The following is a 68796-nucleotide window of genomic DNA, read 5'->3' on the forward strand; positions in this document are numbered from 1 at the left end:
CTAGCCACGACATCTATTGGCAGTTCAACAAGGTGCTTTAGGTAGGCCTTGATCAATGTTATCGGGGTGAGATTGGGAATCGGACCAGTGATAGGTCAAGTCCAGTCAAAACCGCTTTGATCGTTGGTCTAACAAGTTTCTCAAGATTTTAAAATTATTAAAAAAATATATGAATAATGATTTAAAACTATGTAATATATTGGAAAAAAGTTGTTCACTTTGTTTGGCTACTTAATTCGATCAAAACCAAGCGGTCGGACTGATCAAATACTAGTTTTAACTGGTTTGTGATTAAATCATATAAAATGCTACTTTTGATTGGATTTTTACTAAATTTAATTACCAGGGACTAGACTGACCAACTCATTGATCTTTGATCTTAGTAATATGGTTTTGATAACTACGGACCTGCTTTTAGCTTTATTGTCGGTTTTCATCTAACAATGTAGGTGAAGGACAAAAAAGGTTTATGATGTGGGGTCATTAGCATGAAATCTAAGGGTTTTGGTAAGCTACACCACTTGTTGGTGTAGATATTTAAAGTATTCAATATTTTTTGACATTAAAATACCCTTGAATTGTAATACAAATTTTTTTAAGTAGGGGTATTTTTGGTCATTTAGAAAGGTAGAATGGATAGTTTTATAAATAAATAGTGGCATTTTATTAGTAGTTAAAACAATTATTGCAACTTGTGGGTGATGTCACACACCATATCGGTGATGTCATTGTCCACTATTGTTAAAAAATGTTTTTGTTTTTATTAAAAATTTTTAGTTTACCCTTGACTAATTACTTAAAATATCCTTAAATAAAAAATTACTATACTTTAAGATAAGGGTATCTAAATGTCTAAAAATATTGAGCACTCTAAATGTCTAGATCACAAGTGGTGTAGCTTAAAAAATATTTAAAACATAGAAGTTGAAGGAATACATAGTGTTATTTTTCCTGCCTCTTTCCTCATTTAAAACGTTGCAACTTTCATCCTTCGGCTCCGCCAAAATCCGAAAATACATACCTTGGCCATTCTCCTTATTCAGGAAATGATCCTGGGTTTTAAAGCTGCTGACATCACACTTCTTCACATTTCTCTCTCTCTCCAATTCAAGAGTAACTTAATGCGCCAATTTTTTTTTAAAAAGGCTCTAATAATGATGATTGAGAGAGATTAAGAGTTGTTTTTGAGAGAAAATTGAGATCATCTAACATAAAAGAGATTTAAAGCAATCAAATTTAGTCCAAAACAGAAATAGTCTTTGAATCTTACAAATTTAAAAAGAAAAATCTCAATAAAATGAGAAAGTTTGGAAATAAAAAGAAAAACATATGCAGTAACATCATTTATTTTTGATATATGGAAATCATATTTGTTATCAACTATTAGATGTGAATCAAGTGGTTGGGGTGTGTCATTGATTAGATAGAAAATCCATAATATAATTTCTCAAACTATATAGCAAACTTTAAGGTAATGGATTTTATTATTTTATAGCTACGAATGATTGTGACATCTTTGTACTAAAAGTATATGATTTTTATAGTATACCATCCCAGTAAAAACGAATTGAGGATATTCAAAATGTGTTGTGATAATTTCCCTTAAAAAATTCTTGCGATTTTGATGCACAAGAAACATCTCTTAAAAAAAATTAACCTACAGGCTACTTTCCATACAAGTTCGTTTAACCTTTTATTTGTGCTGGGTGCACTTTATTTGGGTCAGTTTTCAGGGATCATCTTGAAAATGTGGAATGAATAATTTTAAGAGAAATCGTTTTTAGTATATCTCACTATAAATCCAACATGCACAAAAAGACACAAGTAACCATGCACCATTTTCACTCTCTTTAAAATACTACTTTATAAGTTTTATTTCCTTTGGAATTTTTTTCATAAGGGTCAACAGGATGTGAATGCAAAAATTGCCCTAAAAAAATACGCCTAACACCAACAAATAAGAGGCACGAGAACTTGTATAGTATTAGCCTATAGGTGTAATCTTTTTTCATTAATTTTATTAATGTTCAAGAAAATAAAACATTTTAATTAACAATATAAGTAATCAATTTAGAATGCATATAGCCTACTTTTTGCAAGAACACATGACAATTTTATTAGAATGCATATAGCCTACTTTTTGCAAGAGCACATAACAAATTTACCCCTCGAGCAAGAGACCTAGTTAATGAATTTTCAGTTTGAAATTTCTTGATCTACTTTAGAATCACTAGATAAGTTTTATTGCAAAAAATAAAATGAGTTTCTAATACTTAGATATGACGTCCCTGTTCAATATTGAAAATGATATATTTTTTTCTAGTACATGTGAAGTGTGTATATATATTTTTTCCCTTGATAAGGTTGGATAATAGGTTAAGTAGATTACATCTCCAAATTTTTGGAAGCCCAAATATGCTACTAAATAAATTTCCCCACAAGATAAATTATCACAAGGAGAAAAAAATAATTTGACGGAAATAAAAAGGGGAAAATTGTTTCATACGGGTTGTACCGCATTTCTACAATATGCGATCAAGATGTACAAAGCATCCATCTTAAAGATGGATGCAAATAGGCGGTTTATCTAAAAATAAGTTGTCCAAATGTTTTCTTAATATAATTATTATTTGTAATTTATTATTATTATTATTTTATATTCATGATCTCCATATTAAAGATTATATATTCTCTAAAAAATAGGATAAAATTATATTTAAAAAATATATTTATTATCAAGATCGTATTTCTACAATATGTGGCCTGCCCGCATAGAAACTGGGTCCATAAAAAGGACGCAAGACCGCACGCTACCTTTCAATCACACTTGTTGGACGGTGGTGATTGAAAGACTATTTTTCAATTGCCATTTATTGGATGGTCGTGATTGAAAGTTAGCGTGTGGGCAAGCCCGCTTATAAACTTTTTCCAAACAAAAAAGAACATTGACTTGAATACTTTTAAAAATTCATTGATTTGGATAATTTATTTAATTTTTATAGGGACCCTTAAGTATACTATAAATTTCATATCATAATGATCTATAAAACAACAACAAATAGAATGCTTTTGAGTTGGCCGATCTTGAATAGATAATTAGAGGCTAAGTAATAACGTTATGCTTGAAGGTATCTTAAATGTCAAACTTGCAACCTTATAGAAACCACACCAGGAAAAAGTTTATATAAAGTTGCAATTTTAAAATGTATAATTAAATATGCACCACAAAAATCTATTAGAAAATGTTGTTTTAATGTTGAAAAACCTTCCAATTGATCATCTCGACATCGAGATATATGGTACATCTTGCAACACATTATCTAGACCGTCCATTTTCAGTATTTTCATATGTTTATAGATTTACTTGATTTTAACTATTTTTAAAGTTTAAAATTTTATAATTAAATGTGAAAATAGACTTTTATATAATCCTAAAAAAAATTTATACCAAAAATTACATATTATGATCAAATTTGAAAGTGCGCCTTAATTAGATTGTTGAAGGTTACAAGAAAGCTTTCCCTCATTCAACTTTTAATTGGAGTTTCCTTGTTTTGTTAAAATAAGATTATAGGAAACTGACTTGAGGAATTTCTGGGTTCTTAAAAAAGTAAGAACTTACACGTTTTTTCCACCCATGGAAGTTAGGAAGTTCATATATCATGTTTTTTAGGAAGTTCACCGCCGACCTTTTTTTTTTTAACTTTAGTGTACACTTTTTCTAGCTATCTTCAATCCCTTTCTCTCTAACCATGTCCTCTCTCTCTCACACATTTTAAATGTGCTCTCTCTAATTATTTTATTTCTCTCCCTGTTCTCTAATTATATATTTTCTCTCTTTTACTCCTCAATCTCTCTAAATATATTATTTCACTTATACAGTATCTCTCTTACGATGCCATTTTATTTGTAGCTCTATCTAATAGTTACCCTTTTGCTCGTTCTAAATCCTCTATCTAAAATTATGCTTTCTTTATTTCTAGCTCCTTCTAATTTTTTTTTTTTTTCCAAAGTCTCAAAGTCAAAACAGTACATCATGACAATCATTATCAAATATTTATGCAATTTGAAAATTACATTAGACACAATATAATATGACTGAGAGATCATATTAGAGCTCTGCTCCGATACCATTTCTCAAATTATACCTATTCTCTCTCTAACTTTATTCTCTTTTTGAATGTGCCATTTCACACATTTACATACTTTATATAATTATGTTTGTTTTCTCCTCTCCAAGTCCTCTCACTCATTGTTATTTATCACTCTAGCTCCATTTGTCCAACATATCATTTTCTCTAAGTCCTCTCTCTAATAATGTGCTTTTCCTCACCCTATGGACTTATATCTATGGATCTTTGTTATATCACTCCGGAACTTATTCTCGATCTTTAAGAACTTCCATCAAACTACCAAGTAAATGTTCAATAACTTCCAAATATCAACATATTACAGGAAATCTATGGAGTTTTGATGGTAGGTGTGGTTTAAAATTGCAACTTTGAATGATCAAAGTAAGGCGCACCTTCAAATTTTGTCATAAGATGTAATTTTGACATAAAAAATCCTTAAGGTGGCATGAGAATCTATTTTTATCGCTAACCATAAAATTATAAAACTCTAAAAATAGTATAAATGAAACAAATTTATAAATACATTAAAATTTTGAAAATAGACGATCCAGATAATATATTACAAGGTGCACCAATTTTAAAACTTAAAATATTTTTTTTCAATATTTATATATCTCGATTTTAAGATGATCAATTTAATGATTTTCTAATATCAAAATAACCGTCCGCTAAAGATTTTTGAGGTACACTTTAGTTATACATTTTAAAGTGTCAATCAAGTATAATTTTTCCTTTGACAGCTAAAGACCAATAACTTAAAAAATAGGTCGATGACTTGGATCGATATCCCAAAAATCGGTCCAGATCGATAAATAAATAGCCCAAACCATTGTTTTATTGGAGAGAAAAACGGAGTGGAGAGAAAAACGGAGTGAGTATAAAAAAGGAGGAATTGGAGTCCTTATGACGTGTCATCCCGTCCTTTAAAATGAATGGCTCAGGAACCTCTGACCCCACATGGGTCCCACCTACACAGATTTCGAAGCAAGGTACTCCAAATGAACGGCCAGGATTCTCCCTCACGGGATTGGCTCACGCTTTCCGGAAATCTAGTACTTTAATTTCAAAGCGAGGAGACCTAACAGAGTGGCGCGGGAGGTTCTAGAAAGAAAGAGATAAAGGATTGGGCATTCTCGACATATGCCATACAGATAAGGGGTAGTTTTGGTATGTACATTTTCAATCGTCACACGATTTAACGCTCTCAGTCTAAGGATTTCTTGCCGCTTTAGACTTCTTCTTCCGTCTACTTCTAAGCTTCTTCTTCTTCTCCTTTTATTTCTCTGTTTTTTCTTTTATTGATACAGGTAACTTTGAATTTCATTACACCATTATATTCTTTGAAAATTTAGCTGAAAATGAAGAATTATGTGACTTTTGTGTGTTTTTTCTGTTCTCTGTTTCTTTTGGGTTCATTTTAATGTGCCTCTGCAAAGTTTTTGTCATTTTTGGTTCTGTTTTTTGGAAGATTATTTCAGATTTTATGAACTTGGGTTTCATAGAAACTAGCAATGGATGGTAAATTTTACCATTAACGGAGATTTTATTTATGGGTTCTTTGTCATTTCTGTTCTCCTGCTTTTGCTATTTCGATAAGTCCAAAAGTCCAAACCAGGTCCTGCCACGTAGTTTTTAACGAAAATCTAGGGTTTTGATCGCTCTGAGGCTCTGTGAATGCTTGGTTTCTCTGCCACCTGTGCTGGTTTTGGAAGCCTGCTGTTTCTTAGAGTAATTGTTTTTTTCTTCTATTTCTTCAAGGTGTTTATGTGATTCTTTATTCATTTATTGTGCCTTGAGCATTTGATCTGTTACTCTTCTATAGATTATTTTAAATGATTAAGCTAAACCATTTATGCTGATATAAGGTTCTAATTTATGTTCTTTACTTTTGCAATTGAGCACTTGGGTTGTCAATTTATACTCATATTTGAAAGTTCTTTGGGTTTGTTTAATCATCTGTGTTTGTGTTGAGTTCTCCTGGAAAAGGTTTGAACTTCTTGTCATTTCTCTATTCATTGTAGCTAAGAGCAAGCTGGGATTTTTGAGTCCCCTTAGTTTCATGTTCCTCAACACTGGAAATGTTCTGGTTTATTCATAATATCCAATTTTGAGAATTTTTTTTATTTTATTTTTTAACATTTTTTTTCTCGATTGTGAGCAATATTTATTATCCTAAATTCTATATCGAGTTGCCTAATATTCCTAATTTTAGTGTTTTGAGCATTATTTGGTTTCATTTCAAACTTTTGAATAGATGGATTATGTCTCTGTATGATAAACCATATAAGTACCTTATTATCTTCTTCTTGACATTCATTTTACTTCTAATGTTTAAATACTTTATCAGAAACAGTGATGGTAAATTTGATCTAAACTTAATCATATGGCTGGTTTCTTCTTACCCTTTCATTCACTTCATTACTTTTTGGCTCTAAGTTGCTTAGTTATCAACTCTTGTTTTTTTCCTTGTATTTGGCAGTTGGTCTAAACAATTTCCCCATTTTGGATGAGAGATTAAAGAGGTGGGGAGAAACTGTTACTGTGTTAGTGGAGATGGTTCAGGGCTTTGCAACCAGGGATTTGAATTTATGCTTGCAGAAACTGATGGTTGCTGGAGATATGAATGGTGGGGGCATCTTAAAGGATTGGAAGGACCTTCCTATGGAGCTCCTCCTTCGAATCCTTACCCTCGTTGATGATCAGACTGTAATTGTAGCATCTGGGGTGTGCACAGGTTGGAGAGAGGCAGTTTCCTTAGGCCTCACCCAACTCTGTTTATCATGGTGAGATGAAGTTCTTTTATTTATTTGTTTATTCTTGTACTAGTGTGCTTTGGTTCTGGTTCTTATAGAAAATGGAAATAATATATGTGTACGATGTTTCTGTTCAGTTTCAACCTTTTGCGCAGAAGCTCGAAATAATATGGAGACATATTATTTCTATCATGTGGCTTTTGTATATTGCTCTATTTCATTATTATTGCTTTAATCCTCTTGAAAATGTTTGATTCATGGTTAAGTCTTTCTGTTCTCCTAAGTTATGTTGCATCATTGGTTTGGTGCACCCTGCTTTCTTCTTGTATTCTGTTTCAGTATCTTTTGGTCTTTTTCCGTTTAATCCTGTTCTGTGCATATATAGATTGCCATTTCTCATGAGCTATATAACTTTTTTAGTACTTTTTGGGTGGTTCTCAGTGAGCTCTTTATCTTTGGATTTTGATATTGAAACATGGGTTCTCCTCACTTATGTTTCCTGTAAGGAACTTTTGGGCTGCTCATCCAATATGAGGTTTCCATTGAACCTCAAGTTTCGACTAGTTATTCAAGGGCTTTTAATTGCCAAGGAAGCCATTCTAGGCAATCATACCTTAAAAAAGAAATGTGTGCCACCATATTTTGAGGCCTGGCTGAGTTGTGAAAAGCTCAGCTTACAAAAAGATGATTAGAAGGTAAGGTGGTTGGCTTATGAACGAGTGTCTATTGCTTACTTCCAGCAAATATGAATGTACAATGATCTATTGCCTCTCTCTCTCTCTCCTCTCTATGTGTGTGTGTTGGGGTGAGATGGATCTCATCGGGGCTTTGCTTTCTAAAACATGAGAAAAAATAATGGATGAAGTTTCTATAAGACCTAGTGATGCAAGGAGAAATAGTAACATGAATAATAAAAAAAGAAGAAAATGGCTGAGAGAATATACCCTTTCTCAAGGTCTGAAAGGGTGTCCACCCCAAAAAAGATCTTTTCCCAAGATCAACTTTACTCAATTCAGATATCTTCACAAGATCAACTTTTCTCAGTTCATATTCTTTCATCATTCTTTGATTCTTTACAATGAAGGGACATTTCCATTTAAATAGATTTTGAAGAAAACAAATAATTAAATAAATAAATAAACTACAAAAACTCTCTCTCTCTTCCACGTTTTCCTCTCCCTTCCTATTTTCTTTCTCTTCATCTCCCTATTTCTCTCTTTCCTCACGTGTCTCTCTACCCATCAAGTGGAGTTCCTTGAATTAAGAAAACTCCCCCATCTTCACGTACTCGCCATATCCTCCCCATATTTAAATCCCATATCTTACTCATATTTAAATCCCCCTTAAATCTCTCACTAGAAAAATCTCACTAGAAAAGATAAGCTTAAAACTCACACCAAGATTTACCTTTCCTAAAAACTCATAAAATTGCAATTATGATTTTTTCTTAATTTTTATCTGCATCATTCTCCCTGGGTTGGGAGAAGCTCGATCTTCAGCTTGAAGCCAATCACCCTCTACTAATTGGTGATGAAGTCCCACCATTCTCCGTGGTATTTTTTCTTTAATTTCTTCATTAAGCCAATTCATTGAATGCTTTGTGCTTATCTTGAAGTAGAACACAGTGATCTCGAGCTCAATCTTGATTTCTCTTTTAGATTCACTTGGTTGGATTTCAAACATTGCATCGCACATATCTTCTTCATAATTGATTTTCAAAATTCTTCTTTTTCTTCACAATTGGTATTCAAAATTTTTTGCACATTCGGGTTATCAATGTCATCTTTTATATCGAGATCTATCTCTTCATATTCTTCCTTCTCTTGTTCCAATTGCAATCTATGAAATAAATCTCGTAGACCTTGTTCTATTACTCTGCTATTACGCTGTACTAGGTCTTCTTTGAGTCTGTCAAATCTTTGATCTAATCGCTGCAATTGTTGATTCATGTCACGAACTTCGCTTCAAACATCTTCTAAGATCTCAAGGCTCTCCATATTAGCATGGATCTTAGGGCTCTGATACCAATTGATGCAGGGAGAAATAGTAACATGAATAATAAAAATAAAAAAAGAAAAGGTCTGAGAGAATATATCCTCTCTCAAGGTCTTCAAGAGAGTCCATCCCAAAAACGGTATTTTACTAGATCAACTTTATTCAATTTGGATCTTTTCACAAGATCAACTTTTTTCAATTCAGATGTTTTCACAAGATCAACTTTTTTCAATTCTTATTCTTTGATCATTCTCTGATCCTTTACAATTAAGGGACATCTCCCTTTAAATAGACTTTGAAAAAAAACAAATAATTAAATAATTAAAAAAAATAAAAACATGGAAGAGAGAGAGTTAGTTTTTGTGGTTTATTTATTTATTTAATTATTTGTTTTCTTCGAAGTCTATTTAAAGGTAGATGTCCTTTCATTGTAAAGGATCAGAGAATGATTAAAGAATAAGAACTGAGAAAAGTTGATCTTGTGAAATATCTGAATTGAGAAAAGTTGATCTTATGAAAAAATCTAAATTGAGTAAAGTTGATCTTGTGAATAGATATTTTTTTGGGGGTGGACTTGCTTGCAGATCTTGAGAGAGGATATAGACTCTAAGCCGTTTTGTATTTTTATTTTTTATTATTCTAGTTTTATTTTCTCCTTGCATCACCTAGGCTTTATTAAAACAAAATATAGCCTCACCTCAAATCCTCATTTGGAAAGTTCTTTTGGCAAAGGAAATCTCCATGATTGCTTTAAAATCAATTTCCAACACCAACAATAAAATTTGAAACTAAAAAAATGGTACAGATCTTGTGGATCTATGACACTTACTTTTCGGGTGGAATGGACAGTCTAGATAATTTGTTACAATATCACTATGTTTTGAGCTTAAAATCCGTATTTTTTTCCACAATCAGAATGTTCAAGCTGAGATGATCGATGTAAAGGTTTTCCAATGCTTGAATTGTAATTGTCGATGTGTTATGAGGTGAGGCTTTACTTATTTTGATAGGTCATAGGGCTGCAGCCCTATCAAACCATTTTTCACAAATAACTGCTTGTTTGCTTTCCTCTTCATGAATGTAGTTGGACTAGTTTGGGAAGAAAAGGCAGGGGGGAATGTTTGTAGTTGTACCATGTGGGATTAAGAATGGGATGCACTGTGTGGGTGTCTCTGCCAATTGCCTGGGTCATGTAGAAAGAGGAGTACACCATATGTGAGCCTCCTCTCTTCTCCTCTCTCCCCTGTGGAAATGCATGGTTTCTATCTCCCTTGTTGGCATACTTGATTTCCATTTCATGAGATTGTATAGGATGCATGTTTATAAGGGACTTAAAAGACTGTAGGATCGAGTACGGCATTAGGTGAACTATCAGTGACTAATTTTATGCCTAACTGGCAGTATGCGTAACTCTTTTCTCTAAGGTGTTAAGGAGGTTGTGCTGTTTATTGACCTTTTATTTACTAGCTTATTTATTTGGGGTAAAATGTTGAAATAAAGTGCCAAGACAAAGTCAACATCTTCAAATTGCGCTTTTGAAGACATGTATTGTGATAATTTTGCAATGTTCACTGAGCATTCGGTATGTTTGCTTATGCTATTCAGTTTGATCTTGGTCTGAAATTTTTGGATTGTAGAGAACATATAGGTGTTGATTCTACTCAATATGATATCGATTATTGCCTGAAATCATTGACTACCCTGCCCTTCCAACAACCTAAAGATCATAAAGTGTTTCTCATAGTGTATATAAGCAGAATTTGTGATCTTTCTCATTTTCACTTGAAGAACAGGTTGTCATCATTTCATTGTGGTGTCTTGCCCATTGATCTAATTGCTCAAATCTTAATGGTAATTATGTAGTATGGATAGGTGAGTTGTGCCTATTGCAAAAGCATGAAGAACAATAACTAAATTTTATCTTTGGAAGATCATTTCTTATCATACTCTCTTGGCTCTAAACAAGATTCAGTCAATTTTGGAAGATGCAGATCTTTGTTATTAAATGATAGAAATCTCCACTTAAGTATTATAAGTTGTCAGGGAGAAACCAGGGGAACTGTGTATTTCAATGATAAAAGAAGGGAATTGAGTTTTGTGTGCACCTGAAAATTTTCTTGTTGGCATGTTTATTGATGGCCATAACCAAAGAGCACAAGGACTTTTCTCAATTGATGGTGGTGTCTCCTTATTATCAATATCCTCAGATTTTATGATGTTACTTTAGTTGTTAAGCAAGATCCATCGAAGCCCATTCCCGCATTTTCTTCCTTTCTAAGATAGCAACAAAATATTTCCCTCGAGGTTTTGGACCATTTTTCAAGCATTCAAACATTTGAGTGAGTGATCTCGTGTCTTCATTGCTCAAGAAGCTAACTGTGTGGATCCTGATGGCTGATTTGTACATAATGATATGTTTTTCATCACATCAGGTCATGTTTAGGTAGTTCACATTCATGAAGTTGCTCTTAGAGTTCAGATAGGTGGTTTCGATTAACTGCACTTTTGTATGTGGGATATGCATCTGCAATTTGTCAATTGATTGCTACTACTCTTCCTTACCCTTTAAGTGCTAGATTTTTCTGATACTCTTTGGTGGTATGAATTGCTTTGAAGCCGTTAACATGTGCTAGTAGAGTTGGTAGACCCAGAATTCCATCCAAGAATCCAATAAAAACATGATGCTAATGCAAATTCTTTGACCATATCTTACTAGTTAGTTTTTATGCAATTTTGCCAAGGCTTTATTACCATGCACTTGGTGTTTGGGGTATGCATGTTCTCGTTGCATATGGAGTTATGGACTGTCCAATCCTATGTTCCAGGTTGAACAGTGAGGTCCCCAATCACAACTTGAATGCAGGCTCATTACCATGATTGATGTGGACGAACCTTAAGAATGGTTGTCATATTTGCTGGCTCATGATGTCCCCATGTGTGTATACAATATATTATACTTAATTTTGGATGCTAGAGATTGAGGAAGATGTTACGCATAGAATGAGAGTTGGGTAGGCGAAGTGGAGATGTGTAACCAGAGTTTTATTTGATTGCTGCATGCCAATGAAGCTGAAGGGGAAGTTTTATAGGATAGCTGTGAGACCAGCTTTGCTTTATGGGACATAATGTTGGGTGGTCTAGAAACAACATATCCATAGGATGAGTGTAGTAGAGATGAGAATATTGAGATGGATGAGTGGTAAGATAAGAAAGGGTAGAATTCAAAATGAATATATTTGAGGGAAGTAGTTAGGGGTGGCTCCAATAGGCTACAAGATGAGCAAAGAAGAATTAGGTGGGCTGGCCATGTGCAACGCAGACCCAATAATACACCAATTAGGAGGTCCAATTTGGTTCAAGTGGAAGACTCTAAAAGGGCAAGGGGAAGTTCCAAAAGGACATGGATGGAAGTAGCAAGAAAACTTATGGGGACTTATAGTCTAATTGAGGGTATGGCCCTTGATAGAGCAGAATGGTGGAATAAGATTCGTGTAGTTGACCCCAAATAGTTGGGATAAGGCTCTGATGATGATGTTTCAACTTAGATGAATTGTAGAAACTTTGACTGTTTTGAGTCGCCTTAAGAGCTTCTTATTCTCTATTTTTTTTTCGTTTTAGTTAAGTTAATTTCATCAAAACCCTAGAGATGTATAGTTATATGAACTCTAGGCTTAGGGGTGGCAATGGGCTAAGTGGCCTGGCCCCAAGAAACCAGGGCTTGGGCCGAGCACGAATCAAGACCAAGATAGCGTTGGCCCTGTTCAGCCCCGCCTGGCCCTTATTAATGTATTCTTTTTTTCTAAATTTTTTTTAGTGTGGCCTAGCCCAGCATTGACAGGGCTACAGTCGTGCCTGGGCCAAGGCCTCTTTGGCCTGGTTTGCACCGGGCCGGGGCTGGCCCTCAGGGGAACAAGGACGGGTTAGGGCTAGGCAGGGGCTTGCTCGGCTCGTTGCTAGCTTGAGGCTTAATGTTACAAAGTTGGGTATGATTCCCAACAAATTGGGTTGGAACTCAAGGATCCTCATATATAGTTCCATGCACATGATTTAAGGTCGCATGTATGGAATTAAACTATCCTTAATCTCCTTCATGATCAATAGTGCACGTTTCAGACCGTCCTTGTATTGTCTTTGCACCCTATACCCAGTTTTAGCCAAGCTGCCCATTTGAGCTACTAGCCTACTACCAAAATTCAACTTTCGTATCCTAGAAGACTGGAAGCTATTATATTTGAATTCCCTTAATTGTTATAACTTCCTTCGACTTGATTTTTGGAGAGCAACTCTAACATGTTAAATTCCTGTTTGGCGGTTGCCTAGATATCATGGCACACATTATCCTGCCCACAACTACCTCCGCCCTATCAAAAGGTTCTTTAGTTGTCTTTAGATTCTCTACGTGATTCAAAAGATTTCTCGAAATTTATTCATACCCATCCCACAAAATCAGAAAGAAGTGACTAATACGCATTTGTTTCTCCTTGAACCTACTAAGAAATTGTAAGAATGATGCCCCCATGCAATGGTTGCTTGAGAGAATCTTGTCCATGACAACTTACTTGTAAAGTAGGTCACTTTAGGATTGACTAAATCACGCGACCTTGAAACAATTATGAATGAACCTCCATTAATTTCACAAAGCACCTCTTAGAAGAATATTATTGAGATTTTAAACTCTCTGATACCTGCAAACCTCCGCTCCCTTAACCATAGTCGTCACAGAATCACATGAACTAAAGCTACCAGTGGATTAACTAGCTACCAAACGATTGCCTGAACTGAACTACCAGTCGACTCACTGAAGCTCCTACGATTTTGGAAATGTTAAGAATGGCAAACGTTGACATGTTTACATGCCCATTGATTTGTGTACGTACCCTTGTATTCTTTTATGGTAACTATGGACTTTAAAGTTGCAACCGTGGGATGAGATACATATTTCGTTCCACTTAGTTATGATTCTTTTTGTCTGCTTTTTGTTTATATTTTTAAAAATTTCGTACCTGGATATCTGAAACTTTTGTTTTCCCACATTACTTTCTTTCCCCTTCTAAATTTCCTGGCTGTCTTTTGTGCTCGAGAAGTTGAAACTAAACTATGTTTCTTGGCTTTGAGTGCTACAGATGCATACTTCCACAACATGGATTATGCCTATATTGTAAGGTACTGAAGGGCGGACAATAAGAGAGACTTGAGCTGATGTTTAAGGTTTATAGATCAGTGTCACCCCTTTTTCGTGTATGCGGATTAAGTGAAGTTTAAAGGAAAATTAAATTCAAATGACTCCAAAGTTGAAGAATATATGGATAGGAATAGAAATTAAAATGCACTTAAAGAAAAAGGAACTAGCGAATCTTTCATTTCTAGTAAGTGTGAGATAGGGACACATAATATATGAAGGTTTGGATCCTCCCAAGCCAGTTATGTGACCCTATTAGACCTCTTGGCTTATATGTTGTTGGGGGAGATCCCTACATGATCCAGTGGCAGTTTGAAAAGGCAGAGGGTAATTCAAAAAAGGGGGACAAATGGCCAAACCTTTATTAGCCGCCATGTTCTTGGAAGGAGTGTTCCTTAACCTCTCTCTTTTCAAAGGGGTTTTCGAAAGTGGATTGATTTCCTTTGCTATGATTGCCTTGGGGTAATGTTGTTATTTGGTTTAACTAGGGTTAAGTTTCGTGGGAATTTGACTAAGGTTAAGTCGCTTAGGTTAGGGTTCTCTCTCTAGGGAGTTTCTCTCACTACAGTTCTCTACACGCCTGCCAAGCAAATGATTCTCGAACCTTTGAAAGTGAACTAGGGTTGGTTTAGTTATAGATGAGGTTTGAAACAGGGCAAAAATCAACTCTTAGGTGTATTGAGAAAGGGCAATTTTATTGAGGTCAAAATAATAAAAGTATCAAGATATGCCATTGAAAAGCTTGTTTTTACCCGTACCCATCAACACAGGCCTTTATTCCTTCATTTTCATTGGGATACGTACAGTCCGGTGCAACAAAATTGTAGAGAATTGCCTCACGATCGTTTGCAATGAATTTTACCAAAAAACTCTTTAAGATTTCAGGAAGCTATTTTTTTCCTCCTTAAAGGTGTCAAAAAACCAACATACCCGATTTTCACACACATTTTCCAGTCATTTTGTCTTTTTTCCACTGGATTCTTCTCATCCCGGTTCCCTAGAATTGTAAAGAATGACCCCAAGAATGTTTTGCCTCAAATATCACCCAAGAACTTCACATATTAGATAAGTTATGGGTCTTTTATTATATCTAAAATATGATTTTTAGCAACATCCAACAAATTAGTCAAAAATCGGCTTCAAACTCACTCCCCATCTTTGAGTTGATTGTGGCTTTTTATATATGTATAGAATGAGCATCGAGTCAAGAATCCCATAAAATCAAGTTCCATCGTGAAACTCGGGAGAAATCGCTGTAAAACGGATCGGAGGTCATGAAAGTTGCCAATTTCAACTTCTTTCTAGAAATAGACCATGATAGGATGAAGAAATCTCGCAATGTATACCTTGCCAGAAATATCTCGCATCAAGGAACAACATATACCATGCCCGGACCCGATTTCCATGTGGTTTGGGAGTTACAGGTGCTGGAAAATCAAGACTACTTGCTGGTTTAGCAGATTTTACCCACAAATGAATAATAGCACTAGCTAACTTTTGAATAGTATGTGAAACCCTCAAAATTTTAGTAAATGTCATCAAAGGATGTCGCATTAACGAAATTTTAAAGTTCAGGGTTTTGAGCAACTCACTGTTATTCTCAGGAGTTTTGGACCCGACCGGATTTCAATTCTAAGGGGAATTTTTGTAATTTCACCTCTTTTTTGTGATCCACAGGCTATGGATGGTACTCCTGAAATTGTGTATGCTATATCTCAACCATCCAGCATCTTTATGACCTGATTTTTGGGAGATCCCTTGGAGGTATATTGGATTAGATTTAAGCTCAGTTTGAGGTCCAACTGCATTCATTTTCATGTGCTTTAACTGTGCTCCTTTATCAGCCATCTGATCATGAGAATACAATGCACGAACACGCAATCCCATGCACTCATATATACCACTAGATAGTTGATACCCAGACACAGGTACAGAAATAGACACCGACAACTGGGATATGACTTACCTTTTCTTGAAATGCAGGATACATTTACGGTTACAAGTATCCTATCGAATGCAGCTGTAAATATATATTGTATAGCTTGTGATATAGAATTCTATGCATCCAGCACTCACAGATACACACATATAATTATCGATATTATAATTTTTTATAATTGAGTGTCCTAGTAATGTTGGTGTTGACTGGGTTAGAGCCTATCATGTTAAGCATATACAAGAAGCTGTGCATCATGGGTTGTCTGGCTTTGTTTTCTTTCCCAATGTTAGTTTTGTACTATAATATTCCTCCTTTTACTCGTGCATTTTTTTAGTCGTATTGATCATGGTAGATGGACGAGGGTCCATTGAACACCTGGGGTTATTGATAAAAGAAGAATTCCCAAAATGAATTCATCCACACATTTTCTATTCATCTTATGCTTCTCGCCTGAAACTGTTTAGTAAAGTGTTTAGCCGATGTCTTTAAATATGGGAAGTAAATAAATGATGTCCTGTTAATGGTGCAGGTGCAAGGAGAACATGAATAACCTCGTTCTATCCATTGCCCCAAAGTTCACAAAGCTGCAGACTCTTTTCTTGCGCCAAAATAAACCGCAACTTGAAGATGAAGCGGTTGAGGCAATAGCCAAGCATTGCCATGACTTGCGAGACTTGGATCTCAGCAAAAGCTTTAAGCTAACTGACCGCTCCTTGTATGCCTTGGCTCATGGCTGCAACCATCTTACCAAGCTCAACATAAGTGGTTGCTCGGATTTCAGTGACAATGCCCTCGCTTACCTTACCAGCACGTGTAGGGACTTGAAAAGTCTAAACCTCTGCGGTTGTGTGAGAGCGGCAACTGATAAAGCATTGCAGGTTATTTAGAAAGAAAATATGGAACATAGTTTAATTACTCTCTTTGCTTCTCATACTTTAGTCATCATTTGGACAGCTGAATGATTCTAATTAAACAAGGGTGTTATTTGTAAGTGGGGCGAAAGCAGACTTCTCTTTTTTCAGTGTCAAGTAACGTTTTGGCTGCATTTCACTGATGATGGAGGTTACAAAAGTCTGTTGCCCTTTTTTAGTGGAGAAGACCAATATGGGTTGTTTCTTAACACCTAAATTCGTGGAGTAAAAGAAGGCCCTGTCCCGAAAACTTATTCTGCTCAAACGGGCCTCAGTGTATGCACGTGCACACACGAGTCTGTAGATATGGGTGTATGTTTTGTTTGTGGAGAAGTATATAATTGCTTATATTGCTTTCATGTTGTTTTAATTTTTGTGATGTAGGCTGTTGGTCGCAACTGCAACCAGTTGCAGTATCTGAATTTGGGGTGGTGTGAGAAAGTCAGTGACGTTGGAGTGATGAGCCTGGCCTATGGATGCCCAGATCTTAGGGCTTTAGACTTGTGTGGCTGCATCCTTATAACAGGTATTGTGTTGAAGCTAGTCGTAACTGTCATTGCTTAGATCCCTATTTCCTTCACATTTCTCATAGGAGATTGCCATTCATTATTTATCTGCTTCACAATTTGAAAGAAATTTTTGTTTCCCATAGGGTATTTCCTTGCAATGTTTACCCTCTATGCGATAAGGGAAACACCTTCAGAGTTTGAGATTGACAAATGGATTGTCAGTTTTATTGCCAAGCAGACAATTGATTTTTTATTTTCTTAATAAAAATATACTGCAAATGAACCATTTCAAAATCTATGATCTCCTGTTGTTTAGATAACCCCATTGCAAATATAAAGTTATTGAAAGAGGTATCCTCAGAGATTTCATAATACTCAATTATACATGGGAAAGAGATTGGCAGAAGAAGACAATGTTATTCTTTTCAACAGAACTTAGAGTTCATCTACTAATACAAGAAAGAGTACTATAATGGTACTATAACCCAATTGACAGTCATCACCATCCACGGTAGTGTCGGTCATTGATGGAGAGGGAGTGGGCACACCATAATAGAAAATGACCCCAATGGTGAGTGCCACGCCCTTTCCGTTGTCTTTCATCACTTATAAACATATCAATTGACGTCTACTGGTAACTCCATATACGGGTTCTTATCAAGCTACTTTATTCCATTCAATTGATTTTGATCCATGAACCATGATTGTCCATAGTCATTTGGTACTTCCATGAAAAAACTAGCCACAAAGAGTTTAGGAACACAGTGTATCTAACATTTGTGTGCTTGAATTGGTGCAGATAAGAGTGTGATTGCACTTGCGGATAGGTGCCATGGCCTGAGGTCTCTGGGTCTCTACTATTGCCAGAACATTACTGACAGGGCCATGTACTCGTTGGCAAGCAGTGGTCGACGTGAGCAACAAGCAAGACAGGACCTATTATTCGCGTCCGTGTTCAATGGAAATGGCAATGGAAGTAAATATGGAAAGGGGAAGAATGAAGGTTTGAGGAACCTCAACATAAGCCAATGCACGGCACTCACACCGCCTGCCGTGCAAGCCGTGTGCGACTCCTTCCCCGGCCTACATACGTGCCCCGGACGACACTCCCTTATCATCAGTGGCTGCCTCAGCCTTACATCGGTGCACTGTGCGTGTTGCAGGCAGGTAGGACCCTTCTCTCCACGATGGCCCACCACCATCACTCCTGAGAGCTTTAGCGTACAGTAGCTTTCAGATAAAATGCGTGGGCAGGTTGGAGATCTGTAAGTGAGAGGTGATGTTTTCCAAACAGAGTGGTTCAAGGTTGGTTTGTGGAGAGAGAGGTGGTATGCTTTGGCGCCCTGCCCTGCCCTGCCCTGCCCTGGAAATAAAAGAAGTGTTTTATAACTCTCCCTGGGATAGAAGTGGTGTAGTATTTTGGGTTTGGGTAGATGTTCTATACTATACCTTGTTTATATATTGGTGTGTATATATATATATATAATGTATATATGACTAGGTAAGAAGTGGGGAGAAGTGAAAAGCCAAAAGATTCCATCATCTATGGTCCCAGAGGACCACAATTCTCTTTCGCCAATGCCTTTGGGCGTTGTTTCTTTATTGACAAGTAGGTCCTTAAACTAGATTCCTCCAAATTGCACCGAATGGGTTTTGGGACTGGTGGAAAAACATTTCCCCCACCAAACAAAAACCTCCCTTCCCTTCCCTTCCCTTCCCTTCCCTTCCCTTATTATCTTCTCTACTTTACTAGAACTGCTTTCAATAAAAGAACAGTGCAAAGAATAAAAAATGAGGTTTACCTCAAACTTATTGAAAAAATGTTTTGCGTTGGAAAACCTTTCAAATAACCATCCTGCAATGATATATGAGTGCATAGATTTCACTTGGTTTGGACCGAAGGAATTTTTTTTTTGTAAGGCTGCAACCTCACTGTAGAAAAAGGGTACACCTCAAAATTATATTGAGAAAAGTTGTTTTAATGCATAAAAATCTTCTAATTGATCATCTTTGACATTGAGATGTACGGATTTTTTCAAATATAATAATAATTTAAAGTTCAAAAAATGGTACACTTTGTAATAAATTATTTTAGAACATCCGTTCTCAAGATATTCATTTTAAATTTTATAATTAGATATGAAGTAGATTTTCAGGTCATCATTAAATTTTCCAGTACCACACCCGTTTTTGAAATTAAAATTTGAAACCTCGAGGTACAAACGAATTTTTGGGTCATAGAAAGAGTTGCCCGTTCTGCACTGTATTTTGTAGTAGGGTTTGGATATGCACCTTACTTGGATTTTTTTTAAGGTTTGTAGCTTATATAAATTGCACCAATAGTAATATATAATAATCAATTGAGAGTTGGACCACCTCGAGCTAGCATCTGTGCCTCTTGGTTGTATTCTTTGTACTATTTGCATGGAAGCAGTGTCCAGTGAGCCCACCCTTTACACGCTGTGGTCTGTTAAATGCCCTCAACAATACTATCCTTTACGATAGCCTTCACACTATCTATTTATTTCAAACTCTACAACTTTAACCTTTGCCTTATTAGTAGTTACATCTCTAATTGGGAAAGTGGCTGGGTTCGTGGTGCTCAAGTCACCGTATTATTGTTTTCATTCTCAATAACACTACCCTACTAACACCTTTAAACTTAAAAACTGACTTCTAAAGTATTTGAAAAAATAGGTAGGGGTTTGCTTTCCCCACTAAATTACCCAAAAATAAATAAAAAAATAGTAGTTACGCCTAATATTTGAGCACAAATTACCCCATGGTGATTTCTATCCTGGACCATTACTATCCTCTTGCCCCCAATTATCGAAAGAACTGCCATCGAAATTTAGAATTCCTACTGGTAGAAGCTTCCCTCTTCCCCCAATTATTGAAAGAATTGGCGTCGAAATTTAACTTTAGAATTCCTATGGGTAGAGGCTTCCACGTTCCAATTTTAACGTACTCACACCTTGAGCTTATATAAAAGATTAGTTTGAGATACATCTTCTCTTTAATCTTCAATTTCATATTTCTATTCGTCTACATGTACTCTTTCAAAGTGAAGCAAAGTGCGTAAACACTGAGCAAACCAAAGAGCGAAGCAAAGTGCATAAACACTAAGCAAACCAATGAGTGAAACGAAGTGCGTAAACACTGAGCGAACCAAAGAGCAAAGCAAGTGTGAAGAATGATACTCGAGCCTAGCCAAAGAAAAAGAGCCAAGGGCTTTCTCACAAGTGCTTACAATCTCGTAATGTTCATGTTTGGAACTTGGATACTATTTATCTCTTTTTACACCTCCCACAAAATTGAGAAACGAAGAGAAGAGAGGAGCAGCCCTAGCCAGTTCGCCTGTTTCACTGTTCTTTTCTCGAAAGATACGAAGCAAAGAGAAACACCTCCAAGAGAGTGTGGCAGATCTCGTCCACAACATGCCTCCATTGCAAAGATGTGGACTCTGGATTGGAGCACCGGGACATGATGTTGAAGGAGTCACAACAATCTATTATATTTAATTATAAAATTTTATAATTTCAAAATGGTTCAAATCAAGCAGATCTACAAATGCATGAAAATCTTAAAAATATATAGTTTCAGATAATGTATTGTAAGATGTATTACTTTTAAGACTTGAAATTTTTTTTTTTTTCACATCTGTCCATCTCAATTCGAGATGATCTCAACTAGATGTTTTTCTAACATAAAAAAACAACCTTTTTCGGATGATTTTAGAGGTGCACCGTAATTTTACATTTTTCCCGATGTAAATGCGTTATCTTTAAAGCAAACCGCTAATAACGAGGATTTTTTTTCCACTCATTATTTGCTAACGGGAAGTTCCTTTCACTGTTGAAAGCCATCTTGACCACATTATCACCACCGTATTGTTAAAAGAGCTAAATTCATAGATAGACTTAGGCTTCACTTCCTTTTTTGGTTACAAACTTTCTCCCGATTAACCGGATGGTATTTTCTTTTCTCGAGTCCCACCCATAAGGAATTTCTCATCATACCTCCTAACATGTTAACAATATCATTTCGCATTTGATAAGATATTACATAGATAGGTTGATTCGAAATAGTTGACTTAGTCAATGTAATTCTACCTTCAAGAGATAGATATTTGGCCTTCCATAGGTCCAATTTCGTTTGAAACCATTGAATCACTGTGTTCCAAATGGCTCGTGGTGTTCTCCCTTCTGTCAACGGAATCCCCAAGTATTTTTACTGAAAATCTGTTAACACAAGGCCCCATAATTTTCGCCAAAACTTTTAACTTCATCATCATTGTTACATCCAACGCTTACCAATTTAGTTTCGCTCAAGTTGACTTCCAATCCTGACACTAATGCAGAACAATTGAGGAATGTCCTAAGATTATTGATTTTTTGTGCATAAGCATCGCTAAATATTAACATATCATCTGTATATACGAAGATGTGTGACTGTTGGCCTTCCCCTAGATATTTGAAAAAACTAAAGTGAACCAACTGCATCAACAAAGTTTATCATGACACTAAACGCCTTCTTAGCCATAAATGTAAACAGAAAAGGAGAGGGGATCTCCTTCTCCCACTCCTTTTGTAGCTTGAAAGAACCTTTTGGGCATCCATTAACGATAATTGAAAAATCTGCATCTCACTTTGAAAGCAATTAAAAACATAATGTTTAGCAGTACCTCCTAACCTACTCTATAATAGGCTTTTTTTAATTTCAATCTGCAGATGATCCATGGCTTCGTTCTCATGTCTTTTAGAGTGCATACATCCTTGGGCAATTAATATAATATCTGTAATTTGCCTATCTTGTGTAAATGCCGATTGGGGCCCTGAGATAACCAAGGTTAGAATCCCTTTCAGTCTAGCAGTAAGAGATTTTGCTATAACTTTACAGAGACTAGCAAGCATACTTCAATGGCTCTATTGTTAGGAGTTAAGGCTACAAATGTAGCATTAATGGCCTTGTTTACTTTTTTCTCTATGGAAGAATTCTTCTATAAAGATCACATCTCCTCCTTATCTATTTCCCAAAAAATGTTGAAAGGAGACAAAATGGGAACCATAATAGCCTTGAGCAAAGTTCTTCACATCCTCGTATATTACCAGCTCAAGAAAAGGCTTTTCAATCTCCATTGCATTATCCATGGGTTATTTGTTAAAAGGAACACTCTTGAAATCCACCTTTAACTGCTGTAAATGCTCCTTTCAAAGTGATTGATAATACATCCATCCCTTCTATCTTGATCCCAAGAATATTGTTGGTCCTCGAATTTGCAATTGAGTGGAAAAACTACTTGTCGCATTCACATCACCTTCTCTTAGCCCCTTGATTCTTGATATTTGTGAGTGGCTGAAAACTCAGAGGTGATTTTGAATGGAGAAACTTCATATTCAAATATATTCTTTCTTATAAGCCATGAGAAGAAGAAATGCATTCTTTTTTATTTCCCGAGGATGTAGCCTATTTCTTTCTTAAGCTACAAGGTATTTGAGAATAAAGAAAAAAAAAAAAAAAAATGCAGGTCCTGATCATATTAGCCATACTCCATTTAAACACAGATTTTTTTTTTAGAAGACTACTTTTTCTGAAGATCTGTATCATATCATTATCTAAAGGACGCAGTTTCTATGCAGGCAAGCCCGCATGTATAGAAATACGGGCCTATTAATAAATCTATTTTTGAGATGGATTATAAAACTTAATTTTTTTGGACATGTAATCTCTAACATGAAGATCATGAATATGAAAAAATAAATAACTTGTAAAAATTAGAAAAAATAATTCTAGTAAGAAAACATTTCGACCGTTAGTTTCCATTGTTTTTAGATGGAACACCTACTTGCATGGATGCTTTACACTTAATTGGTTGGTGTTTACCAAAGGTAGGGGCCCTCTCCCCAGACCCAAAAAAAAAAAATAACAATCTTTTGAAAAACTTCATATTAAATTAAAATTCTTTATTTGGATCGGTCTCTTTGTTTGGGTAAGCTACTTATATCTCTCTCTTGGGTCATGGGACGAAATCCCATTCATTCTCTTTCCCATTTTAATTTTACTCTTACATTTAATCTTCCAAAGCCATGTTATAGTAATTCATACTTACTCTATTAGTTCAGCCATAATCGACTTTAGTTTTCAGGATGAGTTTTATTGGTTGAAAATGACAATAAGTCTTAATAATGGTATAGTATTTGATTATATAAATTATGAATTAAAGATCAATGTTTTTTTTGTCTCACTTATAGTTCCTTCAGGGGTGGCTTTGGATCCAAGACCAGGACCCGACCCGACGGGTGGACCTGACTTGGGTGTGGGTATGAGTCCAAAAATGAGACCCGACAGGATGTGAGCACTATTTGGGTCCAGGTCCGGTCTAGGTCCTATATTATATTTTTGGGTTTCAATTTATAAAATATATTTATATATATACATATTTTAATTTTTGGGTTGGGTCTAAGTCAAGGTCCCCCCTACTATATTTTCAAGTCCAGGTCCGGTCTGGATCACACCTAAGTTGATTTTTTTTTACTATTCCTTCCCATACAAATCCACCCAAGAACATACACATTATAATCTTTTTTAATCAACTTTTTGTAATAAATTGAAATAATCACATTTTTTATTCTCAAAATAATTTAGCATTCCATGAGTTTCTAAAAATTTACACCCACGTGTTTTCACTTACACTTTGTTTGGACCAAAACCGAATCAATAAACACTTTGTTGACCACAAATGGTTTTGTCATTACACGCAATCTCAATACGAAAAGAAAAAAAATTTATATAAGGTTGCAACCTTACTTGCATAAATAAGGTTGCAATAATCAACACAAAAAATATAGTAACACAAATTACTTGTAGTAAGTGGAAACCAAAAGTAACACTGCCTTATATATACACGGTCTCTTCTTCTTCTTTTTTTAATCTACTTTTCTAAATCCTTTTATACAAAGAAAAGTTAGTAATTAAACATTCAAAAAAAAAAAAAAACTTAGACACCAGTCAGGTAAACACAGACATTGTGTGTACATGCACATACTTGTCCAAGGTCGTAGACCCTGCTCGGTTCATAATGAATTTCAGAACCTGTCCATTTAATTCACCCAAAAAAGAAAAAAAAAAATTATATATGGTAGTTAACTATGATGACCCTGATGCTAATGCAACACCCAAAAGGAAAAAGGAGAATCTCTCTCATTTATTTGGCTATGCATCAGTAGCATGAATTCACTTTAACTTTTTGAAAATAATCGTTCAAGGTGCCAAAATGAAAAAAAAGGAAAAAATAGATTCTTCATAGGGGGAACATTTTTTCTAGGAACCAAAACTTGCTGTCTCCGTCATCAATTCTGCAATTCTCAAACAGTCATCTGGATCCTCTCAAGCAGGTTCCAATCGATCCAACTTTTTTGTTGTTGCAACCAATGAGACAACACTTGATCGTCCTGTTTTGGAAGAAGTAAGGCAAAGCCTACCTTAGAGCCCTCATTTGATGATGCATTGTGGTGGAAACTAGCACTCTCAGAGATCCTGCAGGAAGCCAAATATACAAGTATCATATCCATTCTCTTGTCTTTGTGGCTTTTCTTTAAATGAATTTTAGAAAAAGAGGACATCACAGAAACTTGTTGCCTCAACTAGTCTAGTCGAACTGCGTTTGGTCGAAGACGGCTTAAAATCAATATTTGAAAAGTTTTAACTAGCACACCAACCATTTTGGACAGCTGGACCGACTACACAAGGTTGAACAACTCTTTTTTTTTTTTAAAAAAATACATTTCATATATGGAAAAGTAGTACGTGCATCAAGGGATGCACTTCTATAATAGCATCCCTTGACACACTAAACATCCATCTTTGTTTAAAAATGGACATCCCACAAACTTTACAATCAATGGTGTCAAATTATATGGAAAATTTTCTTTTTTTTTAAAATTTGTATTTTTTTAGATTCCTACAAATCATAGTAGAATCCCTAAAATTTTGAAAGTTAAAAATAGATTTTGGAGATAGGACTCATTTAAATAGATGAGTCGGCCGTCTCATAGAAACCATGTCCTTCATATATTTCAGTTATTATTCTCATCATTTTTTTATTTCTTTAAAAAAAAACTCTAGGCCAACCAATTCGAATGTCGGTTTTACTGGCTTTAACTTGATCAGATCCCTAACCAATTCCGTGGCTAATCTGATTCTAATAACATCGATATACATTGGCTTATGGTTCATGTAGGCATTGTCTTTCATTTGAAGGAAGTTGCAAACTTCTATGCAAGACAAAGGTGCATGTCTCCCCATTGGTGGTTAGATCAGTTTTAACTTGACCAGGTCCCTAACTAGTTATGTGACTAGTTCATTTCTCCCAATTGGTAGTCAAACTAGTTTTCACTCAATCATAACCCTAACTAATTCTGTACTGGTTTTATTATGACAAGATAATATATATCGACTTAGGGGTCGTGGAGGCAATTAAGTTGCATCTCATTCGAAAGAAGTTGCAAACTCCTAGGCATTCTCTTGTTTTAGGTGTGGGAGGGGGTACTTGTCACCAGTGTTCACTCCCAACTTCATGCTTGAAACATGGATCAAGATATTAAATCGAAATCAGCTTCAGGATTTTGCGTGATCAGTGCCACCGCTGCATTTGGTCCCAAATATTCGAGCATTGAATGTCAATGAGAGAGGAAGGACGTAGGTCCACCCAAATATGCCGAGGGCTTCTTAGCCTGGAGTGACTCACACGTCCATCTCTAGTTGAACCTCCTACCTTTCGTGGGAAGTATAGGAACTCGCTTGCTACTGAAACTGACGGAGGCAAAGCCAATCACTCTAGTCATGAAGACTGCAGTGACCAAGGAGAACTAGTTCCATGACAAAGGTCCATTTTCACCCCACCAGAAAAAGTCAGGCTGCATTAAAGGAAGAAACAATTGGGGCACGACATTCAAACTACCCATGTGAGACTTATTTCCCTCGCTTTTCCCTAAAATCTCTCCCTTCTCTCTCACCATCTAAACTCAAATATGTGTTTACTCCCAGCCCTTAAACATAACAATACTTTAACTTTTAAATATAAGAATCAAGCGTACCAAAAAAGGTCATATCTATCCATATCCCTTAGAAATATTTTATCTCTGTTTTTAAAATCCAATAGCAAAAAGATAATAGAGATAAGGAATATGAGGAATCAAAAAACGATTGAATATGAGGAATCAAAAAAAGATTCTCATTGGAAAATATAAACTAGAGAAAGATTAAACACACATGCACATCCAAACACATTTATATGTAGAGAGAGTGAGAAGAAGAGGAGGCCACCAGGCGGGGGAGGGGGGGGGGGGGGGGGGGGGGGGGGGGGGGGGGGGGAGGGGGGACAAGAAGAAAAAGTGAAAACAAAATAAAAAATTTAGAACTTAAAGAACTTTTTAAAAATATAAAGTAGAGAGAAGAAATTGGAGTTTTTAGAACATGAAAGCTCAGTAAAGAATTTAGAACTAGAATTGGAAATCCTAATAAAATAGGAATTGCCATTAATTAAGCTAGATATCTTAGAAACTGGAAATAGAAGGAAACGAATTTAAAATATGAATTATTTAATAAAATTTAGATGAAAATCAAACAGTTGTGAAGTAAGTATTACATTACTTAAAATTCGATAAAAGGTATTGCTTTTTAAGAAAAAAAACACGATATCTAAGATGTTTGTTGTAATACATTGGATACCTAAGATTTCAGATTATGATATTTGATATCCCCACCTTAACACAGCTGTTTTCGAGGGGCAATGAACTGAATTGATCCTCTTCCTATAAAAAAAGGAATTCTCTCTCTATCCACTCCCTCTAACCCCTCTTCTCTAAAACAAGAGCTTCTCCTATAATTCAAGTTTAAGCACACTAATATTTGCTGGATCATTCTTTTATCCAGTGACTCTAATCAGAAACATCGATCTCTATAAGATTTTCATCTTTTCCCAAGGATATGGCCTTCGCCTGAAGCTTTCACTTACAGGAGAAGTGTGGTTGTAGAGAGAATTCTCCATAAGGGTGTCTCACCTCTCTTCCCCCCACGAAAAAACAACTATTTTACAGCTCCACTAGATTGTGTTCTGATGAGCTCCCTGAATCTTCCAAATGAGGTTCCTGTTTGATGCACAGAAATTGAAAAACAACGTGAACAAAGTCTAATTTTCTTTAAATCTCGAGCAAAAATCCACATGAGGAGATACGTTTCACTAATTTGGGTCTATATGACGATAGAGGCCCGGCCAAGAAAGGCAGATCATGACATAGCCTTTTGATAGTGAAAAAACCAGTATTGATCAAGCATTACACGTGTCACAGCGAAGTACTTAGTAATATTCTCCAGAGAAAGTTGGAATGCATGCTTATATTGCTAGCAACCTTATGAGATGTATCAAAACACAAACCACTGTATGCATTAACTTTTGCGGATAAAAGATTAGCAAATAAGTAATGACAATAAAAGACTGAGAAGCCAAGTCATCTGAATAGAAGAGTTAATTAATATATGACAGATAGCTGAAACAACTGTGAAGTAGAAAGTACATACAAGGGAGGCGGAGGGCCTTCAACGTTAAGGTAGATATCCCTTGCCTTTGCTTATGCTTGGGATTCACAGTGCAGAGTACTCGAACCATCCTGCGGTGGCGGACAAATGCTACAAAATTCACATAGCTTCTTGACTGATGACCTCACCTTCATGGCTTATGCAAACCAGTGGAACTACAAACAGGACAGTTCACGATTAGAAAGCACAACAAAGTAAGCTCAACTGATAATGTCAGAATCAAATGTTCCATGAATTTGCACAACTAGCAAATTATACGGGATACAAGATCTCCGCATGTATTTGAAAAGAATTCCATTAAATAACACAACTAGTGCAATACGAGTATATTAATGGAATGCATAATTCTAACATATTGCTGCACCCAGGACATCATAATGAAAGTGGTGTTCTGAGGTTTGCATGTATTTGGAAAGAGCAACAACAAGAAAGACAAGATTCCAGCACAAATTAGTGTTTTCACTTTCATATTTAAAAAAAAAAAGAGTCAAGGTGATATGCATAGAAGCATGTGTACATTTAGGGTCAGTGTGCATGCCAATTTATTCCATCACAGATGTATTACTTCTAATACTATGGGAAAGTATACAAAGATACCATTTACTTGTCATTCAAGGAGGTCACAATTACTCTTGCCCATCAGATTTCAAATCGGATGGTTGTAAGAGTGTCATTGACTAGACTCAAAGTTCGAAAAAAATTTTTCTCAAACTTCGTGAAACATTTCAAGCTATCCAATTTAACATCTAATGACTAGTAATTATGACCTCCTTGTAACAAAGATAAATGCTCTCATAGTATACAATCCCAACTAGTATATTCTGCATTATCGTACTTTGTTAGTTGTTTGGCAGGTATTATTATATACACAAGTCTATCAGCATATTTTGCTATATTGGGTTTCATATTATCTCTAGAAGATCATATAGAAAATTACATAGTTTCTAAATCCTCCATTTCTTTACAGAAAAGTTGGTAGAGAGATATTGGAGTTTGATGGTAAGATGGCTTAAGCTAGCTGCACCAATGAGAAGAGGACCTTCTCAAGCAGCCGTTAGCGCTTCCATGATATTGATTGATGGGGAGAATGGAGAAGACTTCACGAATAAAAGGATTGAGGGAAAGGAAGCAAGAAAACCTTTTGAAAGATAGGCTAGGTTCAGCCACCTATTGGTACTAATCTGGACAACTCATTAAGCTGATGGAGCATGTCATAGATGTGTTGTGTTTGGGGATGAAACTTGTCTCCCATCACAAATCTGTGGAGGGTGCCATCGACCTCAATCACACTGAATCCCGGTGTTTTCTTCAACCCAGAATCGTTCATGGCCATGCGAAGCTTGCCCACCTTTTCCCAGTCTCCCACCTGTGCATATAGATTGGACATGACCACACAATCGGACGCACTCAGTGCAGCCTCTAACCTGCTCAGCCCATCCATAGCAGCCTCTCCCAACTCCACATCCCCATGGGTGCAAGCCGCTCCCAACAAGCTGCGCCAGAGTGGAACAGTGGGCTTGATAGGCATGGCCCTCATGAAAGCCAGGGCTTCCTCCAGAAGCCCTGCTCGCCCCAACATGTCCACTACACATCCATAGTGCTCTATCCTCGGCAGCATCCTGTATTCTTCCATCATCCTTCGGAAGCACCTCAGGCCCTCTCCCACCAGGCCCCTGTGGCTGCACGCATTCAGAACATTGGTGAAAGTAATGGCATTGGGCACAACCCCACAGCTCCGCATGTGTTCGAACAGGATGAGAGCCTCATGTGCTTGCCCATGCATGGCCATTCCCCCAATCATGGCACTCCACAAGAGCACGTTCCTCCTCCCGAGGGGCATTCTATCGAACAGCTTGCAGGCATACGAGATGCAGCCACACTTGGCATACATGTCAATGAGGGCAGTGCCAAGGTTCACGTGATCTGCAGGGTCAAACCCATGGATGATGGTGCATGCGTGTAGCAGTGGGCCAGAGCGTGGGCAGCCGAGCTGGGCACAAGCACAGAGCGCGCTCACCAGTGTGGCCTCATCAGGGGGCTCACCTTGCAGTCGCATTGCCTGGAAGAGGTGGAGGGAGTGGTGGGGCTCACCTACACGCTCGTAACCGGCGATGAGGGCACCCCAAGAGGCAGCAGTCCGACCGATCATGCAGTCAAAGACATGGTGGGCGAGGTCAACACGTGCACAGGTGGTGGCATAATTGTGGATGAGGGTGTTGAGGAAGAATGTGTTGATGGCGGGATGGCCGAGCTTGATGGCATGAGCATGGAGGCAGGAGGTAAGGAGGAGGGATGAGGAGCAGGCCTTGAGGGCAAAAGGGAGGGTAAAGGGGTCGGCATGGGGGAGGAGGTGCGCGTAAAGGAGGAGGGCGGAGCGAGGGTACGAATGGAGAGCATAAGCTCGGATGAGGGTGTTGTAGAGCCTCACTGGGTTTGAAGGATTGATTCGGAGGAGACGAGCGTGGATCTGAGTGATGTGGGCAGTGGTGGTGGAGCGCTCGGCTAGGAGAGAGAGGGAGAGGGTATTTTTGGAATCGTCTTGTTGTTCATGCTGATATTGATGTTGTTGGAGAATGGGGGTTTGGGTTGGGCACGAATGAGCCAAGGAGGAAGGGGCAAGTGCCATCATCATCATCCTCCCAACTCAGTTACCCTTCCCTCTCTCTGACATGGTGATGACCTTCCTCTGCTCTCTTCTACACTCAGTGGTCATGCTGCTGAGAGAAGAATTACCATTCCTCCATGCTTGCCCTGCTCTCTTGCATTACAAATCACATTCAATTAGCTTCTCCCAATTCCAACTAGTTTCCCACAAAACATAGAAAGTGAAGTCCTATTTTAAAAAAAATAAAAAAAATCACACCCAATAAAATCCCAAAAGAACATTAATGAACTATGGTTTCTTTTGTAGTCCTATTGGGTTCCGGGATCTCCCATTCTTGACCAGAAATGGAGATCTAACAAATTACAAAAAGCAATTATAATCCTGAAATCCAAGAACACAAAGCTCAGAAAACATAAAAATAGGTAACCAGAAGTTCAAATATTTATTCAACTTGCAAATTTTTGCCAAGTCTAGGAATTTCAAAAATTTCAAATAACAATCATCTTGGAAGAAGAAACTACCATATTTGAGACTTTGACAGCAAAATTGCAAAAAAAAAGGGAAGTTCAAAATCCCTAGTCGTAACAATAATGGAGTTAACAACTGGGGCTTACAGTGAACCTAAAAGGACAAAGACCCTCGGTTCTGAACGCACGCCTTCTAGAAAGTCCAAAACCCTGGATTTATTAGCAATGATGTGGCGTAAGGTACAGAACAGAGACTCCCACATGTTTCTACTAAGCGAATACCCAACAAAAACCAGCCACTTTCATCTCAGCCTTTTAAGAATACCAGTCCATTTAATCCTCATAAACATGGAACGAAAAAACAATAAACTGCCCTTATCTAGATTCTCATAAGTATATCAAGCCTCTATTGCAAATCAGCTAGGATGGGTGCGAATATATTAGCATGAATGCACCAGATACCATCCGAACTTTAAAGTAAGCTTGCTTGGGCAAGAGCAGTACTAGGATGGGTGACCTCCTAGGAAGTCCTTGAGTCGCATCCCTTTACAGGTAGGGGCCTGTCATCCCCACTGATTCACCCAAAATAAAAACTCAGCGGAAACAAAAACCAAAAGAGAGAGAGAGAGAGAGAGAGAGAGAGAGAGAGAGAGAGAGAGAGAGAGAGAGAGAGAGAGAGAGACTCATCAAAGTCACTCGGACTTGGCAAGATGCCAAGTCCGGATGCTCCCCAACTCAGGGTATATATACTTTATTTATAATTAACTTATAATTGATGCAATCTTTGTTTAAATCTTTAATTATAATTGATTTATACTTAGTTTTCTAGAAACATTTTATGTTTCTATGATTTTTATGATTTTTTATTATTCTCTTACTTTTCCTGCTTTTTAGAAATTATGAGAAAATGATATTCAATCAATATTCTAATTTTTTCTGTACTTCGAAAACATTTTTCACTTCTTATATACTTTTTATGTTGTGTACCATTACTTTCGGCTTTTCCTGATTTTTGCCTTTTTTAGTATTTTTTTCCCAAATTTGTTTTTGATTTTTTTGGCTCTTTGGGAGGCACGGGCACAACTCAAGCAACTTCACTTGAAGTTGCTCGAGTAACTCGGCTCGCCCAAGGGGTGAGTTCTGAGTCCGAGCCGTGTTTTGAAACATTGGTCCAAATCCCCTTGGACCCCTTCTATCCTAGCTTCCCATAATGCCTCTGGTTCAAATCCCCTTCTATACTCCAAAGCCCCATACTTCAGTGTAACAGCTCCTACATAAGCTATAACCTATATGTATCAATATGCATATAGAATGCTTGTGACAACATTCATGTCCTGACTTGTGTGAAACGCAAGAGTCATAATCCGCAATCCCCTATCCATGTTAGTATTTGTATTCATATCTCAGGCATTTTCAAACTCAAGTGTCAAATCTCCAGTATGAACAGATATTCCTAAAGGCATCAGTTAGTTTATAAAAACATGTAAAACATGGGCATGGTAGCCTAGACATAAGTCGATTCTGTTACCACAAACTGGGTAAATAACAGGGGAAAAGGACTTCATAAATTTTATGCATACTTATGAACATATTCAAATTGGCATCCTATGGTCCAAAGAAATAGATGCTATTTAATATAGACAAGAATTATACACTAGCATAAATAGACAAATACAATGAAACATACAATCGAATATTACATACAAGCTCCAATCGTAAGGTATCTCTCCCTCCCTCCCTCCCTCCCTCCATGAAGCTACATAGCTATGTATGGGTATATCTACATATATGCGTGTATATATACATTATATACACACGCACACATAGAGACGTGCCTGAGCACAGATGTGCACATGCCTGCACAGAGCCGTATCCATACCAACATGTGCAACACTCCTGCAGAAGCTATTTAAAAGCACATAAACAAGAAATGCCATTCAAAATGAGATTCTAAATGTTTGCAGCCACAAGCAACAAATTCAAGATAGTCTAAACCTTCAGAAAACTCCTCATCCCAAGACAGATCGACTATGGTATGATCTCCTAATCCCCCTTTTCTTGATGGTGCTGATCTCCTAATCCTCACCAGTAGAACCTTGGCAATTAACTTGCATTGACAATCCACCAAGCAAATCAGCTTAAATTTCTCGTATGAATTACATAATCAATCTCTAAAGAGATTCACAGTTGGTGACAATCCTAATCTCCTAAAAGTGACCTAGTTTGCTTTTTTTTGCTTTAGTTTTTTTTTCTTTTGGTAAGCAACAATCCCCAAGCTCGTTGTAACTAGAATAAAGCCCCTAGAAGACACTGTGGATGTCTGTTAGCCACTTGCCTCACATGAAAAAAGCCTTACAATGTTTTCTGAAGCTCCAACAACCTAACTTTAAAGGAGTTGTTTGTCACAAGAGCAAAGACTACGTCCTCCTCCTCTCACCTAAGTGCATTACTGAAGAACAGTTATGACTACATAATAATGCAATGTGCTGCTCTAGACAACAAGGCTCCTATAGTACTCCTAGATAATTCTGAATGGGAAGATCGTCTCTGCTCTGCCCCTACTCATGTTTCCAGGGACAGTTCATAGGGCTTTTCCCAAGGGCGTGAATATCTATAGTTGCACCACCATCTATAATGCTCAATGTTTTCAAGAAAATGGCCATGATTTCTGCAAACAAGACAAGATTTCCAACATTTTCGTCTTTTCTTGTTTGCGTATCAAGACAAAACAGTTGGCTTCATAATCTCATGTGTTGTTTTTTGCTCATTTGTAGAACATCGACATGGAAGCCCAACTTCTTTTTTCTTATTCTTTTGCCATTTTTTTCAGAAATCTTGAATCAATATCAGAGAAACATGAATAAAATTGATTCCTTGATATGACCTCAGCTGTAGTTAAAGGAAGCCATAAATATTAGCAATCTATCCAAGATCAATGGCCCTCCATGATATTTCATGGTGTATATTTCCTGGATCTGAGAACTAGGGGTTAACTCCTTATAAGTGATAAAATTGTGAAAGGAAAGTATATATTGTCTACTAGGTTAGTATGAAAGGTGTTTATTGTAATCAATATGAGAAGGATATGTACAATATCATGTATTTTATGCTAAGTCTGGGTATAGTTTAGGTATCTGTTCTTTATTTCTATTTTTCTCATATGTAATTTGTCTATAAAAGACAAGTTTATACATTCATATAATCAATGGACACAGGGAGTTTCTTCAGAGAACCCTGATATTCTTCACAAAAATGAGGGAAAGTTGACTTTGGTAATCTGGCCATGTGCAGCACCGACCTAGAATAACACCGGTTCGGAGGGGTGACTTGGTTCAAGTAGAAGTCTCTAAAAGGGTAAGGGAAGGCCCAAAAGAACATGGATGGAAGTATTGAGGAGAGACATATTTACTTATAGTTTGACTGAGGGTATGGCCCTCGAAGGAGCAGGAGTAGAACAGTAGAACTAAATTTGTTTAGCCGACCCCAAATGGTTGGGATAAGGCTAGAATGATGATGCATTGATGATAAGGATGTTTACTAGAACTATCAGGTCTAAGGAAAAATCAGCATTGTAATGATCAGTATTTAGAACTTATCATCATTTAGTTTAAATTTGTTCAAGTGGAATGCTAAAAAAGAGCGAAAGGACATGATCGGAAGTAGTGAGATAGACCCAAAAGTACATGATCCGAAGTAGTGAGAAAAGATACATGGACTTTTGGCTTATGCCCTTTAATAAAGAAAGAATGGCCGACCAATATTCGTGTAGCCGACCCCAGTTGGGAAAAGGCTTTGACAATGATAATCATTTACTTTAAATTTGACATGCACTAAAACTCGGAAATCTGTTTGTGCTACACAAGAACTTCCATTCTCTTTCATAAGATAGAGCTTAAAGAGCTTACACCCATTACGCAGATTGAGCCATCTTCTCATATTACCAAACCAACCACAAATAAAAACATTTTAACCCCGTCTCCACACCTTGCTCAATTGAGCAAATCCAAAGAGGCCAATCCTTTGGTAATTTTTCCAACGCATGATGAGCAAAGTTCAAATTTAATATTTTCAGCAAACTTTTGGGGGAATTAATCAATAGAAATATTTACACAAATGATATGAAATACATCATACAATAAGTTGGGAAATAATGATGATTAAAAGACTGAAAGAGCTTCAGTAGAATGATGTATAAATTTCTTTTGGTACAGTATTTGTTCAATCAATCTACAATAAACTAAGCACCCCATTCCTAACCTCACCATCACATGCCATTACATTACTAAATGAAGTTGAGAGAGAGAGAATACCTTGATATATGGTTGAAGAGAGAGAAACAAGGGCAGTTTACTTCTACTCTCTCTCTTCAAAACCAGTGATACATGGTTTTTGACACCCTGCAAAGGCATCCACGCGTTGGAGATCCTCTCATGGGTGAATGTTCATCATCTCAACCGTCCAATACCTGGAAAGATGGGTATATAATCCATAGTTGAGCACCATAATCCATGGCGATGAGGAGAGTGGTCTTGGCAAAAATATCTTTATATGTCCAATCTCCTTCCATCAATCCCATAAGCACACTATATCAGTGTTTTAAAAACCGGATGAGTGGGGTAGATTGTCCACCCTATCCCTGTTCGAATTAGTTGGATTGGCGATCTAAATCATTCTCAAATCGTATAGCTTGGTGATCTAAAAATAATTTGAAAAATAAATAGAAAAAAATAAAAATAAAAATAGGTATATGGGGTTGGGATTTAGGAGGGACCGTAACCATCACTAGATAAGCTTAAAGAGAAGGGAAAAAAAGTTTGAAAAGTGGAGATTTAGCGGTGAACCAGGTTAACCATCAATAGATAAGCTTAAAGAGAAGGGATTTTTTTTTTGAAAAGTGGAGATTTAGGGGTGAACCAGGCCGGAATCCATACCATTTTGGAATCGATTCGGTCTAGACTGATTCCACATCCGGATCGGCAACCCAGATAAAAAATCACCAAGTTTTGAAACACTGCATTATATATTTACTCCCACGGCGAAAGATGTGCATAAAATGATTTCTTTCCATTGAAATTTCATGATCCACGTCAAAATCGCCCTATGCGTATTTGAGAATAATTAGAGAAAAGTTGTAGAAGTATACTAAAAAAATGGTTTTTTCCAACATCTAAACCCCATACAATTGATCATCTCAACTTCAAGATGGAATAGAGGGAAAAAAATGATTTTAAATCTTAAAATAGTGCATCTTATAACAAATTATTTAGGCCATTCATTTTCAAAAACTTTAAGTGTTCATAGATGTGTTTGATCTACACCATTTTTGGAGTTTAAACTTTTATAATTAGGGGTGAAAATAAATGTTTAGCCTATCATAAAACTTCCAATAACTACATTTTTTAGTAGATGTGCTTGAATCTACACTATTTTTAAAATTTTAATTTTCATATTTAGGGGTGAAAATAAATAAATAATATCTATATAAATATGGATGAACTCTCAACCTCTGAGCACGTTGGGACATCTAAGATCATTAGTGGTTCACTAAAAGAAAATTGCTACATTATTTCGTAGTTTATTCCAAAGCATATATAGGGATAAACTACAAAACGCTATAGCATTTCATGGGCTTGAGTTGGGAGCCTCATGGCTCAAACCACACTCAAAAACTCCTATTCATGGAGTTTTGGATCAATCATCACCTAGTGATTTGCTTTCGAACCCTATTTTCACCCCAATTTACCTCAAAATTATATGTCACCATAACATTTGAAGGCGTACCTTACCTCATGCATCCGTATGCAAATTGCACCCTTTGTTAATTGGGTTTTGTTAGGCGTGGTGGTTTATACTCCTAATGTTCTCAACATTTTTTGACACTTAAATACCATTGAATTGTATTACAAAAGTTTTCAAGTAGGGGCATTTTTTATCATTTATAAAGGTAGAATGGATATTTCTATAAAAAAATAGTGACATTAGTAGTTAAAAAACAATTAATGCATCTTATAGGTGATGTCGCACACCATGTTGGTGATGCCATTGTCCACTATTGTTAATAAATATATATTTTTTTATTAAGAATTTTAAATTTACTATTGATTAATTACTTAAAATACCCCTACACAAAAAATTACTACACTAAAGGATAAATGTATGTAAGTGTCAAAAAATATTGAAGACTTTTAGTATACACCATCAATACCATAAACAAAAAGTTACTGCGATGTACTACAGCCACGACCTCAGCTCCTTTCCTAGAGAGTAGGTTTGAAACATTTTGGATTAAACTTCCACCCCTTTTTACAGCGCTTTAACCAAGGCTTTGACCTACTCCTTGTTCCATTGTTGTTCCTTGCCCACAGAGCTCGTTTTCCCAGCCTTAGCATCCTCCCTTATGATATTAATGAAATAGTTATTTGAAGGACCCTCATTAACGCATTCTCTAGGGTCTTCTTCCTTTGAACTTTTTCTATCACAAGCCTTGAAACATTATGCAGAGTCAACTAAACTGAATCCCAATCCAGATCAATATATTTTCAACTTCAATTTGCAATGTCCCCAAATTTCTATGCTTGTATCAGAATATCATTCACCATGTTAATGGGACTACTGTGAGAAGCTTCCCTTGCATTATGCAATATCTTTGCACCAATGTTTAAAGAAACGGATCAGTGGCATGGATCATCCCCCTACCGATCCTATATCACGTCCCCTATCTATATGTCCGAGTTCAAAACTCGAACCATTAGTAAAAAGTTGAGAGGCACTAGCCAAGCTCACTTTAAGCTTCTTAATGAAGATTATCTATTACATAATATATAATAGATAAAACATTGGTTGAGCCCAAAAGCCGGAACATTCTTGGGTGATTCCCGATCCTGATCGTGATTTTTAAAGCACTGCATTGGAATAAGGCCAGCTCAGCGTCCTTCTCATTTTTTAGCATAAAGAGAACCCTATGTTGAGACATTGTTTGCAGACTGGAGTTTTTGAGCTTTTATAGCCCATTTCTTTAAACCTTTTTAAGTTATTAACTAAGGACAAAAAGATCCTAACGCTCAGACCTCAAAGTATTTTTGTTTCTCCTTGTAAATGTCTTTACCCATAGATACACTAGGGGTACCTACATAATAATCAATGTTTTTTGGGAAGTTTTCTGCGAGAAAGATGGACATTGTGCAACACTGGATCAAATAACGTATGGACGTTGCCAAAAAAATCACATTTTAACATATGGATGTTGCCAAAAAATCACATTGTGTAAAGCACACTGGATCAAATAACGTAGTGTAAAGCACACTGGATCAAATAACATGTGGACGTTGCCAAAAAAAGCACCCTGGATCAAATAACATAGGTATAGTAATTTTGACTATTACCAAACCTAGTACCTCTATGCTTTGAAAATATGTAGTTGCTGAAGCTTAACACAATCCTCGTACCTCTATGCTATGGATTCCACTAGTCTCTTACTGCTCCCCATCTCTCTCTCTCTCACATACCTGCACATGCGCACCCACACCCCGACTAGGGTCACTGAAGGACTAACACCCTCTCTCTCTCTCTTTCAACCATTTGCTGGTTGGAGACAATTTTTCAATCATCTTTTGTTTATTATGTGCTCCACAGTCCCATCTCTCTCTCTGGGTATGGAAATTTAATCCTCATAAGATTCAAACTTTTTTTCTAGACTATGTACTTACCATTAATATGCAGAGAAAGAAGGGTAACATAATTGTGAATGTGTTCCTTCTGTGTAAATAAGAGAAGAAAAGTATTGCTCATTGTTCTTGCATTCTAACTTCATTAGAAAGGTTTTAGAATGAGAAATGCAACAGTTGGACATTCACTTGACTCCCTTAGTAGCTGTGGATCTAAAGAAAGGTGTGATCATTTGGAGCATAGTGAAGGGAACTTTGTTATTGGAGATATTAAAGGAGAGAAACTGTAAATTTTTTGAGGTTAAAGCCTTGGATGAAGAAAGAGTCAAAGAAAGGATTAGGGAGATGGCTGCAAATTGGGATGAAGACATCAAGGAATGCTTGGGGGTATCAAGAGTTGGTCTTCTGTTTAATTTGAATGAGGTGGTACAGATGGCATTGAGAAGGAATCAAAGAACATGAAGATTGATGTCTTCTCCACTTGGCGCATTCGAATTAAATTTCGATGGGAGATCGTCAGGGAATCCGTGGCAATGACGGATCAGTGGGCTGATAAGAGATTAGTGCCAAAATGGGAAATTACAGCTCATCATCGTCATCAAAGCTTTTTTCCAACTATTTGGGGTCGGCTAAAATGGAAAATTACAGCTAATGAGGTAAAAATGATGGCGGTTTTACAAGGTTTGAAGCTAGCTTTTGGAGGAGGAGCACCAAGTGATTGTCAAAGGGAATTCTTTGAATATCATTACATGGTATTGGGAAAACAAAGGATCAATTGGACAAGACAGAAACATTTCCTTTTCCCATGTTTACTGAGAATCTAAATAGGATATAGAGAGACGGTGTGCATTGAATAATTATATAGTTGTAAATAGATTTTGATGTTTTAGTTCTTGGCTGTAATTTTCCATAGCATGTGGGTATATACTTTCATTATAATTGTAGCATAGTAGTGAAATTGGACCTGGTTAATGTTCAGAAATAAATGAATAAAGTCATAGTGTTATGTTTGGTCTAGAATTTGAAAGAAAATATTTATAATGCATGGTTTTTCCATTATTTCTAGAAGCGTGCTTGGTAAGTATGTCCTTTATTTATAGAAAGTTTATGATGTCACTAAATTAAAAAACATACGCGGGCTATTACATATGTTCTGATTCACCTGATTATATAATTTAAAAATGTTAATTTAATTCTTCTTCTTTTTAACGTACCATTGTTTCCAATGATCCAATCCAATGTTTAACTACTCATTCCGAGTTCCGAGTATTGGGTCACCACGCAAGCGAGCCCAAGTTTCTCCGAGCTGGGTTTCTGACTCGGGGATTTCAAAAAATTTAAAAACCTCGTAAAAAATATCAAAAAATAAGGAATTTATTTGTGATATAATTCTTTTATGTTTTCTATCATTTTGAAAAAGATTGGACAGTGTTTTAACCAGTGTTTAAAAAAACGTCGAGTCGAACTGGACAGAAATCGCCATAGACGGATCAAATCGGTGAAAAAAAAGGGAATCATCCGGTTCTAGAGAGAATCAGACGATTCTGCACAGTGACTCGCCGTTTCACTGTACGGAATCGGCGATCCAGTATAGTAAATCGGCGACTCCCGTACGGAATTTATTATTATTATTATTATTATTTTTTTTTTTTTATTGTAATCCATGATAGAATTTTTTGTAATACTTGATCGATTTTTTTGTAATCCATGATCGAATTGGTTTTTTTTTGTTTTTGTAATCCATGATCGAATTTTTTGTTTTTTTTTTGTTTTTTGTAACCCATGATAGAATTTTTTGTAATCCATGATCGAATTTTTTGTAATCCATGATCGAAATGTTTGTTTTTTTTTCTTGTAATCCATGATCGAATTTTTTTTTTTTTTTTTTTTTGTAATCCATGATAGAATTTTTTGCAATCCATGATCGAATGTTTTGTAATCCATGATCGAAATGTTTGTTTTTTTTTTGTAATCCATGACCGAAATGTTTGTTTTTTTTTTGTAATCCATGACCGAAATGTTTGTTTTTTTTTTTGTAATTCATGATCGAATTTTTTGTAACCCATGATAGAGTTTTTTGTAATCCATGATTGAATTTTTTGTAATCCATGATCGAATTGTTTTTTTCTTTTTTTGTAATCCACGATCGAATTTTTTGTTTTTTTTTGTTTGTTTTTTTTTGTAATCCATGATTGAATTTTATGTAATCCATGATCGAATTTTATGTAATCCATGATCGAATTTTTTGTAATCCATGATAGAATTTTTTGTAATCCATGATCGAATTTTTTGTAATCCATGATCGAAATGTTTGTTTTTGTTTCTTGTAATCCATGATCGAATTTTTTGGTTTTTTTTTTTTTTTGTAACCCATGATAGAATTTTTTGTAATCCATGATTGAATTTTTTGTAATCCATGATCGAATTGTTTTTTTTCTTTTTTTGTAATCCACGATGGAATTTTTTGTTTTTTTTTATTTTTTATTTTTGTAATCCATGATCGAATTTTTTGTAATCCATGATCGAATTTTTTGTAATCCATGATTGAATTTTTTGAAAATTTGTGATTTTTTTTTTTTAATCCATGATCGAATTTTTTTTGTAATCCATGATAGAATTTTTTGAAAATTTGTGATTTTTTTTTTTAATCCATGATCGAATTTTTTTTTGTAATCCATGATATAATTTTTTGAAAATTTGTGATTTTTTTTTTAATCCATGATTGATTTTTTTGAAAATTTGTTATTTTTTTTTTATAATCCATATTATTCAAAGACAAAATGAGAGAGATGATGATTCTGAGGCCACCTTATCCCAGCCATATTATTCACATATCGAGTCCCAACAGCAACAGTGTAGGGATGAGTACGACAGTGCAGGTGAGCATGAAGGATGGACAAGCTTCGGGGATTTTGAATTGGGAACACACCAAAACACTAACACTCAGGGATTTGAGAATAGTCAGACGCCTGCTAATATCGATGAATTGTTTTTAGGTCGAATCAATGAATTGTTAAACGAATTCAATCAATGGCACCAGCGTGATCAAGAAGAACAATAACGCCGTCTATCATTTTATTTTTAGATCATATATTACTAATTTTATGCTTTATTGTAGTCCATGTATGTTGATATACTTATTCCATGATAATTCTATGTTTATCCTTTCGTGTGATGTAAATTAAATGCTGAATGGCGGTTCATGCAGGGAAAGAACATATCAATATTCGCATATTCATTCAAAAACATGAAAATTCTTAATGGAGTACCCTCATTTCTTATTGAATTCCTAAAAAATAATATTTATAATGAATTTTAATAATTTTTTTGGATTTTTTTTAAGCTTTATTCTGACCGATTCACCGGATTCCCGATCCGGATTGCCGATTCGCCAATTCGGATCAATTTTTTGGGTGCCCGATCCGAGTCACCGATCCATTTTTTAAACCGTTGGTTTTAACTATGAATACTTATTTTTACATTTTCCATTGTTTTGGGATTATTTTGAAAATACCCTCCATTACAAATTGATTTTTTAAAATATATTTTGTTACTGCTTTTTTAACCTTATTTTAATGTGTTTTGCTTAATCTTACTTTAAACATATATTTTATTTTTTTATGGGCCCCAAGTAGTTGTTTCGAACACTATCCAATCAGACATCCACCATCCTCATATAACAATGACGGCTCATGTTGGCCTTGGCCGTTATGACCTGTTTCAACGGTTTTCATTAAACGTAAGTAAGGGTTCTTCTTCGCTCTAGTGCAACGTACGTTTAAAAAACCGGCTATTCAAACTATAACCGGCCAATTGGAATAGGAAATCCGCTCATCCGAATCAGTAACCGAGGGGGCCGGTCTGGTTCCCTTAAAATATCAAGAATGGGTTGGTTCCTACTAAGAATCGGTCAATTTTATTGGTGAATGGGCCAAAACCAGTCCAACTTTTTATTTTTTAATTTTCTCAATGTTTTAGTCTGGAATTTTTTTTTAATTGGCAGACTGCTAATCCGAACGAGTTTTCTAGATAGGCAACTTGGGTCAGAGATCCGAACCTTGCTTTGGTCTAAATTGCAACCAATAAAGAATTGGACCATTATTGACCTGACCCAACTGTTCCATTCAAAGGAAGATTGGATGTGGGGTAGTAGCAATTTCAAATGGAGCGATGCCGTACTTGAAAAAGGATCATGAAATAGACGGCCAAGATGTGATCCATTCTGTACTTGGTAACAGCTAGGAACTTCAATATTCCGTATGCATGTGCCGCTTGTCATGCGATAGAGAAAAAACAAAGAGGTCACCAACTAAATAGGAAGAAATGACAGGTTCCTGGAAGTACCCATGACTAGGGCAGATTAGATTTAGAAATTCCTTAGGGATTTTTAACTGGTGGGGTTTGCTTTGGATTTCGAAAAGTAAAACTTCAAAAAGCTAAATTATGGATTTTTTTTTCTGGATTGTAAACTACGTCACAGTATACTATTATTACAAGGAGGTCATAATCACTTTTGACCACTAGATGGCTTGGGGTATGTAAGGAAGGTTTAGATTTTTTGTTTTTTGAAATATGACTCTAGTCAATACACACTTACAACCACACAATGTAAAAACTGATAAACAATAGTGATTGTTACCTCCTTGTACTAAAAGCAAATGATCTATTTATATATCTTTTCTTTTCTTTTTGGATGGTTTAAAGTTCGGAATTGAATTTGAGGTAATAAGATAAAACAAGAATTGGTTCCAAACTTCCAATTATTTAAATTTTAATGTTAATGAAAATTAAGGGAATTTCTATTTGCATTTATGTCTTTGCTCTTCTGAATCATATATGGGTGGCGATTTAGTTAGCCCCCAACTTTTGATGCTCCAACCCATTTTTTTTGAGTTGGAATGGAAAAAACAAGTATGCCAGAGTGGTTGCAACAATATTTTCCTTTCTGGTCTTGAATGTTTGCAAAATAGCATTGGTGTAAGTTCCCAGCATTGAAATTATGAGGCTGCGGTTTGTTTTCTTTTTAGTGCAGCCTGGTTTTGCAAGCAAAGATTTTAAAACTGGAATTTGTGTGTGAATTGGTCTTTCGAAGATTTGCGTTGGATTGTTGATTCCAATCCGGATTGCCTAGTTTGGGATGCATGAATAACAAAAAAATTCCCCTTTTTTCTTTTTTTTCAAAAATAGGCAACCTGGAGAGTCAAAGCGATTTCGAGATTCTCAAACAAGAATCACCCATCTCCTGCTCCCGATCCCGATCCAACTCAAGCAATTCCAAAATAAATTGAAAATTTTTCAAACATTATATATAATTATATATTATGATTTTTTCTAATAGTTAACACACCATGAAATCCTATAGGTTGCATATAGAAAAAAGGGGTGTCAAGTGCTAAAATTAATTTAGTTGTCTATTTATTAATCATATTTTTTTAAAATGAATAAGGATATTTTTGTTAATAAAAAAGGTAATGATATTTGCGGTAAATAACAAATAGCATATGTGTCATCTCAAGAATTACTTATATGAAATATTCACTAAAAGACAAAGAATAATAGAGTACTTGGAACTTTACTCTATAATTATCATTTATATACTATCTAATGACCAAATTGCCTTTATTTATTTTAAAGACATTGAATAATTAAAAGGGACAACCATGCTAATTTTGACGGTTCACACTCATTTCTAAACGTAACATATAGGATTCTATAGGGTGTTACTGTTAGAAAAAACTCATATATATATATATAAAACGTTGCGTAATGCTTATAGACGAAAATGAACAGTCATCGTTCGAAACAATCGGGCAGCGTGCATTTTTCGATCTCCACAGACCTAACATATCCATGGTGATACCGTCACAGACATACAAGATCCGTGACGATAAAAAATCACGCAGAACCGCAACTTGCGGGTCTATTCAATAAACCGCCACGGACACAGCAAGTTCGTGACGGTGGCGAAACACTATAGCACTTCGCCTATAGACATTTTAAGGTTTTTCATATATCTATATATATATATATATATATATATATATATATATATATATATATAAATAAAGTTCACAACCCTTCAAATTACAAAAGTTAATAATATAATGAGTTGTGAATGATAGATTTACTAACTTAGTAGTTTATTGATGTGATATATTCATCATTAAGTAAGGGTTGTAAATATCAATATAAGACAATAGGTATTTTTGTCATCTTTATAAGGGGTAAAGCTGAAATTTTTACTAAACGATAATGACACTCTACAAATAAAGTTTCAGGACATTAACTTCTAAAATGTCATTGTACTTTAGTAAAAATTTCAAATTTGCTCTTGCTTAGTAGTTAAGTTACATATTAAAATATTTTTTTAAACAAAAAGTAATGATCTTTTTTATAAATAGACCCATCACAACCCCTTCCAACCTTAATTATTGTATTTTGGAGGGTTGTTAACTCTAAAAAAAGAAAAAAAAAAAAAAAAAAAAACACACACACACACACACACACACACACACACACACACACACACACACACACACACACATATATATATATATATATATATATATATATATCACTTTGGTATCAGAGCCACTAGACCTTCTTACTATTTACCGTTAGACTAATTTTAGTTGTGAATAGTATTTAGTTGATAAAGTGTTAAGAAAATTAGCCATTTTACGGTCGTGTCAAGACTCATTGCCGCCCAATCGCTACAGACCATTTAGGCCAGGAAGAACCGCTCAGATCATCAAAGACGTAAGAGGTTGACTAGAGTCATTGACTGTATCGATAAATGGAGAATTTTATTAAAACCTTATCAAATAAAACACTATCTACATCTAAACATACTCTAAGGGTAAAAAACAAAGAAGAAGTAGTCATAGATGATATTGAACAACACATCCAGAACTGGAACATACCAAAAGTCCTAATTTCAGATGTTTATAAAAGAGGAAATTTTAATCTAAAGATAGGCTATGCTATTAAAACCGTCGAACAAAGTTCACCTGTTCAAGAAGAACAAGAAAACTTACAACTATTAACAAATAAAATATTACAATCACATAAAAATAAAGAGTATCAATATCTTCATATAGGGTTGATACAAATAGCGGTAAAACCGTTAACTAGATTAGGATTAAATACTTCTATCCTATTATGTCTACGAGATGAAAGACATAATAATTTTTCAGATTCCCTTTTAGGCATAATTGAGTCACGTTTATGTAATGGACCGATATATTTTAATTGTTTTTCAAATTATGCCATTTCTTTACATGATCCTCACCTACTTAAAGTATTAACTTTAAATATTAAAACACAAGGTTTTGATATGTTACAAGGATCTCAGAATTTAGCCATTGTATATCGAATCTATTATAAAGTAATGACCACGTTATGTCCCAATATAATACAAATAGCTACAAAAGGACAAACGACTTTCTTTCAAACAAATTCTGAAAAATCAAATATAATAATTCCCAAAACAATCCAATGGTCTCAGATAAAACTTCCACAGGATTGGAAAATTCAAACATCCAATCACTCAGTCAAAACTCCGAAAAATAATCTTCCAAATCAAATTATTGAACACATAGATGGTGAAATAGAAATACAATTTAATCATAGATCTCCACCTATAACAAGTACTGATGATACTTATCTTCCAATACCTAGATGAACGTTACCTGCAACTTTCTTAGCCTCACGAAAGTCTGTGTCTAGTATTACCAGACCTGTAACTCCTTCGACTTCAGAATCTGAACCTGAAATACAAGGACTAGTAAGAACTCAAGAAAATATACTTAAACCAGTATACCAGCCCATCTATAATGAATCACCAGATACTGATTTTCAATTATTGACACTACAAAAAGAAAATAAAATAAACAGAGATTATATACAATAAGATTATATTAGTAAAACTAATAAAGATCTTCGAAATTGGTATTTAACCACTTTCTCAAAAGAATTAATTGACATGACTCATAAACAATATAATAAGTTTTTGAAAAAAGAAAAACTAACTTTAGGATTTTTTGAATGGTTTAAAACTACCTTATTACTAAAAGAAATAAAAATCCCTGAATTTAAACTACATACTTTAGAAAATCAATATGAAACCTATATTACAAGTCAACAGAAACATATTCGCAGTATCCATCCTCCTGAAGAAAGTATAAAAATAATAGATAAAAAACAAGAATTAGAAACTCTAACTACTCCGTATAAAACGCTTCCTGAAGAAAATTATCTGAAAATAGAATTGTTACCACATTTGGTTGAACAAAATAATTATACAAATTTATATTTGCAAACCATAGGAAAACAAACCACTAGGATAGAAAATATTATCCAACAACCACAACAGTAAATAGAAGAAAAGAAAAAAGCAATCTTATTTAAACCTCATCCTCTAATAAATAAAGACAGATTTCAAATGAAAGAAGAATCTTCTTCTGAATTAATACAACAGTTAATTACTAAATTAGCTACTCTAGATATTAAAGAAAAGGAGAAATCGAAAAGCAAAGAATCAGTCATAAAAATAGCCGAACCAGCAGCTATGATGCTCCATGAAATTCCAAAAATTCCAAAAATTCCAAATACTATTACGAATACTATAGATGCCTTTACGCAAGAAGATAAGATTAATCGACTCGATTATAGTAGGAAAATGCGAATTACAACCCCATCTAGAATGTACCATCATAGACCTACTCCGGTCGATGTACAATTTGAAAAAGATCTGATATCTCATACTGTATCCTATTCCGGAAGAACTATAGTCAATTGGAATATTGACGGAAAGTCTGAACTACAAATTCTCGACACAATGAAACATATGACCATGTATGCTACTGCATGCAAGGTTTCGGGCGCCCATGACCAAGATGTTGCTAAAGCTATTATCTGTAGTTTCACAGGATGGCTTAGAGGATGGTGGGATTTCCACCTCAATGACATATCCAAACAACAAATCCTAACTGCCACCAAACAATCCTATATTAAAAATGAAGTAAACCAAGATATCGTACAATCCGAAAGTAATGCTGTTAATACTTTAATCTACACAATTACATTCTATTTTGTTGGAAGTACGGCTTTACTCGAAGCCCAATCTGAAGACTTGCTAAATAACCTTCGATGACCCACTCTTTCTCATTATAAATGGTATAAAGATGTTTTCTTTTCCCGACTCCTCATACGTGAAGATAGTAGTGTCGATCATTGGAAAGAAAAATTCATCTCCAGCTTTCCCTATTTGTTTGTCGAAAAAGTCTGTAATCGTCTCAAAACAAAACATGGGGGGCTTATTCCTTATCCTCTCTTTACCCTAGGCGAATTGTCAGCCGAAATTTGTGTACAAGGGTTATCTCTTTGCACCGACCTAAAATTGAAACGACAACTTGAGAAACAAAAAATGACTGGCAAAAAGGAACTAGGCGACTTTTCAATTCGGATATAGTTTAGATCTTTCCCATAATAAACCTCATAAATATAGAAAGCTAGAAAAAAGACAAATCATATAAAAAACTATATCATAAAAGGAAACCTAAATATAAAAACGAAAAATATGAGAAAAAACCCAAAGACGGAAAAAGATATAAAAGAAAAATACCTCGGTGTCATAAATATAGAAAATTAGGACATTATACAAATAACTGTAATGTTAAGAAAAAGATAGAACCCTTAATAGTAGATGAAAATATAAGAAATCAGTTATATGAAATCATTCCGCTTTATGATAAAGATAATGATCTTAGTACAACTTCTTCATCATCCTCAGACAGTTCTGATAACGAATCAGATATTGGAATAATAAAAGATGAAGATTTATTAAATGAAACATCCTCTTTATTTGACCAAGACAATAAATGTTCTTGTCATACCCTTACCAAAGAAGACAATTTAATTCTAGAAATTATAGAAAAAATCCCTAATACTGAAGATAAAAGAACCATAATCAGTCAATATATTAAATAGCAAAAGCTAGGAATAAACCAACTCCATTAATTAAACCACCAGAAGAATATAGTTTATATATATATATATATATATATATATATATGAAAAAGTCTTCCCAACCTCTATAGGTGAAAATGAACAATGATTTCACTTATCTTCATCACCATCCAAAGTTCATCACACTGTCACGATTGTTTGGTAGTGTTTTATTTTTATTTTATGAATTAGAATGACCTGAAATTTAGAGTGTGTGTACATCTTAGTGAGGCACACCTAATAAAAATATAAAAAAATAATTCGTAAAAAATAAATTGACCAAAATACCCCCAAAACTTTTTCGGGGTATTTTGGTTAAATTTTTTCTTGTAAAATATTTTTTTTGATATTTTTCGTAGATTCATCTATTTTTTATGAACATACGTTCCAAATTTCAAGTCGTTCCGATATATAAAAAAAAAGAATAATAAAACACTACTAGACAATCGTGATCATGCAATGAACTTTGGACGGTGATGAAGGTAGGCGAAATCACTGTTCATTTTCGCCTATAGACATCTTGTAGTATCTTCATACATAGGTGTGGAAAGGTCTCATAGAATCATTACGTTATATATATATATATATATTTAATTTGTTTTTTTTTTTTTTTCTACTCCAAAGTCCAAACCGAGTGTCTCAGCCAAAGAAAGCTAAAATTATTTTTTAAAAAAAACAATATTTCTTTATAACCATTTGGTGAATTGCCACAAAACTTGGGACCATTACCTATCATTTTTTATAATGATTTTGAAGTCAAGGGTTGGTATAGTTATTTTGGAGTTCATCTTTTGGACACTTCAAAAGCTTGAAGTTTGAACACAACCCTAGAATAATAAGTACATCAAAATAAACTAGGGAAAAAATGACGTTAGGGTTCCCGGACTTTTCGGGCGCATGCTCCAACAAATTTTATTCATGTTTTACGGCTTGAAAGTAGAGACCATCACTTTTTTCCTTTCTTTTTTTACAAAATTACTTGTTTGAATTGAACAATTCTCCTCCATCCACACCATATACGAGGGGAAAACTTGAAGAATATTTGTCAATTTATTTATGTTATTTATATTTTAAGGGAAATTATTGACAATATTTGTTTTATTTTATAAAATTATTTAAGATCTGAAATATTGTAAAGCATTATGGCACTAATAGAATTGTAGCTACCACTATAGATCTATTAAATCCGTAGTGGTTCTTACATGTATGAAATGCTACGGTGACTGCAACGGATCTATACCGCAGTATTTCATACATAGAAGAAGCCCTACGATTGCATTAGATCAGTTCTATTAAAACCATAATGTTGTAGACCATAATAGTGCTCTTAATATGACTGTATCAATGCCATTTTGGGCACAAAATAGGGGGAATGGGTTTTTGGTATTTTTAGGATTTCCTAAAATAAAAAATATTGTTAACAATAAGCTCCTTATTTTAGGGTAAAATGACTTAAAAATATATAAAGAGCCTCTTTACTTTTGGTACATAGAGGTTACAATTATTCTTATTTATCAGATTTTAAATCGGGTAGATGTGAGAGTGTCACCGACTAGAGTCAAGTTAAGATAAAATTTCTCGAATTTTATTACACACCTCAAGCTATCCAATTTGACATCCAATGATTAAGAAAAATTGTGACCACCTCGTAACAAAGATAAATGATCTGTAAAAATGATCCTACAATATATTTATACAACATACGTGGGTTTATCACAACAAGAAAAATGAGCTTTCCGAAGCAAAATTGAGATTATTAATATGCATCAATATGTAGTTTTGTAGTAAATTAAGGTATTAACAGGAAAATTGAGATTATTAATATGTAGTTTTGTAGTAAATTAAGGTATTAACAGGAAAATTGAGATTATTAATATGTAGTTTTGTACTAAATTAAGGTATTAAAATAAAAATTGAGATTATTAATATGCATTAATATGTAGTTTTGTACTAAATTAAGGTATTAAAATATGATGTCAACAGCTAGATTTTTATCCAGTCATAGGAGCCTTTTTCATGGTCCGTGGATGTGGAGGGACCCATTATTATTGATAGGAGTGATGGCAGACAAAATAGAATTCAAGCCCCCAAAGCATAATGCTTATCTCTCGTCCTCATCCCTTACTTTGACTGCATTGTCCATTCCAATCATACACCCTTTCTCTCACCCTTAGCATTGCAATTAGTTTAACAGAGTGTGAGTTTGCGTAATATCTCCTCTTCTAACTTATATTTTTGATGGTACAACTTTCAAAATTTTGACTAGAGATATCCTTATCTTAATGTTGAGAGAGAGAGAGGAATTTTTTTTTGGGCCAAGTCAGTAGGGGAGAATGCCTCTACTCGTTTTTTTTCATTAATAGAAGATGAAAAAAAATTACAGCACATTAATTACAACTCTACTATAGGACAATTGTGCAACATCATGAAGTAAAAGAAGAGAAATAAAATCTTTAAACCTAGATAGCCTTTTTAGCAAATACAACCATCACTATATTGGCATCACGATAGATATGACAAATAGACCACGAATGATTTGTAATTCTAAATTTGTTATTACTTGGTATATGGTATGAAGCGCCCATAGAAACTTACAGCCGCCACGTATGACTTGTAAAAAAAAAAAAAAATATTGAATTTATAATTTTCAATGAGTGGTTGGAGAGAGAGATTTCCATCGCTTGTTAAAGACAAGGAAAAAGAAGACTGGTTGATAGATTTCAGTGTGTGTGGAGAAGAGAGAGAGAGTTTGTCAACTGTTCTAAAAAAAGAGAGAGATTGATTCCTGACTCGGTCATAAAGAAATAAACTTGTAGATGGATTTTGAGGATTTGCAAGAATTTTTTTGGAAATATAAAGGCAAGAAGCAAAGACCAGCAACTAGCAAATAGAAATAAGAAAAGAAGGCCGGCCTGCATTTTTCTACAACGTTGTTTGAATAATTATTTTATTTTATTTTATTGATTTCCATTTTCCATTTTTCTCACGAGACTTTTGTGAGTGAGGCCACTTGGACTCGAGCGAGTGACTCTATTGGTGTGCCGCAATCTCTCGTTGAGTGTACAAATTGGGATACATAAAATTTTTCAAATTCAAAAAGTCCTAAAAAATGTCGGATTGTTTTATAAAAAAAAATTATCGTTAATATACATTAGTTTTAATAATAATGGAAAAAAAATCTAAACTTCTCAAAACCTCGTCCACACCTTCTTCTTTTTTTTCAATTTTTCCAATTGTTTGGATGAAAATGCCCTTTTACCGTAGTCTTTCTACCGTAAAGACATTGATAGAATTACGGTACTTCGAGTACGATAATACCTTGAAAATATATTACGGTACTTATAATACTGTAATTCCAATAACTTCAATTAGCATTACGATACGTACTGTAAAACTATGGAAGCCAATTACCGTAAAAATTAAAACCCATTTAGCACCGTAAAAACTAATCCATGTTATAGGGCAACATTTTCTCCTTATTATATTTATTTCTTTCATCTCTATTTTTTTTATGCTTATCTCTTATTTCTCTCTTTCATTTTTTTAATATTTATCTTTTCTTTTCTCTAAATCTTTTCTTTCCCTAACTGGGATATTTGGTGGTGTCCAAATTGACCCGTAGAGTAAGATTGTAGAGAGAAAAATAAAAGATAAAAAAGAATGAGAGAGAAGAATAGATAAATATGAAAAAGAATGAGAGAGAGAAAGAATTGATGAACATAAAAAGAATTAGAGATAAAATCGATAAATATAAATAGAATGAGAAAAGTGTTTACGGTATTTTAAATGGCATAAAAACTTTTTTATTTATCTATTTTATCTCTAATTTCTTTTATATAGATCTATTCTTTCTATCATTATGAGAAAATTGTTTACGCCATTTTAAATGCTCTATAACATAGAGATAGAAAGAATAGATCATCTAAAAAAAATTAGAGATGAAATAGATAAATATAAAAAGGGTTTATGCCATTTTAGCGGTAAACATTTTCTCATTGTATTTATACTTATCTGTTATCTCTAACCCTTATCACTATTTTTTCTCTAATTCTTTTTCATAGTTATCTCTTCTTTCTCTCTCATTCTTTTTTATCTCTTTTTTCTCTCTACAATCTTACTCTACGAGCCAATTTGGACACGGCCAAATATCCCAAGGAGAGAAAAGATTTAGAGAGAGAAAGAAGAGATAAATATCAAAAAAAATGAGAGAGAAAGAAGAGATAAATATCAAATAGAATGAGAGAGAGAGAAATAAGAGATAAAGGTAAAACAAAAAATAGAGATGAAAGAGATAAATATAATAAAGAAAAAAAGTTTTACGGCATTTGAAGTGCCGTATAACATGGGTTAGTTTTTACTCCAGTAAAATGGGTTTTAGTTTTTACGGTACTTAAAATACGTAATGATAATTGAAGTTATTACAGTATTTAGTTTTACGGTATTACGGTACTCTTATTTTCAAGGTATTACGGTACTTGAAGTACCGTAATTCTATCAATGCCTTTGTGGTAGAAGACTATTGTAAATGATATTTTTGTTCAAAAAATCGTGAAAATTGGGAAAAAAAGGTGTGGTTGAGGTTTTGGGAAGTTTGGGCTTTTGTTTTTTCCAATTTTGTTAAAAGTAAGGTATATTAGCGATTATTTCCCTTCTACAAATCTTTTGTATATGATTTTAGATTTTTTTGGCCAAAATTGATGTGTATTTCTTCCTTATTTTTGTATTTTTTCTTAAATTTTGTAAAATATCCTCAACTACAAATTTTTTTAATCTATTTTTCTATACTTTTTAAATTTTAATCAAACTTTTCTAAGCTTGTTTTTAGTTTTATTTTATTTTTACTACCTTTCTTCTTTCCATGTTTTTAAATTTTTATAATTTATCTAAGGGTTTTCACCTACATATGAATCTACTCGGATTTGGCATGTTCTAGCCAGTTTTTTGACAGAAGCAGTCGATTAGGTCAGAGAGCTAACTGGAATGAGCCCCACCTTTTATTTTTTATTTTTTAAAAATTTTTGTTCTCTAAATTTTTAGAATTTCTATTTGTCGATTCACTCAGCTGAATCGTTGATACATGCTGTCGAACCACCGAACCAAACCAGTTTCTAGATAGGCGATCCAGGTCACGAATCCATTTTTTTAAAGAAAAAATTTATATAAGGTTTCAACATTAAAATGTAAAATTAAGGATGCACCTCAAAAATTCACCGGGAAAGGTTGTTTAATGTTGACAAACCATCAAATTGATCATCTCGACATCAAGATGTATGAGTACAAAAAAAAAAAAAAAAAAAAGAGTATTTAAAATAGTTCATCTTGCAACACATTTTCTAGACTGTTCATTTTCAAAATTTTCATATGTTTATAGATCTACTTGATTTTAACCATTTTTGGAGTTTAAAATCTTGTAGTTCTAAAAATATTTTGCACCAAAATTTCATGTTATGATAAAATTTGGAAACGCACCTTAATTGGATTGTTTAAGATTGCAACCTTAAATAAACCCCACCTTTTTTTCAAACCTTGCTTTCCCTTATAAAAGAGCCTTTTATATATATATATATATATATATATATATATATATATATATATATATATATATATATATATATATATATATATATATATATATATATATAGTCCAATGGACGGCCCGAATTAACCAAACACTCATATTCCGAATATGTACAGATATTCCTTACCACCAGCAATATATTCATGTGACCACACACAAAAGTATTTTTGGGAACCTTTGACCATTGAATTATTGGATTTTTTGTTTTCTTTGAACAGAAACAGTTTGCCATTTAACTTGACACCCCTCTTCTTGTGAAGGCCTGCCCCAAAGACGTAACTGCCCGCCTTCTTTATGTCCCCTTTTCTCTCCATATTTTATGGTACTGCTCGTAATGGCCATGGATTTATTGTAGTCCTTAAGGTCACCCTCTCTCTCTCATTTATTGTAGTCCTCAAGGCAACTCTGTCGTTCTCTTATTTATTGTAGTCCTTAAGGTCACTCTCTCTCTTTCTCTATAGCTTTTCAGATTACTTTCAACCGTATCTTTTTGGGTTTAGACTTTTTCAATCTTTTCACTTGAACTAAATCGCACGTTCTAATAGGTGTTGTACTTGTCGGCACTATGAATTATCAGCCCACCTAAGTCTACTCCCTTTCATTTTACTGTCTATTGGTGCCGCCTAAATTTTCTCGAATAGATTCATTTCAAATTCTATCCATTCTTATCTTGTCACTCATCTATTTCAACATTCTCATCTCCGCTACCTCAAACTCAAGATGTTATGGGAGAGAGAGTAGCTGGAGTTTGAACACTAATTGTGGAAACGATCAGTTGGATCTTCAGGTGCATAGTGTGACTGGTAGAAGCAGTAGTTGTCATGCTCAAATTGCTTGATCAACAAGCACAGAAAGCAGCAATGGATCAGCAAGCCTCAGGAATATATAAATTTTAGGTCTTCACCGAAGACATAAATACAGTCAAGACATCCGAGAAAAACAAAATGACACTTGGAAGAGCCAATATTCAGCAGCTCGCAGATTGGAATAGACATGATCGAGTAACAAAACAAACAAACTCAATCATACAAAATTTTTTCAAAGCTGATTTATTGTAGTCCTTAAGGTCTCTCTCTCTTAGTTGCCAAGTTTTATTGTACCTATCTGGTTGGCTGTAATAATATTGTAGTCCTAAGGTCTCTCTCTTGCTCTTTAATTGTTTTGTTGTAGTGCTCTTGTAGCATTATTGTAGTCTTCTCTAGGAGTTCAAGTGGGTCACACTGGCTGAAAAGAGAAACACTTCTCAATTGTTTCCAATTTCTGTTACCCTCTGTCAGCCCACTTTCCCTGATAAGATCTCCATTCTCCAATCCAATTTCTCTCTCTCTCTCTCTCTTTTGTCCTTGATTCTACCTCAAATAAAGCAGATACTCTTTCCCCTAACTATCTCTCCCTTCAGTGGTTACTGTAAGACTGTAGCAAAGCCCACTTTCTCTTTCACATTTTGTGAGATCAACCCATCTTCCAGCTCTTGTTTCTCTCATGTGTAAATGAGTATCCCCCATCTGTTCAGGTGTCCAATTAGTCTTGACCTTCTCACTGATCCAGTCATCTTAAGCACAGGCCAAACCTATGACAGAGCAAGCATTGAGAAATGGCTCTCTTATGGAAACCAGACTTGCCCTGTAACAATGCAGAAACTCCATGACTTCTCCATGATCCCCAACCATACGCTTCGCCAACTTATTGATCGATGGCTTCTTTGTGAACTCAAGAACCCGGGTTCAATTGCTCGTGACAGTTCGTTGGAATCACTGAAACAAATCCTCGAATCTCAACAGCCTCCGACGCTGGAATTGATGCAAAAGATCAGATCTTTATCTGCTGAATCAGATGAAAACAGGGTCTCCATGGTTCAAATGGGGTACCTCCCTTTGCTCCTTAAAATCATGTTTACAGATCATTCCATGAAGTACTTTCTCTCTATAGAAAACTCATGCATTGCAGAGGAAGCACTTGATGCCGTGCTGAACCTCTTACCGAACAGTCAATTGGGTCCTCTACTTTTACTAAGAGAAGCCTCTGCCATGAATGCTTTGCTTGTTTTGTTAAAGGGTGGCACCATGAAGATCAAAATTAGCATATGCCAACTAATGGTCGCCATATCTTCATCTCATGACCTCAAAGAGCTTTGTTATGAAATTGGGCAAAACCAAGTCATATTGCAGGGTCTAATCAGCGTTATGCAACACAGCCATCATGTGGGTGCACTCAATGCTGGAATTAGGGCCCTCTCTAGCCTTGCTCTCTCTCTTACAACTGTTGAAATCACCATCGAAGCTGGCATAATTGATAGTTTAGTAGAATGCGTGATGCAAGCCGATAAGAGCAATGTGTCCCTAGCTTTGGCCGCAATCGAACACCTCTCTAGAATTGAGAGTGGGAAGAAGGTTTTGAGAGAAAATCCTCTGGCGATTCGGGTTCTCGTGAAGTTGGTTTTCAGGGTCTCGGATCACGAAGGGAGTGAGAATGCAATTGGGTGTCTTCTGGTCATATGTGAAGAGTCCTTGAGTGCACAAGAGGTAGCCATTAACGAAGGGATTCTAACACAGCTCTTGCTTCTTTTGCAGAGCCAGTGCAACAGTAGGGCAAAAACTAAGGCGAGGGTCCTGCTCAAACTGCTCAGATCCAAGCGGGTTGTGGAGCCTTGCATGTTTGGAAGTTCGCACCCAAGATTGATTCCATGGAGTTAGTACTGATTTTTTTTTCCATGTTTTTTTTCACTTTGCCCTGTGCAGTTGAAATGTGTATCTAGTATTAAACAATGCATCCGGGTTTGTAATGCATTGCCTTTGTCAATTACAAATATGGTGCCACGATATTTGGAAACTGGGTATCCCCTTTCCTTTTTGGATATCTCACCAGATCCAGGTCCGGTTCTATGTTTTGGATCTGGCGGGTCGGGTCCGGGTTCAAATGGCTAGGATCCGACCCTGAATAAAACATACAAAATACATACTATACATATATAAAATAATATTTTTTTAAAAAATTGAATCCCGGATCTGGGTCCAAAAGACTTGGATGCAACCGGATCCAGGTCCATAAAAAACCTAGTCGACTGTGTCCCGGACCAACCAGACCCGTTGCCACCCCTGTCACCAGGGATACTATACTAGGGCCCTTCATGAAAACATAGACGCGTGTTTCTAATATTTTTGTGTATATGGATGGACACACTGAAGACAAAACACTTTGATACCTTTTGTAACATAGACACTTGTTTTCAAAAAAATTTCTTAAAATCTCACTACTTAAAATCATATATTTTGTTTTAAAATAATGTATAAATATATAGTATTTGGAAAAATCAATTTTAAAATGAGCAAATTGATATTTTTGACATGCATTAGATTTGACAACTCTATGTGCGACCATGTGATATGCTTTTTTGGGGAATGTTGAACTGGGTGCCATCTGGCATCATTGGTATGGTGGTGGTGGCACCCACCTGACCAGGGCCCATAGTTTTCCCATTACCTACTCTTTGATCCCTTCACTTTACCTTTATTTTCTTTTGATTAAGCGTTTACTAATGTCTTTGCTCTTCCCTCCTCTTCTTTTCATCTTGTGTGGTTCACTTTGGTGTTTTCATTCTTTCTAAGTTTTGGACTTAATTTTCATTTTTTTTTTTTACGTGTTTTGCTTTTTCTTTTACTTTTCACCTGTTTATTATGGATAAGGTTTTCAAAAAGCCTAGACTTTATTAAAACAAAATAATCCCTAACTTCAATTTCTCATCCACTAGAAAGTACTTTCGGCAATGGAAATCTCCATCGTGGCTCTAAAATCAATTTTCAACACCAAACAATAAAATTTGAAACTAAAAAAATGGTACAGATCTATGGACACATATTTTTAGGATGATATGGATGATCTAGATAATTTGTTACAATATATGTTATATTTAGAGCTTGAAATCTTTTTTATTTTTCACAACCATAATGTTCAAACCAAGATGATTGATGTAAAGATTTTCTAATGCTTGAATTGCAATTTTCGATGAGTTATGAGATGAGGCTTTACTTGTTTTACCATTTATTATTTCCCAATTTTTCTTTGTATTTCTCTCTCTCTCTATCTCTCTTATTCGTCCTTTCTTTAATGTAATTTTTTTGTTTTCATCTATTAATCTGTTTTACCTTTTTCTATTTTATCTTTTAAATTATTGTGCATCCTCATCTCCTCTTGGGGTTTAGTTATTTAAGTTTTTTCCCAGCATTATTTTTAGGAGCTTGTTTTTGGTCGGGATCTCTCTCTCTTCATGTTTTTTTTTTTAAATTATTTTTAATAAATTTTATGAGTTTCATTCTTCCTTTTTTTATTTAACTTTCTTCTCATTTTATTTACTTTTCCTTTCTTATTGGGATTTTTATTTAGGATGTCTTAAGTATGTTTCATTTCCAGTTTTATGCTTATTATTAAAAGATTTCTTTTCACTATTTCACAATGTTCATTATTTTGGGTATCACATTTTGGACTTTTAACCTACAGCTTTAGATTACCATTTTTCTCATAATCTTTAGGGTTCATGTTTATCAAGGGATATCTCAAGGTCTATTAGTTAGCCTTGTTGTACTTAGTATTTATCTTTGTATCAGTTTTCTTTTTCTTTTTTTTATATTGAATTTGCACATTTTACTACTTACCAAGTGTTCATGAGTTGTTTTTGTGTGGAGGATCCTTTTTCTTATAAAATTTGTGCAATATTTTCATCGATTCTTTTTAAGGGGTTGTATACAATGAGGCTATTTACCTTTAAGATAGGGAGCTCATAATTACTTATTACCATGAAATCTGACAGAGAGTCTCAACTTCTAGTTCCTTTTGTTTACTTTTCTATTTTATTTAATTATTTTATTTAATTCCAAATACACCCATTGATTTCCTAGTGTTCGACCATTTCCACCATATTTGTGGTCACAACTCTCATTATCAGTCTTGATGAAGTGGCGTAATTGACTTCTTCCATGCTTAGCATCAGACTCAAGTTAAGTACGTGCATTGGTCATGTCGGAAACTCAAGTTAAGTACGTGCATTGGTCAATGGCTTGATGTCGAAACCTTCTTTGGTGGTCCTCACAGAAATCTGAAAAGATAGGTAGGTCTTGATTGGTTTGTGGTCTTCTAAAAGATTTAGTTATTTCATGTTGCAGCCCACCTCAATTAGTTGGAAAAAAGCTTTGATGATGATGAACTATCTCGCGTGACAGTTAATTTTTCTAACACCAACAAACCTCTAAGAGGCAAGACCTCCAACCTTGGACAAAATTGTGGAAGGCGAGGCAGGTGTGGCATGGGATACGAGCGACTTAAGCTCGACCACCACATGCACGTAAGTAGGATAGTGGGCTAGATGTGGCATTGGATGAGTTGGAGTTAAATAGGCGGCTTGACTGTGACATTCCCGTTCAAATTCAAATAAACTGGCCACTAGCGACCATGAGTGGGCTGGAGAGTTGGCTCTGTGATGGTCATAGGCCGACAAATAGGTGTAATATTAGGCTAGGCAAGCAGTGCAATAGTAAAGGCTGACTACCATGGGAACCAGAGTCCATAAGCCCCATACCCAGATCCTTGGGAGGCATTTGGTTCAGTGTGCTTATAAGTTTATAGTGCAATATAAATGTGCTATGGCCCTTGACCCCTTTATTGTCCCTTGGTTTGTGTGTTGCTGAACTTGGTCTCCTAAGCAACTAGACTTAGGAGCCAAGACTTAATGGTTAGGCTAGCAAAAATGTCCCCATGACAGTGGTTATCAGAGCGAGGGCTCTCCAATTTCCAAACGGATAACTAGTACTACTATTATTGAACATGTGGCTCAGGTCGAGGAGTAAATAGACCATCTTCATTGGTTGGCTACTCATGTTGCCGCTATCGAATAGGATGCTAAGGCTCTCAACACAAGGCCATATGGATTGGTGCAAGACATTCAGAATGAGTTAGTGCTTAGGAAACCTGCATGGGATGGGGAACCTTGAGATTGATGTTACCATTCTTACTAACATGTTCAGTTCAAGGAGAACACCAAGGCACTAACTGAGCGTAAACCACCAATAATTCATACATACGAGTCCAAGTCATCTGAAGAAACAAGGATTACTAAGGAGTTAGATAACTTCCTTTAAGATATGGAGTAGTTCTTCAAAGCTCTTTATGCATGAGAAGAATATTGAGTGACCCAGACCACTATGTACCCCATTATGGATGCAAAGCTCAGGTGGAGGGCATGCATTGATAATGAGACAGGGCCTCCATTTGACAGAGCCAAGTATTGTAGCTGATGGCAGACCTGCAACATGGAGAGGTCACTTAATTGGCAGTCTAAGTGACCGAGGAGGTAGAGAATGACTTGTTGGTGCCAACCACAATTGAGGGACTCTCAAGGAATACATGGAAGTTATGCCCTTAGAGCTCCCCAGGATGTGCATCAATCACTGCATGCCCACTTCACAGTTGGATGAGCTAATAGATGTGGGGATGATCCAGTCATCGTATTATGTACTGATCTTGTCTCAAAAGAAGCATGATGACTCGTTGTGGTGTGTAGACTACCGGCCCTAAACAAGCTAATAGAAAAGAACCACTGGTCAGTGGCCCAGTAGATCAATTAGATAGGGAAAAAGTTTATATAGAGCCGAGGCTTTAAACAATCAAATTAGAGCCTACATCAAACATTTCACCAGAAGATGTTGTTTTGATGTCCAAATGTCCTCAAATTGATCATCTCGACCTCAAGATGCATGGACATGAGAAAAAAATGGATTTCAAGTTTTGGAAATAGTGCATCTTGTAACGTAGTTTTTGGACTGTCAATTCTCAAGATTTTCAAATTTTTATAGGTCTACTCTATCTACACTATTTTTGAAGCTTTAAATTTTATATCTAAAGATGAAAATATATTTTAAAGCTATCACAAAGATTTCCAGTATTGAAACCACATTTCTCGACACTATTTGAAGGTGTGCTTAGCTTTGACTGTTTAGAGCCTTGGCTTTGCACAAAGTGCACCCATTAGATAGATCCCATTTTCAAGATTTCCAAGTATATATAGATATGCTTGATCATCGGGAATTTTTGGAACTTTAAATTTCGTAATTGGGGTCAATAATATATTTTTATATCATCACAAGACTTTGCGGGTGCAAAACTACATTTTCGACACAGTTTTGAGGTGTACCTTACTTCAATAATATAAGGTTTAAAATGTTACGCCATCCTTACGAGAAAAATCTACACAAGAGTATGGTTTTGGACCTCAAAATTTGTATATATAATAAATCCAATCTAGCGACCTACAGTCCATTTTCTAGACAATCAAATCTAGGTGCTGGGGCATCCAAAACTTATTTTTTATCCTATAGAGTTATTAATATGAGATTCTAAAAGATATTTCCCTATTACTATTTTGAATTTTTATAGAACTCCCAAGCTAAGTTTCTTAACGAGTAAAAAAAATAAAAATTCTCCTTTTCCGATCCATTTTGTGCCTTCCTGTCCCTCTTTCTTGTTTACATGCAAAATTGAGATGGAAATCAACTCAAGGTCTATACCATTTTGTTATGTATCCAAACGTATTATTTAAGAATACAAGTAAAGATGTGGGTTCTATCTAATTACGATTTATGAAGATATCAGCCCCTATTCATCACAGATCGTCTGCAAGGCTGGCTTAAATCTATGTAAAACTGAGACAAACCTTTTAAAATCAATAGAGAAAACATGAAAAGTAAATTTTGAATATTTTAGAAATCGAGAAAGCAAATAATAAAGAAAATAATGAAGAATAAAAGGAAAAGGAAATTCTTCAAAGTCTCCAGGAGTTGGAGCCTAGATCAAATAAAGTTGTGAGCCTAGATCAAATCACATTGGAGATTTGTTGAACGGAATTACCATGCACTTCTAGGAATTTGGAATGCCTAGGAAAAAGGGATTTTCTTCTCTAGGGTTTGTTGCATTTGTAGAGGCTAAGTTTTAGGTCTCCTAAGGCTTTTAGGGTTTAGATGCTAAAGAGATCAAATAGGCTAGGTGTTTTTACCATGAAAAGTGGCCGAAATTAGGGTTTGATTTTGGAAGAGGGTTCAATTTGACTAGAAAGGTCTATTTATACGCCAAAGTCACCCAAAATAGGAAGGCCTACTTTCTTGTCTGGATTGACGCCATTTGCTTTGGAGTTGGGACATTTTTTATATCAAATCTTGTATTTGTTTAGCCCTGATCCAACTAATTCCAATATTTTCTATCTTTTCCCTGCTGGACCTGCCTATTTTGGGTGAAATTCTCCAAAAATGGGTTTTATGATATTCATAAGGCTGGACTATAACTTAGGTATGGATTGTAGCCTAGTATGTCCTATTGTTTATAGGACTAGTGTGGTTTTAGGGTTCCGGGACTAAAAAAATGAACTCATATTCGGAGGGTGTGTCTACATTTGTCCCTCTTTGACCATTCATATTTCGAAGAAGTGAGCAACAAAGAAGTGGGCACCTATGATAAGTGGAAACTTGAACCCCTATAATCAACCGGTCAGAGGACAACTGCCCACCAAATCCATCGGCACGTCGATTGCCATCTTGCTCAGTCGTCCAGGAGAAACTTCAAGGCTTTCCACAAGAGATTGAGCATTTTTCGAAAATTTTCTCCTGTTTTTGCGTGGGCTCCTTCGTGCTGTTGATTATACTTTTTTAAGCAAAATTGAATATGAAACCAAATCTGACTTTATTTCAGGGTTCCTTATCCCTTGGGTCTCTAATTTGAAAAGTTTTATGGTTAACACTGTCGGGCTTAGCAAGGATTCTAGGTCTTAACTTAGGAATGTTTAAGAAAGATTCATTTTTGTACCTTTCTTAAACCTTCTATTAGAATTCGGATTTAAACATTTTTATAATGAGGGGACGTCATCATCATTTTCGGGTGTGATCCAACTACTTCATTTTTTTTTTTAAGTATTTTTAAAATTCTTGAAAAAATAATGAGATTTTAGAGACTAGTGTCGGGTTTTAAAAAGATAATTAAAATTTTGGAAAACATCATATCTTTTTTCATAGTTATGTATTTTATTATATTTTTTATTTATTTAAGGGCTTTTATCTACCCAAAATTTAACTGAAGAGCTGCATTATGGAAAACAACTTTGAGCTGTGCCAACATATGCTGAGACTTTTTAGGTACGAGGAATCTCCGAGTATTCCTTGCCTCTATCTCTACAGTACGCACCCACCACAAGCTTTTTTTGAGAATGAACTATGTTTAGAAGATATGGTTTTCCTACTGTGTAACATGGATAATTTTACAGGGAAATGATATCATGTCACCCCGTTGTTATTATAATATAATGAAACTATTGTGATATTTATATGATTCAAAATTTTGTATACGCATTTTTTTCATCTCAATAATCAATCTCAAAAGAAATAAAAAAAAAAAAAAATTACACCCTATATCATACTCTCTTCATCTCAATAATCAATCTAAGAAAAATAAAAGTACACCTTATATATGGTCAAAATAAGTCCTCTCCAACAATGAATCTAGACCGTCCATTTGATGAATTTCAAGATCTAAGCCTTTGTGAATTCAAAATCAATTTTTTCAATTTTAACATTGTTATTCTAAAGTTATCTAAAAGTTTTGAAAAGAAAAAAGATCATTCTAAGACTTAGATCTAAACATCTCACCAAAATAGGCGGCATGTGTTAACTGGGCTAAAAAAAAGACTGGTTGTGCTTTCAATTTTTTTTTTTATTTTTTTAATTGTTCATTAGAATGAAAAGAATATGTATTTAAAAATTTGGATCAAACAAATGGCCCTAATATAGTTTTTTAATATTATTTTATTATAATATTATACAACCATTGCATGAAATCACTCCCCAATTTTATAATATTTTGTGTACTAACCAATGGTTTAAAAAACGGATCGGTGACCCGGATCGGGCTTCCAAAAAACCGATCAGGATCGGCGAATCGGCGATCCGGATCGGGAATCGGGTGAATCGGTCAGAATAAAGCTTAAAAAATATCCGAAAAATTATTAAAATTCATTATTAATATTGTTTTTTAGGAATTCAATAAGAAATGAGGGTACTCTATTAAGAATTTTCATGTTTTTGAATGAATATGTGAATATTGATATGTTCTTTCCCTACATGAACCGTCATTCAGCATTTAATTTACATCACACAAAAGGATAAACATATAATTATCATGGAATAAGTATATCAACATACATGGACTACAATGAAGCATAAAATTAGTAACATATGATCTAAAAATAAAATGATAGACGACGTTATTGTTTTTCTTGGTCACGCTGGTGCCATTGATTGAATTCGTTTAACAATTCATTGATTCGATCTAAAAACGAATCATCGATATTAGCAGGCGTCTGACTATTCTCAAATCCCTGAGTGTTAGTGTTTTGTTGTGTTCCCAATCTAAAATCCCCGAAGAGTGCCCATCCTTCATGCTCACCTGCACTGTCGTGCTCATCCCTACACTGTTGCTGTTGGGACTCGATATGTGAATAATATGGCTGGGATAGGGTGGCCTCAGAATCATCATCTCTCTCATTTTCTCTTTGAATAATATGGATTAAAAAAAAAATAACAAATTTTCAAAAAAATCGATCATGGATTAAAAAAAAAAATCACAAATTTTCAAAAAATTCTATCATGGATTACAAAAAAAAAATTGATCATGGATTAAAAAAAAAAAATCACAAATTTTCCAAAAATTCTATCATGGATTACAAAAAAAATTCGATCATGGATTAAAAAAAAAAAATCACAAATTTTCAAAAAATTCAATCATGGATTACAAAAAATTCGATCATGGATTGCATAAAATTCGATCATGGATTACATAAAATTCGATCATGGATTACAAAAAAAAACAAAAAATTCAATCATGGATTACAAAAAAAGAAAAAAACAATTCGATCATGGATTACAAAAAATTCAATCATGAATTACAAAAAACTCTATCATGGGTTACAAAAAAAGCAAAAAACAAAAAATTCAATCATGGATTACAAAAAAAAAAACAAACATTTCGATCATGGATTACAAAAAAAACAAACATTTCGATCATGTATTACAAAACATTCGATCATGGATTACAAAAAATTCTATCATGGGTTACAAAAACATAAAAAAAAACAAAAAATTCGATCATGGATTACAAGAAAAAAAAACAAACATTTCGATCATGAATTACAAAAAATTCGATCATGGATTACAAAAAATTCTATCATGGGTTACAAAAAAACAAAAAATTCGATCATGGATTACAAAAAAACAAAAACAATTCGATCATGAATTACAAAAAAATCGATCAAGTATTACAAAAAAATCTATCATGGATTACAACAAAAAAAAAAAAAAATTCCGTACGGGACTCGTCGATTCACTGTTCAGAGTCGCCGATTCCATACAGTGAATCGGCGAGTCACTGTAAAGAATCGTCCGGTTCTCTCTAGAACCGAACGATTTCCGATTTTTTAGCCGATACGATCCACTTTTTACGATTTTCGAGTCGAACCGGGCGAGTCCGGTTCGACTCGGCATTTTTTAAAACACTGGTACTAACACATCCAAGATGCAATACTCTTGTCAAATGCTCTATAAACTTAGAGCACTACCCAACATTTCTTTTTAAAATCTCACAATAAAAGTACTTTATGTTACCAAATAACCCACCTCTCTCTCTTTTCAAATTAAATGGTATATTGATGTGTTGTATCTAAAAGGAAATTTATAAAGTTGTTATTTTTAACCCTCGTATCCATATCCATGTCAACCAGTACATAACTTTCCAAACAAAATTGTAAGGAGCTAAGTCGCTTGAGTCCCGACCTCTTACCCCCAATGGTTGAATGACTCATACTAGCTGGGCCCACATTTTCTCTATAGGAAACCCATTCCCAGCATTTATCAACCCCAAGGGTTTGGAAAAAGTAAAGAAAAACATAAAGGGTGTGATTTCTATAAGGTTGCAACCGTAAACAATCCAATTAAGGCGCACCTCCAAACTTTATGATAATATGTAATTTTAGTGTAAAAAATTCTTAGGATTATCTGAAAATCTATTTTCATATATAATTATAGAATTTAAAAATCCAAAAATAATTAAAATCAAGTTGATCTATAAATATATAAAAATCTTGAAAATGGACGGTCTAAATAATGTGTTGCAAGATGCACTATTTTTTGAACTTATAAATTTTTTTTTTTTTTTTTTCATATTCATACATCTCAATGTCGAGATAATCAATTAAAAGGTTTTTCTACATTGAAATAACGTTCTCCGATGGATTTTTGAGGTGCATCTGTAATTCTACATTTTACAGTTGCAACCTTATATAAACTTTTCCCAAACATAAAACCGCCATAATTTTTTGAATCCTGAATTCTGTGTTTGATGAGTGCGGGATGTGCCAACAACCTAAAGACTGCTGGATCACAACCTTGATACCATGGGGGAACAAATCTGAATTTGCATTTTAAGAAAAAAATCTTAATTAAATTTTTGAAAAATTTGTTCATTTATATCTTTCACCATCATAAATAGGTAACATATTTAGCTCACCTCTTTTAGGGTTTTGAAACCCAAATATGGGAGGAACATTCATGTCTCAAATCGGAGAACTGTACAAATTCTCTAGGTACCAGTGCTCTACAAGCTAGACCGGGATCTTGAACCGGGGACCCAACGGTTCGGATATGACATGGTAGTACAAAATGCAGATCAATGAGTATCATAATGTTTGTATGGACCCCATCCAAAAAAAAAAAAACCAAAAAATTTAAAAGAATTAAATTGACATATGATTTTGAGGGAAAGATTTCTATGCTTTATGATAATGACTTGAGGCCTTGGCGGTAGTATTGCTGATCCCCATGATGAGATCTCAGACTTCATTTTCACCAAAAGATATCCATTCCTACCGCAGACACCCCCAAATAACACCTTCAAAATGTAGAAAAAAGGCTGAGGTCGTGGTGATAGTATCCTTATACCCAGTTACCTCATCGTGGAATCCATTCCTACAGCTAACGCCCCGAATTAACACATTCAAAATGTAACTCTCCAATCTATTGAAATAACAAGTAGGGGCTTGTCTTCCCCACTGAATTACCCAAACAAAAAAAAAAATTCTATATCTATGCTTCCCCTACAGCATAAAAGATATATACTTCCACTTTATTCAACCATCCAATTTAAATCACGTGAACCACTAACCATTTAATCAAATCCGACACCTAATTTTTCTTCTACTAACTATATGAATATGAAATTTGGTATTATTATCACCTCAATGAGATGCACCTAAATAAAATATTAAAAAAATATTTTTGATAAAATATAATGACCAAAATACCCCTAATACTTTCAAGGGCATTTTAATCATTTTATTTTATTGGAAATATTTTTTTTATATTGTTTTATAGGTGCGAGTTCAAGAAAGGAATGGAAGCTCATATATATATATATATATATATATATATATATATATATATATATATATATATATATATAGGGTGACATTGTGATTGAAGCCATCTAAGCCATCCATTTTAAATGGACAGTTGGATAGAGGTAAGTACAGAAATTTTATGCTATAGGGGAAGCATAGAAAGCTTGCCCTTATTTTCAATGGCTGTTGTAGATTGAAGATAATCATCTGTATAACAAAAATACGAAAGAACCCAGCATAAAGGCAAATGAATAATATGATTTTTTAGAACATCCAAAGATTTCTCAAAAACATAATGTACGAGAAAAATAATTTGAAAATCTACGTAAATATTATCTTAAAATCATGCAATACCTAAATAGAAGATAACACCACAACACAAAAACTAAAAAAATAGAATCAATGAATATATACATTTTTAAAAGGGTGCAGTTTGTATAGAGCCTAGGCTCTAAACAATCAAATTAGAGCCTACCTTCAAATAGTATCAAGAAATATGGTTTCGATACTGAAAATCTTTTTCATAGCCTTAAAATATATTTTCATCTTTATTTATAAAGTTTAAAGCTTAAAAAATAATGTAGATCGAGAGATCTATGAAAACTTGAAAATCTTGAAATTTGACGGTCCAAAAGTGCATTACAAAATACACTACTTCTAAAACTTGAAATCTATTTTTTTTATCATGTCCATGCATCTTGATATCGAGATGAAGAATTTGAGGATATTTGGGCGTCAAAACAATATCTTCTAAGGAAAGTTTTTAGGTAGGCTCGAAGTTGATTGTTTAGAGCCTCGGCTCAATATAAACTTTTCCCTTTTTAAAAAGGAGATCCAGCTTTGGTACATGGAGTGTCACAATCATTCTTGTCCGTTGAATTTCAAAATGGATGGTTGTAAGAGTGTCATTGACTAAACACAAAGTTCCAAAAAAAAAATTCTTGGACTTCATGCCTCACCTAAACCATCCAAACCACATCTA

The 68796-nt window shown here is 34.9% G+C and overlaps 3 protein-coding genes across 18 annotated transcripts; 2 read left to right on the forward strand and 1 right to left on the reverse strand.

The window, feature by feature from the left end:
- Positions 1 to 5216: 5216 nt before the first annotated feature.
- On the forward strand, positions 5217 to 18963 carry LOC18436941 (F-box protein SKP2A). 5 transcript variants are annotated; one of them, XM_020668899.2, is made up of 5 exons: positions 5217 to 5300; positions 6613 to 6916; positions 16529 to 16877; positions 17295 to 17436; positions 18219 to 18963. In XM_020668899.2, the coding sequence occupies exons 2-5, from the start codon at positions 6687 to 6689 to the stop codon at positions 18647 to 18649; spliced, it is 1152 nt and encodes a 383-aa protein (XP_020524558.1). In that variant the 5' UTR covers positions 5217 to 5300; positions 6613 to 6686; the 3' UTR covers positions 18650 to 18963. The 5 variants fall into 5 exon arrangements, with proteins under 5 accessions (XP_020524558.1, XP_088706888.1, XP_020524557.1 ...); XM_088850762.1 differs by lacking the exon at positions 5217 to 5300 and adding an exon at positions 5356 to 5891; XM_020668898.2 differs by lacking the exon at positions 5217 to 5300 and adding an exon at positions 5356 to 5861.
- A 5637-nt stretch (positions 18964 to 24600) lies between these two features.
- LOC18436942 (pentatricopeptide repeat-containing protein At2g20540) lies at positions 24601 to 36119 on the reverse strand. 12 transcript variants are annotated; one of them, XM_020668925.2, is made up of 5 exons: positions 36019 to 36119; positions 35398 to 35552; positions 29154 to 30773; positions 27998 to 28170; positions 24601 to 24955 (listed from the first exon to the last, which is right to left on the reverse strand). In XM_020668925.2, the coding sequence occupies exon 3, from the start codon at positions 30648 to 30650 to the stop codon at positions 29175 to 29177; it is 1476 nt and encodes a 491-aa protein (XP_020524584.1). In that variant the 5' UTR covers positions 30651 to 30773; positions 35398 to 35552; positions 36019 to 36119; the 3' UTR covers positions 24601 to 24955; positions 27998 to 28170; positions 29154 to 29174. The 12 variants fall into 12 exon arrangements, 10 of the variants coding, with proteins under 10 accessions (XP_020524584.1, XP_088706884.1, XP_088706882.1 ...); XM_088850758.1 differs by having other exon boundaries at positions 29154 to 30766; positions 36019 to 36093; XM_088850756.1 differs by having other exon boundaries at positions 28953 to 30766; positions 36019 to 36093.
- An 18478-nt stretch (positions 36120 to 54597) lies between these two features.
- Positions 54598 to 57166, forward strand: LOC18436943 (U-box domain-containing protein 26). The gene has a single exon (XM_006847163.3). The coding sequence runs from the start codon at positions 55828 to 55830 to the stop codon at positions 57028 to 57030; it is 1203 nt and encodes a 400-aa protein (XP_006847226.1). The 5' UTR covers positions 54598 to 55827; the 3' UTR covers positions 57031 to 57166.
- Positions 57167 to 68796: the final 11630 nt, after the last annotated feature.

Source organism: Amborella trichopoda, chromosome 11 (assembly GCF_054954075.1).
Source record: "Amborella trichopoda isolate Santa Cruz 75 chromosome 11, AtrichopodaSantaCruz75HAP2 v2.0, whole genome shotgun sequence".
In the NCBI taxonomy this organism is placed as follows: Eukaryota; Viridiplantae; Streptophyta; class Magnoliopsida; order Amborellales; family Amborellaceae; genus Amborella; species Amborella trichopoda.

Bases quoted from the DNA above. Each gene is read 5' to 3' on its own strand.
- LOC18436941 (XM_020668897.2), top strand. The intron at 16,878-17,294 runs GTTATTTAGAAA...TTTGTGATGTAG, and splicing joins CAACTGATAAAGCATTGCAG to GCTGTTGGTCGCAACTGCAA. The intron at 17,437-18,218 runs GTATTGTGTTGA...GAATTGGTGCAG, and splicing joins TGGCTGCATCCTTATAACAG to ATAAGAGTGTGATTGCACTT.
- LOC18436942 (XM_020668925.2), bottom strand. From the start codon at position 30,650: ATGATGATGATGGCACTTGCCCCTTCCTCCTTGGCTCATTCGTGCCCA.
- LOC18436943 (XM_006847163.3), top strand. From the start codon at position 55,828: ATGAGTATCCCCCATCTGTTCAGGTGTCCAATTAGTCTTGACCTTCTC.